Raw genomic sequence first — 72,089 nt, 5'->3', positions numbered from 1 at the left:
AAAACACTTCGGGTGGACTCTTTTCTTACCAACATCCAATCCTCAATCAGAGCAATCTTTGGCATTTTAACCGATATGTGGGTTGGCGCAGTTACTGATAGAGATAATCTCAAGGAACAGCAGGTGGACGAGTCTCAACGTGAAGAATGGAAAGCTGAGCTTGACAGACTTAATGGAATTTGTCAAACATTTGATCCATTGTCTCTTTGGTGGCTCAGGCTACACAAAGAATTAATTATTACCGAAGGTTTTTGATTCTTGAAACTTTACTTGGTGACCACAGCGTGCCAAAACAATGTTAAATGACTGGGAAGATGCATTTACTGAGAACACATCTCCAAAATTTCTATTTGGCGAAAAATTTGAACAAGAGCTGTGCCGAAGTGCCAAAGCCAAGAAGAAATCGAAGGATCTATTCAAAGGCCTAGCTTCTTCTAAGATGTTTTCAATGAACCTCGGGGTTATTAATCCCAAATCACCCTCCAAACCATGTTATTACTAGTACTTATCATGTCAAATTTATTCAGCTTATTGCTGCCAAAAGGTGACTTAAATAATTTCAAGCAGATTAATAATAATAATAATAGCATTTTGCCTTTTTAAATGAAAATTTAGAGAAAAAAAAGCAAAACTATTTTATTCAGACTGCTCAAGAAAAGAGTATTTCATTAGAACATCGATTAATGTCATGCATTAAAGTGTCCAACTAGAATTTGTACTGAAGCTGAAATCTCTATAGTTGGTTCATCTTGAAATTGTAGTTTAGCCCCATTCTGGTGTCTTGTTTGGAACTGTTTGCCAAATCAAGCAGGGAATCCTGTACCAGGGGTAAAAAGCCCTCAATCCGAATTGAAAACAAACCATATGTCATCAGAAACTAATTCAACATATGTACATAGTGCAGCATGTTTTATGTTTGGTATCAAATTCAGTTGTTATGTTATAAATTTTATACTATATACATTATACATCCAAATTCATTTGCATTGGCAAATCAAATCAAAATGTACTTTCCAGAGATGATTTACATGACAAATATTGATATCAAGTTTACAGGGAAAATATTGAATCTAAAAGCTTCCAAGGAACTAAATGTTAGCTACACATCATCAATTTGATTGAATTATTCCATTCTGTTGTTTCCTTTAAGTTAAATATGGTTTCACTCATCTTATTAGCAGACTTTGTCAGTGTTTACAAAGATTTCTTACCAACCACGTGAAGGTGCAAAATAATCCATTGATCTAGGGGTTACTGAACAGTATGATGGCAACTAACCGGAAAGTATATAATGAAGAGGGAATCTACACCTACATTGACAAATTCAAAACAACAAAATTTAAGTCAAACGACAACTGGATAACCAATGAAATTAATCTTATATAATAACCGGCTGACTGTGGGTAACTGCCCACCGCAATGCTTCATGAGCCAGTCTACTAACTTCTTGGATGGTTCTGAGAATAATACTTACAATTCAGGAAAAGTTCTGCACACGTGCAAGACATCGAAGTGTATCCATCAAAGAATTGTTGCCCACAAGATGGAGAGAAATGGAACTGTACAGGCAATTTCCATTTGGAAGAGAACTAAAACAAAATAGGTCTGGTAATAACTCGTGTTCGCGATAGAAATACAATAGAAATTCAAACTGTTATGTGGTTTTTGAAGATTCAGATCCTCTGACATATAGCATTTACGAGACCAATAGACGATATCGGCTTTCCGAATTCTCCCTGAATGATTACCCATGATGCATTGCGTAAAAAATTTCACGGACGATATTGACTTTCCGCGCAATGCATCATTGGTAATCATTCGGGGAGAATTCGGAAAGCCGATATCGTCTATTGTTTTACGACGGGCTTCGGGATTAAAGGGACCCAATTTGAGGTCATCAAGTGCTTTTTGAAAAGTTAGCGATTTTGATTTCTTCCATGGATGATGGGAAAACAAACTTTTCATTTTAGTTACAACACGGACGATTCAAAGTTGTCGAGAAGAAGATCAGTAACCGATTGCTCACTCTGAAGATGTCCCGTGGGTCCAAGGCAAAGCCAAAGCCTAAATTCCAACCGACACTAAAACACCATTTTGTCTTGTTGACATTAGTGGTAACATCTCGAAGTGTGTTGGATGCAGAAGAAATTTGAAGGGCGGTCCTTCAGATCACAACCTAGACGAGCTGGAAACATCTATTTGCATCCGACACAAGGAGAAAGATCACGTGTGGTTACGTCAGAAACATGATTGGTTAATGAAGTTCGAAAACAAATATTATCACATATCATATTATCGAAAAATTGTATCTCCTCGCGGAACCCGACATTCAACGGAGATGATCTACTATTGCACTTTTTGGAAGCCCAACCACTAAGTTTTTCCGTGAAAGAGTTTTTAAAGGACAGATTGTATTGATATCTTACTATGTCAAAGATTAATCGGGTAGTGTACTGATTTTGTTATTTTAGTTTATATTTTAGATCTATTGCTCTCCTTTTAATTTTTCGGCACATCTTGCCTTGGTCTTGTGTACAAGATGCTTCTTTGTTCTTATATTTGGCCAGGGAATGATCTCAGATTGTAGTTTTGGGGCTTATGTATTCTCATGTGCATAGACGTACTAAAAGCAAACAGTTTTTTTGATATGGTGTATGGTGTATTGACTCCTCAAGGGTCAAAAAAATCTTGAATTACAAAATTCTGTCACCTCGTCCTTGGTTACCATAGCAACAAAAAATAATGTCGTCGAATTCGAACAATTTTAGTTCCATTCGAAAGAGCATAAAAAACTCATCAAATAATAAAATTTCTTTTTCATGCTCTTTCGAATGGAAGAAAAACTGTTCGAATTCGACGACATTAATTTTTTGTTGCCATGGTAGCCAATCACGTCATTTTCCATGGCAACTGCGGTGGCAGAATTCTGTAACCCAAGATTTCCATGGCTCTTGAGGGGTCAAGACATCAAGAAACTGTTTGCTTTTAGCACGTCTAGCACATGAGAACCTATTTTGATACATAAGCCCCTGCACAATTGTCTATAGTTAAAGATTGGCGGGATTTTGCCGCCGGGGCTAGTACATAGCATATAACTTATATAAAGCTGCTGCGCCTGTCGCAAGTCAGGGACTCCAGACTGCATTGGTTGGGTTTTTGAGTGGTTTTTGGTACTTGTGTTTTTCTGCTTGGCTTTTTAAACTTTGTGTCTATTGGTTTGTTGGTTCTTTTTCGCATAAAATTCTCATATCTTGACAGGATGTTTGATTGGTTTGATTTATATGTTTAGAAAAATTCAAAAAAATCGAAAAAACGTATAATTATAAAAATATTAGTGCCTTTTTATGTTTCATCTTTATTTTATCTAGTATTTTCAACACTTTCTCTCCTTGAGGTCAGATCTCTGATCTTTGCCATATATATATACCGGGTGCACCAAAAAAAAGTATACAGGTTTGTCGAGATATTATGAACTTCAGGATTTATATGTTTTGTTCATTCTTTTTTTATTGTATAGAGGATGCTTTAACTTGAATTTTGAGCTATTATACATTAAATTTGAAAAAGTAGTTCGAAAGTTATTTTCAAAAAACTGACTTTTTTTCCATGTCGAAATCATTAAAAACAGCAATCACGCTATAAATAAGACAAAATGACAAAAACACACAATGTCATTGTCTTTTTGATTCTTTTTTCTCCTATCTTATATTTTGCCAACGGTTTGTTCATCTTATTTACACGTCATGAATATTTCCAACACCAGCAAACTCAATGCAGACCCAAGTTCTTTGAGCAACTAGTTGAGGAATGGTGATTTATTTTTTCAAAAATTTTCTCACGTAGCATAGCACACCACACCTCTCTTGGAGATTTCCAAAAACCTTTTTCAGCTTTACCAAAAATATTTTTCCACAAGGGAATAGCATATTCTTAAATTCCGTAACGAGTTTTGATGAACACAGTTGCATTTTTTTGGTATTCTTATGTGTAAAGATGGTAAGTGCCAAGGCAAGAGATCGCTGTTTTTGATGATTTTTTGAAATTTCGACATTAAAAAAAAGTCAGTTTTCTTTAAATAATTTTCGAATTACTTTTTCAAACCTAAAGTCTGTCCAGATATAATTGGCAGTGGAAACAATAATGCCTGTAACTTTTGATAGTCAAATATTATTATGGAAATTTTTTTTGCTTGTTTTAGAGAATCAAAAGCGCTATATTTAAATGTATTTTTGGTTGAAAAATTCGCGATTTTTAGCGGTTAAATTTGCGATTGCAAAAATTGAGCTATTTTTCTACTTATGCTATAACGTTCATTTTTAAACCAGTGGTAGTTCAACCTTAGGTTAAGAAGTTTGTTAAATTTCAAGGCAAACAGAAAAGTCCTTCGGAAGATATGGGACCTGAAATACCCCTTGGTAGAACTTTTCTGTGAAATATCAAATCTCCAACTTATTACTAAAAGCGGGGGGGGGTTATGTTATCTTTTAAATTGAAGGAAGAAATNTGGGACCCGAAATACCCCTTGGTAGCACTTTTCTGTGAAACACCAAATCTCCAACTTATTACTAAAAACGGGGGTAGTGATATGATAAAACAGTTTTCGATCATAACAATTTACGATCTCTTAATGACCTCATAGCAAACTGTGTTTAGTGTTTGGATTAGCAAACTTCTTTAATGACTTAAAAATAATAAAGGCAATATAAACGTTCTGCTATCTTTTGAATAAAACATTATACGTGATTCACTTCGTTTCGAATAATCATAATAATTAATACCATGCACCACACTTAACATTTTCCAACTTGAATTGCACTGTTTAAAAGATACATAACCCCGTTTTTAGTAATAGTTGGAGATTTGATATTTCACAGAAAGTGCTACCAAGGGGTATTTCGGGTCCCATATCTTTTGAAGGACTTTTCTGTTCGCCTTGAAATTTAATAAACTTCTTAACCTAAGGTTGAACTACCACTGGTGTAAAAATGAACGTTATAGCATAAGTAGAAAAAAAGCTCAATTTTTGCAATCGCGAATTTAACCGCTAAAAACCGCGAATTTTTCAACCAAAAATACATTCAAATATAGCGCTTTTGATTCTCTGAAAAAAGCAAAAAAAAATTCCATAATTATATTTCACCATCAAAAGTTACAGGCATTCTTGTTTCCACTGCCAATTATATCTGGACAGACTTTAATACAACATACCTTTCCAGTTGGATGTCGGCAACCAGGGTACAGTAGTGATTACTTTTTTATCTTAAATCTAAACGAAACAAAAGAAACATTAAAACGGCAGATAGACTATGTTCTCAAGAATACTTGTGTCGGGATAATGACAATGTCGTCCCGTACTGTAAAATGGAAGTTAGAAAAACACCTGACGAGACTTGGGAAACACTCGTACCAAAAGTATCACGAAAACAAATTTGTTCCCTTACGGTACTTATAGGACTGTAAAAAATGGAAGATGATCTGTAGATCAGGATAAATTTCACGCGACTTGCTAAACACGAGGTCGTTATATATAAAAAATTAGCCAATGAAATAGCATTTACAAGTAATGTGATGAAATTGTCCAATCAACAAATAAAGAAAATTATCCATAAGAAAATTAATTGTAAATAAAAGGCATACGTATAGGGATAGTAGAAATTTCGCAAAGCTAGTTTCATGAAGTTTACATCCCAATTTTGACCTAAAAAACATCATCGTTTTAATACATTAAAGCCACGCACCATGGAGAGTTTTTTTTTAAGTTGATCCAATGCCTCCAGGGCGCTAATTTGTATTTTTGATTGGCATTTTTTAGTTATGAAATTAATTAACATAACGGCAAAAGTAAATAAAATTATTGTCAAAGATTTTAATTGTGTGGTGGTTGTGTCTTTTAATGAAGCCAATCAGTCATCATCTTATAGACAAAAAAACATGCTCTCTTTGGTATTGTACTGATTGTATTGTAGGGAAATCAACCGGGAAAATTTCTGCTCTGATTTAAATATTATATTAAAAATTAATGTTTCTATTCACACGAATTCGAAATAAGTTTTATCAAGATAACGTATTTCTGGGAAAACCCCCTAATTCGAGTGTTTTGTTTGAATTCGAAAAGTTTAAGGGAAATTCTTTTTTGTGAAAACTCGCAAATTACTATGTCTTGATTGCAAAATCGAGAAGTTTCCGCGATTTTAGCGTGCAAGTGTCGAGAAAATCGGCTTAAAAGTTTACTTTTATCGATTTTCATAATTTTAACAGTTTCTAGGTCATGAAATTTCACTTTTATGATGCATTTTGCTTGTAAATACTACAGGGTGGCCACGCTTATTTTCGATGAAAAATCCAGCTTTTTTGGTCAAAAACATCCTTTTTTCCAGGTATTTTCAGTTGGAAAATGCACCTTTTTCCAGCTATAAGCGAGTGCAAAATTATTACCAGCGGATACCCCTCAAAACCTACAAAAAATAAAGGTACCCTCTATCTAAAAATGTAGGTGGAATTTTAGGTCGAAACTTTTTGTGTTGAAAGTACGCTGTCTGTGGTTCCTACAAAATGGTTTTTCTCCAATAACTTTTTATGAAATAGTCCTTTTGGTCTCCCCATTTCGAGCAGTGATTCACTGCGAAGTAACTAGTGTTGCAATTAGATTTTTGGAACCTAAATATTTTCACAACTGTACGTTAAAATCAAAATACACTTTAAAACCTAAATTAGAACTTTGGGGGTCTAACCATGAAGAAAAAAATTATTTTTTCATCCCTACTATAAGCATAGGTACCAAAAGATATAGGTTTTATGACCTTAAATTCAAATGTGTAATTTCTAGGTCCGCCGAAAAACTTATTTTTTTGATGGGATTCTTGATAAAATTTAGATGACTTTGAATTTTATAACACTTTGCGATAATTGAAATTCTCGAAATTGGTTGTAAAAAAGTGAACTAAACAATATTTAATTAGGTTTGGTGGCTAAGAGAGCCCATAGTGCATCTTTGTACGTTTTAAGAGGTATCCACTGGTACTTCTACATTTTCAAAAGACATTTCTTTCAAATCGGTCATAGAGATCTATGCTTTGACAAAAGAACGTCTGATGGACTAAACTGAAAATGGCTAAACTCATACTAGATAACATCTTATGAAAATTATATATGTATAATCACATAATGATTCTAACCAATTCCTGACATAAAGTTAAAATCAAAATTTCAAAAAAGTTTTTCCAGTTTTTCCAGCTTTCCTGTTTGGAAAATGTACCTATTTTCAGTTTTTCCAGCTAGTTTTCAGAAAAAGGTCGTTTTTCCAGGTTTTCCAGTTTTTCCAGCATGCGTGGCTACCCTGTACTAATAGCCATCAAATTATTACACTAATAATAAATTTAAGCGATGAAAATGTTAGAACACCGACTAAAATGGATAAAATCATCGATAAAACATCGAATGTCAACTGAAAAACATGTAGCTGTCCTCTTTGGGTAAACATTTTAACAGGTCAATTTCTTATGTATTTTTTTTCACAACTAGGAGGGAATACGTCGACAAAAGTTGGCTGCCGCTTTCTTTGACGACCTCGATGAAGAAGAAATGGAGATGTGATCACGGACGAGGATTCGGATGTAGACGACAAAAGCATCAAAACGTTCACCCGTCGAAAACTTACCTGGCGCAGTGAAAAGTTTGAAAACCTTTTAAAACGGATCGAGCCAGAGCGGAGTGGCAAATTATTGTATCGTGTGGATGGTCCACCGTCGACGCGAGAGCCATCTTTATTCAGCGAATCGAAGAGACTGCCTCGTAAATTTTTTTATTTAACAGCATCGATTAACACATGCATTTCTTTTGTATATAACTAATATTTATAACATCAAATCATTATTATATTTTAACAATAACAGAATGTATATAACAAATATTTATAACATCAAAGCGTTATATTTTAGCATTAACACTGTGTAAATATTACTAATATTTACAACTTTTTGGTCAGCCCGCTGAGCTTTCAAATCGGCTCTTTCCATCATCATCCATTTCTGTTCAAAAAAAGTGTTTCCCCGATTTACGTTTTCGGCAAAACATTCCCGAACGGATTTCTAGAACCTAGCATCGCTAATGGCTAACCCTAAGCAAGTATTAGTTGTTATTCTGATCGGAATACACCTGCTCTCAAATGATTACGCCAGTATCGACAAAATAACAATGAAAATGCTGCCTATTGTTTTAAATTGCCAATGAAAATGTTTTACGCAATTACATTACGTCATTTTTTATTACTTTTTATGGTAATATAAACACATTTGCTATCGGATCACATATTCTATTAATTAGCTCAGTCGGTAGAGCATCAGACTCAAGGCCAGATGTAATTTTTTTTCTTTTCTAAACTAATCTATCCACAGGGATCAAAAATATTTCAGACCTAATCAAAAATATTGATTTTTCAAGCACTCCTTGGCTTTATAACGGTCCAGACGGTACTCAAGTCTTCAGGTACAGACCATAATTTTCTGAGCTTGAAAACGCCTTCAAAAAGATAAAAACAGAATGTCAAACAGAAAACGACGCAGGCTCTATGAATATTTTTAACCTTAAATATCAATTGATTTTCACTAGATTTTCATACTCCTCGTTGATATTTTTCTTTCTAAAAGTTTAAAACAGACTTACCAGGTTGGTCCCCCTCCAAGTATCGTCCCGCCCAGACGATGCTAAACTAGCTGTTAACAAAATTTGCACGGAAGATGATGGAGGACAAGAAATTTATCTTTTTAAGTAGCAGATCTTGTTGCTGTCCTTTAATTTTTGATACTTTTGATACAATTTTCATCCAAAATCTGCCTTTGAATGAAACAGGGGGTTATAACAATTATAAAATTTTCTTCAGAACCAAGGAACAGAGAGGTGAAAACCTTTATCTAAGATTTACTTTAAGGGAGAATTTTAATGCAAGAATAAATTAATTTAAATATTTAAGTTTTGCAAAAAGGGCAATTTTGGCATTAATTAATTAGAGTTTTCAGTAATAGGAACTGTGTCGACTCTGGTCTAATGAAGGCTAATTGCTGCAATATTTTATTTTAGACAAGGAAAACAATATGAAAAAGGCTAAAGCAAAGACAACATCCGTTCTGGGCCAGGAAACTTTGAATAAAACAGAGATGAAATAAGCTCAGATGGTCAATTAGGTGTCTAATATGAATATTGGCCTTTTAAATATGATTTTAACACAATTAATCCATTCCAGCATTAAATGTGACTGTAACAAAACTAGAGGCTGGACATTAACATTAAGTGCATTATTTTTTATATTTTATCATATTTATTCTTAGATGCATTGAAAGACCTAGGTGTGTCCGATGAAATACTGGACCAATTTGATGATGCTGACATGTTAAATTACAACATCTCCAGAATGGATGAAAGTGAAGGTAAGTTAACCGAATCATTAAAAACCTAGAGGATAAATCAGATTCTTAAATGAGCAATGTTAGTAGTATTGGTAAAAAAAAAGATCATAAAATGAATGATTTTTCTGCTTTTTATAAAAACATGACATACAACTTCAGGCACAAAATTTAAGCGTAATTTAGCAGTAACAAATTATGATGTGTACTTTTTTTACAGTTTTGAAATTGAAGAATGCTCAAGCACAAAACACGTAGAAGACCCACAACTTTTCCAGCAACAAAGTGAGAATAAAAATGAAAACCGACCTGCATAAATTAATCTGCCCTTGCCCGCTATCTCAAAAGGTAAGTAAATTTCATAAAGGTCTTATTTGTTATCTGGTCAAACAGAATGGAAATATCAGTATTCAATATTGTAAGGCACTGTAATAAGCCATCTAGGAAAGACAAATTTTAGCAAAATAACTTTATGAACTATTACAGCTGTTTTTTTCTTCCATAGAAAAGCAATCCCCAGTTTATCACAACATGACCTCCACCAAAGGTATGTATCCTAAAAGGAAGCTGCCATCAAAAAAGTTTGTAGTAGATTTGCTTCAAATCAAATGTCTGAGAATTAAGTACCTACGTCCACCGTCATAACCCAAATTTTTCTAATATAAATACCCTGAAACAGAGCATGCCAGACACCAAAGGTGGTGTCATATTTTTTTCAACTAATTTAACTTTATTTTGCAAAAGTAATCATGTGCCAACTATGAAATCCAATTAAAAATGTACCATGTCGTCTTCTTAACATTTCATAGACAAAGAATGTTCTAACTGTTCGAGATTGAAAAGAGAGCTCGAAGATGCAACAAGGCAGGTACAATCAGAGGTAAGGTTGTCCAATAAGTTTTTTATCAATGCACAGCCTTTTAAATTGAGTCAATTGTAATATTTAAGGCAGTTAGTTACAGGCGAGGTTAGTTTGCATTTACAAATTAAAATAATTTACTTACTAGATCAACAACTGCATCAAATCAAATCGATATGTGTGCCTGACATCATTTCAACGCTGGAGTCAATAAACAATGTTGGTCCCAACCACAACAATACGGTAAGAAACTAGAAAATAGAAGAAATGTTATGTATCTTATAATTTTAGACACTATTCTTTTTTTCCCAGGGATTTTCCAGGTTTAAAAAAGTTTTTAAAAAGCCAAAATTTTTATTGATGTATACAATGTTTTAATCAAACAAATAAGGTCTCTCTAAAATACTTTTCTAGGTGATTAGCAGTGATAGTCGAAGTAAATCATCCAAGGTGCAAGATGTATTGCCCAATGTCACATTGGTAAGAAGATTTATCATTGCATTGAGATAGTTAGTTTGAAAGCTGAGACTTCAGGGGACCGTCCACATGGTTTCAATTTACATTGGGAAATGCCAGGACATACTTGAGCTAACTTCCATAATGTACCTTACTAGATTGTTAACAGATTTGAAAAAAGAAAGATTTAAACTTAAAAAATATTCTTCACAGATTGCCGAGGTCCCTGGAGATGTTTACTATTTTGCTCAATGACTTCTGTAGCTTTGGACACCATATTAATACATTCAAAAAAGCTTTTCTTAAAACCAACTTTCAGGAATGTGGAAATGTTACACCGAGTTACACCAAAGAAGAACACTCAACTGACCCAGTTGGTCAATAAATTTACACCTTCATCAGTTAAGGTGATCTCTTTGTACATTTATCATATGCATCATTATAAATGGGATTCCACGAAAAAACTGGCAATGCTGATACCATAAGACTGAGTTATTTTTTGTAGATCAAAAAATTAATTTAGAAATTTTTATCTTTATTTCTTCCATTATAGAATGACCCATTATTCAAAGAGCCCTCAGCGTCAGTTTTGACAAGTAGACAAAGTGAGGTAATAAGGAAATATTAAATTTAGGAAGTGAATATAAATTTTAATTTCAAAGGTTTGTTAGAATAAGAATTAGCTTTGAAATTAGCCACTGAACCAAATTGCCAGTTGTCTAATAAAATAATTTCAGTTACTTTGACTCAATTTAAACCTTTGTGTTATCCTAACCAAGTCAGGTTTAAAAGCTAATAAAGGCCTGTTACCTTAAGGGAATAAATTTTGACCCGCTAAATTTAATTTTCGTCATCCGCCAAATTTAAATTTCCTCCATTTACTCCCCAAAATTTGTGCTTTATCAGGCCTTAAAACAGGTTTTTCCTCTTTTAATGGCTTTTTTGGACAAAAATATCTATCATTTATCCACCAATTTAAATTCCCAAAATTTCTTCCTTTAAGGTACGCAAGCATGCACGCTATGCCAAAATCTCCGAAAATAGCACATCACAAATTAAATTTTTGTGCACACTCTTGTGCCCTTTCCTTCGCTTAAATTGTTTATAAATTTTTTTGAGCATACATACTTTTTAAACAACGAGAAAGAGAAGACTGCTGAGTAAACAAATAGAGCTCGCGCAGTCAATAATGGATATAAGCCTTAACCAATAAAAATTGAATTATTTGACATTTTCTATATCAGCAGACGTCGACACCACCCCCAAAAGAGTTTTTCACCGTTGGACCAAATACTGTTATGAAACAATTGCATCCACGGACACCACATATATTGTTGACTGATGATGATATTTTGTAGTTGAGGAATGGAGACCTTTTGTCAATGAGCTTTTGTCAAGGAAATTCACCAAAGAAGAGTAGGCAATGTAAGGTTACTTTTCTTAATTTCCAAACCCAACTTAAATTACACCTCGATATAATCATTTTAGCCTGTTTGGTAATTTTAATCAATTGTTCTAGCTTTAAAATTATCTGAAAATCTAGAAGTTTTGAAGCAATACTTTCCATCTATAAAAGTGAGGGCTGTACTGGTCAGTACAGCCAAAAAAAACTGGTCATTATTGTATTTGTTAACCGTTTTCTTCAGCTTTGATTGATTTTTAGCGTTTTATCCAAAAAAATAGCTAAAGCGAAAAGAGATCAAAAATTGTTATAATTTGACGGCAGAAATAAAAAATGAGAGAAATGATGTCAAGACATTGTCCAATTTCCTTTGAAAAAGTGAAGCCACAATAAAGTTTTCTAACAACAAGTAACTTTGGGCAGTATAGGCCCTTCGTCATGTGAAAAGAACCAATTGTATTGCATAAAAAGCCCTGTAGCTCGCTTTGAAAAAATAACCGGTTAACAATAATGATGAGTGACCTTTGATCTATTTCTATTTTGATGTGTAAAGTTCAATACACCTTTCCCGTAATTCGTAAAACTAATGCGCGCGCATTATTTTGATGCTCTCCACCGTTTGGTCTCTGGAGGTAAACAAACCCGTTTTGCCTGCGTTCCCTTAGGGAAAGTTGGTTTTTTGAGCTTTTCTTAAGTTCTGTCGAACAAAATCCCCTAAAATTTTAGTATGTTCAACCTATTCATGATATTATACCACCCTGAAAATATTTTGCCAAAAGAAGATTGCTGTCAAAAGTTAGAGGCTCAAATCCCAATTTCCCTAACCCCTCGCAGGCAAAAACGCGTTTTTTACCTCCCAAACAATTTTATACACAACGGTGGAGCGCACATTTTCCCGGGCCATTTCTGAGAAATTTGAATTACGGGAAAGGTGTATTCATTATTATTTTTTCAATTCTGGAAAAAACAGGGTCGGTAAGGCACGTGATACAATATCTAAAATGTCACCCTCTGATCGTCGTAATTTTCTCATAGAATTCTCAAAAAATCCTGAACTCCAGCTATTTCCTGATTGTTTTTATCTGAAAAAGCTAATTAAAATTCAGAAAACGCGTGTCAAACTAAAAATCAAAAACATTCAAACTGAGCGAGAAATCATTTTCACCAACTTAACGCAACAAGGACAAAAGTTAAAAACCAACAAAACAAAACAGCGACAAACCTTAAAACCAACAACAATAACAAAATAAAAACAAAGAACCAAAAAGTAACAACCCACAAATAAACAATCCTACAATAGACAAACAATCAATATAAATCTACAAATTTAGCGGAGAGAAACCGGTAAGTGAAATTAAAGAAAGTTGAGAAATAAATGGAAAGTGGATAGATGAAGACCAAAGTCTGGCATCAGGTGTGGCCATGAGTAAGCTTGCCCGGCTACTCTAGAGTCACCCGTCATCTAACCAAAGGTTAGAAAGTGATGCAATCACAATCTAGAAAAGAAAAGATTTAGAAAGAAAGACGCATAATCGAAAAGTTTGAAAAGTTGGCCCAGAGCCCGGTTCGGCGTGCCGTATCCGAGTGGCCGTACGATAGAAAAAGAAGAAGGAAATGAGAATTTCAAACAAAAGACACACAAATTTATATCAATACGCGTGAACTTCTTTAACCAAATTTTTACTAATGTGAGTTGCTAATTCACATATCCTGCAAACAAGTGGAGCGCTACCAACCACTAGACTTTCTAATAAGTTCAAACGAGACATTCACAATTTTCAAACTAAAAATGTTAAAATAAAACGACAAATCCGATAAATGTTTTAGATGCAGATGATAATTAAATAAAACTAGAGAAGACTTTCTAAGAATAGTGTTATATTGCTAGCAAGGGAATGGAATACTTGCTGGCGTCCATATATTTTTTTCAATGTCTTTTGTAAACGAAAGACTTTTCCGCCTTGTTTCAAAGCACGGTCCATTAAAACTCTACCCGCCAAGCTAAAATTTTCCAAAGATGAACTAGGTTGAAGGCAAATTACTAGTGCAAAAAGGAAGACGTACAATCTCAAAGAAAAAACTGTCCCTTTTATCAAAAAGTCTAACATCTAGACGACCGTTGATGTTTCTCAATTCAATGTCTAAAAAAGTAATTCGATCACCAGAACTTTCAAGATTTTATTTTAATTCTGGAGGATAAATTGACTCAAAATTTTTCAAGAAGAGATTGTTATCGTTGATGGTAAGAAGGTCATCTATAAAACGAAATGTGTTGCTAAATCGTCTGGCTTTTTGAAGATTTTCCTTTTTCAAGCTCTTGATCCATTTCGACTCAAAATGATAAAGGAAAAGATTAGCCATAAATGGGGCTGGCTCCGGCCCCATCGGTATCCCAATGATCTGACGAAAAATATTTACCCCAAAAGTGAAATAACAATTCCCCATAAGATGTGAGAGGGCCTCCTTGAAAAGATCTTTTGAAAATTTTACACCGGCATTACTTTTCTTTTTCACCCATCTTGCACTAGTACCAGAAACAGAAATCACATCATTAGCACCTCCTTGAAAACAAAAATCAGAAAGAGTGTTCAACACATCAAGTAAACTTTTGTGTGGAATTTTGGTATAAAGGGTTGAAAAGTCAAACGTGGCCATAGATCTAAAAGAACCTCGCTTGTTCAATTTGTTAATGCATTTGATAACATCGGCATTGTTTTGAATAACCCAAAATGTTTTGACACTTGAATAGAAAAAAGATTTAGCATTATATTTTTCTATCTGACGAAAGAATAATTTCAGAATTTTTGTAATTGCTTTAGAAAGCGGCTTGATGGAACAGCAAGGGGCAGCTATAATAAACCTAAACTTTATTGGATTTTTATGTAATTTAGGCATCCAATAGATGTGTGGTAATTTTTTATTTTCCTCTGGTACTTTAATGCAGAAATTTTCATTCAAAGTTTTAATATCCCTCTCTATAATGTCCGTAACTGTCTCAAAGATTTTCTCATAAGTGGCACAACCCTCAATCCCATCTAATCCGAGTTCTTTAACCAAAACTTGAGCATAAAATCTCTTACAAACAAAGGCTATATTACTTGCAGCTTTATCAATAGGGCAGATGACAAACCGTTTCTGAAGTTGAAAAAGAGCTTCGCGACCACTATTTGAATTTAAAACAGAAATGCAAGGTTTAACTTTTCAAACTTTCAATTTTCTTCTTCACTTTCTCAGCAACTAGAGCAATCCATCCTTTAAGATACACAACATTTTTCTTGTGTTTGTTACACCAATCCTTTGCGCAATTCCTAATTGCTGTCAACAGTTTTTCTTCTACAACATTCCAGTTTATAAATTTCTTCTCCCTGTATTTTGGACCTTTCGTAAAAAGTTTTCTAAGCTTATTGTCCTTAACTATTCTCAAATCACCAGAAATGATATGACCATGATGCTCATCTTTGAATTCAGAGTTACCACAGTCACATGGGAGAGAGGAAGGATCAGCAAGAAAAGTTTCAACGTCTAAGTTTGACCCTTCTTTATTTTTCAGACTGAATAGAACAGATTTAATTTTAATCGTGTGTCAAATGTTGGAGGAATTTCCAACCCAGCAGATTTTTTTTCCACCGGTCGACTAACCGGCCCACCCACATTTTCCAAGTTAAATGATGGGAACGAAACAATTTTTACGAACGGCCTAAGAAAATTTGATTTGTATCTGTTCTGCCAGTTTGAGCACACAACTACATTGTAGACTTTTAACATTTAACATTGCAACCTCATTTCAGGTCTTCAGCTGAAGGAAAAGAAAACAGAAAGACAAAGACCTCAAAACCAGCTTTGAGCCCCTTCTTCATCAAAGAATTGAGAGGTATGAATTAGATTTATTTGCCTGTTGTAGGTGTTACCAGCTACTTGCAATGTGTTAATGCACACATGTGTTAGTTTTGACCTTTCCACCTAATTTTTCATTGCCCACTGTATGTTTATACGAGACTTGCGAAATTAATAAAATCTTATCATCAAATGGACTTACCTGGGTTGAAATTTCAAAATTTCTTTCATCTTAGCCTATACAACAACAAAGTGGCCATATAAAAAGGCTGAAGGTGACAAATCAGCGGAGGGATGCTCGGAATCATTGTGCAAGCGAACGAAAAACGGAAAATTTGTTGCATACTACAAGCATGCAAGATCAAGTATGCAAACGGAAGAAATTTTGATACTACGAGTATGAATTTTCTCAAATGCATTCTAAATTTAAGTATGCATTAAAAATCAGGTATACTACAAGCATGCAATGTCAAGTATGCATACTACAAGTATGAATTTTCTAAAATGCATACTTAATTACGCACGAGCGAGCGCAGGGAGCGAGTGCGATTCTTTTGGCAAAAGCGCGGGAAAAAAAGCTGATATGCGGGGTGATAAAATCGATTTTCAGCTTTTTTAGCCTCTTTCCATTCAGACTTTCGTCCTCGTGTGCAACTGTCTTAAGTCCCAATATGGAGAATTATCGCCTGCACCCGACTGTCTGTTGGAAGCATTACGTAATGGATTTTTTCCAAATCTCTTTGTAAATCGAGCTCCCGCGTAAAAAACAGTAGAGTATTTTTATAGGAGGATGAAGACGTCACTTCTTCAAGAAACGTCCCGGGAACGGCGCTCCATCCTCCTTGTCGATCGGGAAACGCCGCCGCAAATTTTTTTCCGTGAACGAACCAAGACCTGATTAAGCGAACCAAGACCTGAAAAACTTTTTCCGTGACAAAATTAGCGAACCAAGAACTGATTTAGCGAACGAAGACCTGAATTCATTTCTCGCTCGGATGATTTACCGGCCCAAGACCTGAAATAACGGACAAGACCTGAATAACTTTACTCCATTTTCGGAAGCGATTCATTTTAGCGGACCAAGACCTAAAATTATAAAAGTGGAGGTTCTTCAAACCAAAACATCAATTAAACTATAAACTTTTCCACTCGCGTCTCAAAATGTGTAAAAGAACAAAAGAGCTAAGTAAATAAATGTATTAATCGCTTCTACTCAATGCTTTTATAAGAAACTGTTTAACGTTTAAAATGGAAAAAACAATATAATAAAAATGATTCGTCATGTAATGTAAATAATGATGCTAATAACAAAAATAGCGACTTAACATTTGGTGCATTATGGGACATCTGACAGGACACATTCATGACGGCTAAATAAAGCTTCTCCAAAAAAGCCCAAAAATAAGTATGTTTATGAGGTAGAAGTACATGCAGTTTTGAAAAAACCGAAAATGAGCCCCTTACGACCGTTGAGTTCTCTTCGGACTGGAAGCCACTGGAGCGTAGCAATTATGGACTTTAATTCACCTAAAATATTCTATTTTGATTCACTTGCCTGGCCATATCCCAAGGATATGAAGGAAAAGTTTTCTTTCGTGACTCAGAAAATTGGATTAGATCTGCAGAAAGCTGTCATTAGATATGCTCACCATCCAGATTTGCATGGTGTGTCTTGCGGACAAAAGTGTTTGCAAAATTCAACCTTTCAAGGTCCGAATTGCAACATTTGTGGTGCAGCATGTTTAATGACAGCAGTTGCAATAATCCACACTGGTGTTGAAAGATTCCTCGCGGGCAGTGAAATTCCAGACTGTTTTCAATGGTTAAATCGCATCTATAATCATACATATTACGCACGTTATGTTCTTATGAAATGGTTTATGGAAGGAAGTATAAGCACAAGTGACAACGTCTGTAAGGTAACCAATATTGATCAAGATTTTAAAATCAAAATTACGATGTTTCACTATTGGATTTGTGGCATCAATTAGAGTATATTAAACGCTTTTTTTAAGAATGGTATTTATTGGAAAAATCATCCTACATTCTTATCTATAAGCGATTCTTAAGTCATATAACTCCAAGTACACACCCCTGTGTCACAAATCCGTTGGACCCCCCGCCCCTCTGGTAAAATTGGTCAAGAAATCATCCCCGGAAGAAAGAATCCTAAAAATTCAACCCACTTGGAAATTGCCCTATAATTTTATCCCTATTTGAAATTGAATGGAAAAAGATTCTTCTCGCACTATCCCTACTGGTATTTTTTAGCTGAAAACAATAAATTTTCTATCCCCATTGGAATTTCTATAACATCAACCTCACTGAAGGAAAAAGTTCCACCTGGACACTGAGACAGGGGTATAAGTACAAAAGAACCGAGGTTAAGATAGCATATCATTCTAAGTACACTTTCTACTTTTAGAGCTCGAATCAACTTAAATGTCTATCAGAGCCTCAACAAGAGACAGAAAGTTCAACTCAAATGAAAGCTGCGGAGCCTGAAACAAGTAAGAAGCGATACACCAGTCCAAAAAATTCGTAGCCGAAAACCCACCGTATAGGGAAACCTTGTAAAGGGAGACCTGTACCACGGGTGATCCAAAAAAAGTATAAAGGTTTGATGGCTAAATATGTCCAAAATAATGCAATTCTCACTAAATTCTTTTCTTCACTGTAAAGAGGAAAGATGAACTTAAATTTTGGTACATAACCTTATAAATTTGGTTCAGTGGTTCTCAAGTTGAGCTTTTGAACTCAAAATTCACTTGTAAAAAGTCCTAAAAAACGTCAAAAAGCGGTATCAAATTAAAGAAAAAAGAAAACCTCATGTTTCACTGTTTCATCATCATTACATTTCAGGTGAGAATGATTCGGACAAAAGAAGCAGTATTAATGGTTGGCAAGCTTTTATGCATGAAAAAATGGTGAGTTTTCAAAGTTTTTCCTTTCAATTTTTAGTATCGTAACACCCCCGTATCACCAGGGGGTCAAGAAGTTAGTACAAGACATAATACATAGTCCACATGATATCATGTGATTAGATCATGATCGAAAAATTAACCAATTTTCATTATATTTTGTCTAGTATTACTTTTGCAGCAAAATTTTACGTTTCTGTCAGGTTGAAATTTGAGAAATTTATACGGGTATATGGGGCAACTGATATTTTCAGAATTTTCTGGGGGGAAAGCAAAAAAGAGGGGGGAAACTATAAAACCGAAAAGTCATAGGGGGGATAAAAAGAGGGGGAGATTAAAAAAAATCAAGAATTTGGTGGGGGGAACAAACCCTGGAGGACACTATGTTAAAGCTTTTGATGAAATCACTTAGTACTAAGGTGTACTAAATTGTCTTTTAATTCAATATTAAAGGGATTAGATATTGTTTTATCCTCACCCTCGACCCCATGGCTTATCTATCCCCCTTGACGGGTGGTTTTATCCTACTCTATTACATCTATTGCTCTTATGATGGTCAAAAAGCCACTTTCAAGCTTTCAAGGGTGACGTATGTAAATTTGACAGTTAGTACTAACTGTACTGAGTATGCAAGGGTTATTACTTTTTTGGTTAGTTGGCATAATTTCTTGTACTAGCTGCTTGACCCCATGGTGTCACAGATCAGGTGGAAAAGCTACCTTGAAGTTTCATCCCAATTAGAAAACTACGCTGAACTCTCAGCTCCATTAGAAAAACACTAATATTTTTGGATTTTTTTTTAAATGATATGATTTATAATCCCTACCCATTATAAGCAAGGGATTTTCTACCCCTTCGATTTTAAGCTCCTTCATTTTATCCCCACCGGCTAACTGGGTCACTGAGACAGGGGTGTATCATACTTAATACGATTTGATATGAGATTTTAAGTAATTGAAAGAGAAAAAGCTTTTGGTTTCAGAGAAGTTTTATAGCACATCCTCCTGCTAGTGGACACCATCGAAGAGTAAGAGTGCTCTAATTCCAACTTATTATCTTTATGTTATTTGAATACAAAGACCAAGATTTTGGTGAAACATCTACGTCACTGAGAAGAATTTGGAATGGAATGTCTTCTGATGAACGCATGGTACGTATCTATCTGAATAAAGTGTTTGAAAATATTCTTCATGATAAGATAATAAAGTATGCAAACACTTTTTTCTGACATTTTGGAAAACTGATGCAATGCCAATGTGTTGATTTAGTACAGTAATAACTACAGTCCACCCCAGCCAGAGGTATCTGGTCACTTTACTTCATAATTTAATAGATAAATGACATTCAATTTCAATCGAAAATGAATGTGAGCTGATAAAGAATTATGAACTGATAGTTTTTGACACGGACTTAATTTGAATTTTCTTTACTTTTAAGGAATACAATTCAAAAGCAAAAGAAGGCATCGAAATCGCACAATGTGAAAAGTGTGGAGCCACATTTACGCAACAAAAGAGGAAGACACAGCATTTAAAAATTTGTAAGAACAAATTCCGATGTTCTATTTGTGGAAAGCAGTATGAATCAGAGCAGGCTTTGAAAGGACATATAAACGTTCACGAAGAAAGATTTAAATGTGAGGTATGTTCCAGGTGTTTTGAGAGTCAGTCAAAGCTTCAAAGGCATTTACCAGTCCACGCAAAGTCAAAATCATTTATGTGCGATAGATGTGGGAAGAAATTTGGAAGAAAAGATAACATGAAGTATCACGTGAAAAAACAACATTAACGATCGTCTTTAATGGAAACTCGTATTACTATTTACATTTTAAATACTAGTCTGTTATATTGTAACAATAAGAAATAACCAACTACGTATCGTATAGATTATTGCACCGTTATTTCGCGTTGACCTAATTATTTTTGGTCTTTTTACGGGGAGCAAAATGTTTAGTGTCGCTACTCATTGAACGTCCTGCTTTTTTAGCTGAGGGTACGTTAAGGTTGACTACCTCAGATAGATTATGTTTTCGTTTTGTTTTAATTTTTCTAATTGGTAGATCTCTAACTTTTGTTGTGCTTTGCTTTTGACGACTTTAAATGTTGGATCTCCTTCTGGTTACAGCTCCAGGTTGAACTTTCATTATTCTTCGACTTTTTCCGACGATAACGGAGCCAAAATTGTGGAGAGCAGAGATCCTTTGATTGTTACTAAATTTTTTGTAACGTTTCAAGAAGTTACGGAGTGCTTTGTTGAACTCCATACCTTCCTCACTACTTTCAGAAGCAATCTCACTTTTTACATCTACAATGAATTCCTCAAATTCTTGGTGCATTAAGTCCTTGGACGGTGTTTTTGATTTTGAAGTCGCGACATCTTTTACGTTTAGAATCTCTTCTTCCTTGGCTGGTATACTACTATTTCCTTCACACGTTTCTAGTATTGGGACTTCACTTAGCTTGTGGATCGGGTCATAGTAAGAGCTATCTAATGCAGTTCCAATGGCAATTTCTGCAAACCTCCGTCGTTGAGAATTATCAAAGCGCGGCAAAAAAATGAAGGAGGCTGAAATTCCGTTTGACCATAAAATAAATTGGTGCCAGCAAGGTGACCCATCCATACCAACTTCGCATTCGCATCTTCCACTTGCCATGTCCACAATATGACAGGTATCTTCTCTGCTTCGACTTGCTACTGTGTACAAACTCTCGCCGATTTTTTGGACATTTGATTGGATTTCATAGCTTTCTAAATAAAAATATTCTGTATTACACGCATACTTAAATGCGTGTAATACATCACTACCCCACTGAAAAAAATTAGAAACCCAAAGAACAGTGCAAAGTTTCAGTCAAATCGGATCATTTTGATAAGTCTCTAGTCTTTTCCAAAGTTGATAGTTTTGGCACTATAACTTGTGCTCAAAGCCCTTAAAATGAAAATTTTGAAAGAATTAAAACCCCTCAGAGATTCACCAGTGTGAAAAATTACAGTCAAATCGGACCACTTTTGAACTCTCCAGCCTGCGCCATAGTTTTGAGGGTGAGGGGAGATATAATCCAGACATCTCAGATTCTATCAAGCTCAACTGAAGTTGAGATCGGACCCATTTCTTAGACACCTAGCAGTATTAACTATAATTAAAAAATCTCACTGGGTCTTTAGGAGGATTGTGGAAGAATTGTTAGAGTTCTTACCTGGGGTTTTGCTTTTGCAGTTCTTGAATCTGGTGCTGTAAATTCCATCAAAAGTGCCATCTGCCACTGATAAGAGCCGTTGCTTAAAATGATCTTCAAAATCGATGAATAGTTTTTCCATTAATTGGTTAATGTTGTACTGGCGTTGTCTCTTCAGTATTGTATCTTTAACAACAAGAAACTGTGCCTCGACATAGTTATTGGTATTTGAGCCTCGTATTAATTCTTGCTTACGAAAACATCTGGCCCAGGCTCGGCTAATATCACACAGTTCTTCAAAATATTTCAAACAGTTTTTGTATTTCTGAACGTGAGAAGAAGTTGTCAGATCTATATAAGCTTCGTTGTATTTGTCATAATCTCTAGCATAAACCAAGGTCCGAAAAAGTTTCATAATTACAACCCGATCTGATTTGGAGATGCCATGCGCTTTTTCAAATAACCAACGCCATACCTGTTGCAAAATGTGGAAAATACACAAAAGAAGGGTTGCCTTTGGCCAAGTTTTTTTTCAGACTGTCCCTGAGTTCGTCACAATTATCGGTCATGAAAATACCGGACCCATCTTTTTGGTTGTAAAACGCTTCTTCAGGCAAACAAGATTTGAGCATCCCAAAAGCTCGTGTCAACGTGCTCTCCGTTTCGTCACTTGTAATAACGATACCTAAAAATGGACCAATTTTTATCCACATTCAATTTAAAATTTAAGCTCTGAAATAGACAACTCATAGTTGCATAATACTACACAATTTTAGCCATTAAATTAAACAAACTTAAGGCGTGCATAATCAAGATTTTAGTGGAACACTCAGCCATTAAATGGTGACAAATGTATAACGTAAGTATTTTCTTACCTAGCGGTAAAGCTCCTGCAACTGAATGCGTACACAACAAGAAAAATCTAAGATTATGTTCATCCAGGTTTGATGTCGAATCTACAAAAACCAACTCACTGGACTGCATCACCTAAATGAATAAAATAAGTAAATTTCAAAAGGAATTTAAAAGTAATACTATGTGGGGATATGTTTATGCTTTAGAATGTGTCATGAGAAATCAGAAAAAAAAGATACAGTAGTAGAGCTGATGAAATTAACTTACCATTTTGTGTACTCTAGCCATCAAGGGTGTGATAATCGTCATGATGAAGGCTGAGCTCTTCTCTTTATCGTAGATCTGATATTCAACAGTAGCTCCTTCCCATTTCTCTTTTAAGATCGCTATGTTTTCTTCTAATTTATCAAACATTTCGTGACCATTTTGTCCACCAAATCTTTCTTGACAATACTTTATATACATTGAATTGAAATCTCTCCTTCTTGGGCATTTCGATCTGTCAGCTTTTGCAAGGTGGAAGCCTACCTCATCTTCACATTCACTCATTAATTTCCTAACGTGTTCTTTATATGCTTGAGAAGCAGTTACGCCGGAAGAAAATAAAGATGATATCTCAGATTTTGTAGCATCTGATATAGCTTTGAAGCTCATAGCTTCAAGCGAATTGATTGGATGGTTGTGGTTGTGTTCCAATCGAATTTTACAATAATATCCGTCAACCTTCACTTTGTGTATCTTGAAAGATAACTGATATTGACATAACGTATTTCTAAATCGTTTTGAAGGATCTCGTCTAAGTACAACATCTGCATCTCGGGTGCTTTCAGTGCGGGTATCAAAATGACATCTATAAACACGTTTCATTTTCAAGGTTCCTTTGTCAGTTTTCTTGTTTCTAGAGTATTTGACTTTTAAAGTTTCATTTGTTTCACTGACGTATCTTTTAACAAAATCATCGATATCATCCAAAGTTTGCAAGTTGCACAAAATATCAGCTGAAAAACCATCGTTTTCACTAACATTTGTATTTGAAATTTTAAAATCACCATCTAAATATTCGCTAATAATATCTTTCAAATCTACCTCGTTCATGTTTCTCTTCTCAAGAACCTTCTCAAACAACTCTCATATCATTTTTTAAAAACGTATAAAAAAGAATCAATAGAATTTTTTAGCGAGAATTTTTTAGTCTTTCGAACAACTTGGTGTATGATTTTTGTCACGTGCTATTCTCAGGTCTTGGTCCGCTAAAATGAATCGCTTCCGAAAATGGAGTAAAGTTATTCAGGTCTTGGTTCGTTATTTCAGGTCTTGGGCCGGTAAATCATCCGAGCGAGAAATGAATTCAGGTCTTCGTTCGCTAAATCAGGTCTTGGTTCGCTAATTTTATCACGGAAAAAGTTTTTCAGGTCTTGGTTCGCTTAATCAGGTCTTGGTTCTTACACGGAAAAAAAATTTGCAACGCTGCCCAGTTCGGAAGCGTATTGTTGATCGGACCATACTGCTTTCCAACAGTCAAAATAAAGATGGCGGCAAAAATAAACAACTGGTTGCTACTGCTCTTTCGCTATTTTCCTTTGGTTTTTATGCTTTAATGAGTTGAATTGGATCATGCTTTGTGTGTGATTGTTACAAGAAATGGTTGATGATGAAGTTTTCTTATTACTCCTTCCTAGATTTGATGTTTCGTTTGGTTTTGCTTGAGAGATGCAATCTCTTGACTGCTTGAAAAACAGGACATTTTATTAACTTTCACAACAAACTAACTTCAACTTGCCCGTATATCTACTCAAATTCTAACAAGGCAGGTGACTAAATATTTGTGGATAAATCTGACCATGCTATATTTGAAAAATTAAATACTTTGAACTTTGAACTCACTTTTTTATGACAGTATGATGGTCAGATGGATGGTTTATGCGGCACCCAAATGGTTGTGGTTGGATATGAACTGGTTAGCTTTGAAATAAAAATTTAAAGCCAGAGCAAAATTTACTGATTAATGATTGAATTTCCCTTGGTGTTTTAAAATGCATTTTAAACGTGGAAAACTTTTGGTTTTGAATTTGGACATTTTCTTGCACATATGCATGTGTTTGAATTAAAACGTGGAAATTTTTGCTGTGAATTATAATTGGACATTTTCTTCCACGTGCCTTTAAAAGGTGGAAAAATTTTGGTTGTGAATTTGGACATTTTCTTGCACATGCGTTTTAAAGGTCGAAATTTTTCCTGTGAATTTGGCCATTTTCTTCCACCACATGCGTTTTAAACGTGGAAAACCTTTGGTTGTGAATTTGGACATTTTCTTCCACGTGCGTTTAAAACTTGGTAATTTTTGCTGTGAATTTGGACATTTTCTTCCATGTGCGTTTAAATATATAATGCAGAAAAGTTTGCTGTCAGGCAAAAATAAAAAAATGTAATGTTTCCGAAATGCAGGTGAAGGAAAAAAGCTTTCATGCGGCCGGCCAGAATTTTTTTCTTAAGTAAATAGACTTAAGTAATAAGATCATAATAGAACTTTAAAGATAACTTTTATGTACAAACATTATGAAGTAAGCCCTATGAATATACTAATAGACCCGTTTCATGTGACGTCACATGTTTAGATCGGCTCGTCAGACCCACAAAACGGCCCGACTTTCAGAGGCAAAAAAGACAACAACATTAGCTGGAGGCACGCAGTTTATGTCAAGTTTCTCAGGATCTAGAAGGAATTTTGAATATAAATTTTAGTATGTTATGAAGGGATTTTGAAAAATAAAATCAAAACTGCCTTTTTCCAGCAAGCGCTTCGTGTTTTCTGCCTCTGAAAAACCGTAACTATTTTGGCGCATGCGCATACAAACGCGAAAAATCAAAACATGCAACGGGTCTATGTATCAACTACTAAAGAACAAATCTTGATTTACAAGTGGGAATATCTAACCAAACTACTTTGATAGCTGGAATGCTCCAACTTTATTTTTTTTATGATGAACTACAGTTATATAGATGAACCCATATAGTCTGCCACTGGGTCAGAGAATTATTATTTTTCACCCGGCCGGTTTCTGGAAACACTACATTTTTTATTTTCGCCTCAATTGAAAATTTTTTCAAGCAATTTCCTGGCATGACGACTTTTTTCTTTTTGATTTTTTTGGAAATCATGATTGCCACTTTATGTGACATTTTTTGCTTTTGCAGCATGCTTTTGAAAATTATAAAATGGCTTCAGTAAGTGAGGTATTTTAGGCATTATACCCAATTTTTATTACTTTGACCCCTAAATTGCTTGAAATTGAGTAGTTTCAGACTCAGCATTGTTCTTAAATTGTTCTTATTTTTTGGCGATTTTGATCCTCGTAGTTCTTATTAAATTGTTCTTGTATTAAAAAAAGTGTATGTTGTTGGAAATTATGAAATTGTTTCCCTGTTTTGAAAGTTTTTTACTTTTTGACATGCACTTCAAAAAATATAACTTTTGGATGCTATATTTGTTTACTTTTTTTCAATATTTTATATATTTTACCTTTTCTCTAATATTTTTGTGACGTCATTAGTCATAGTTAATCATAAAAAACGGTATTTTGATTTTCTTTGAGCTTTTAACTTTTCTAGTTATATAGTGTTATTAACTAGGTTTTTTTCGTGCCATTGAATCTCCGCAAAGATTTGTTTCGCGGCTTAAAATTCAGACATTGCGCAAACCATGTGTCAATTTAATGCAGGGTAGAGACCCGCCAGGCAAAGTGACTGTTTCTCCAAATCTACCGAAAACAGCAGACCACCAGATTGTCGAAAGCTCACTACCCCTGGCAACGTTTCCCGAACCACAAAATCGATCCGGATTGCTCAAATTTCGAAAACGGAAGAGACCTGCTGAATCTGCAACCCAATCGAAGCCACCAACTCAACGACCTCAACAACAACAACAACGAGAGTCAATCCCATCATACTTCGCTCCGCCAAGCATCCCACAAGTTCGGTTTTCTGCACAACCACAGCCTCGATTTTTTCCTTTTCCCATGCAAGTTTATCCAAACATCTACCAACCACCAAATCCTTTCCAACAATCACAGCCAAACCCTTACCAACAAACGTCACCTCTTTACCATTCACAACCAAGCATACATCCATTGTTTCACCGTATGGCATCACCCTTCAATTCAGCTTAGACAACTCTGCGACCCAACATACCACCGACCCTTGCACCGGAGCCAGCCAAAACCTGCAAGCCTCATACATGCCAGATGTGCAAGCAACAGGTGAAAGGCACTCACGGCTGGTACAAAGGAAAAAGATGGTGTCCAAACACAATGTCCCAACCGTACAGTGAATGGCTAGCTGAGCAAAAAGAGAAGGAAAATGCTGCAAAACAACAGTGACTTCGACCCATTCTTATCGAACTACAATCTATTAGCGACATTATGAACGTTTGGAGTAATTGAAACGTATATGTCGTGTTTGGCTTGCTTGTCGGATTATATCTGACCTTCTTTCGTTCTTTTTATTGATTATTGATTTTTTCAAAAGAGACACTTTTTCCATGTCAAATGTTTGCAAGATTGGAGAGACTTTTTAATTCTCTAAGTCGGGCTTCTTGCAAAGAATTTGAATTGATGAAATCGAGAAGTTTTACATTGACATTGGTGTTTTTGGTGAGTTGGTTGACTACTTCTCTGTCAAATTGTCACGGTTATAAGGTTTTAACCATGAAAGGTTGTTTCCATTGCTTTTTATTTTTATTTTCTCCCACATACATCACACAGTGGCATATATTTTTTATTATTTTATATGTGCTCTACATCATGCCCTATATAGAACCTATTTTTAGATTTTTTAACTATATGTATATATTTTTAACTGTATATTTTTGTATAGTATGTAGTATCATGGCACTTTTAGTTGACGGCTTAAAATATAGGACCAAATTCAAGACTGATTATTATTTTTGCTTTGCTGATTTGGATTTTTAGCATCCCTCTCAAAGGTTTTTAAACTTTTTTATTCTCAAAGGTTTTTAAACTTTTTTATTTTTACATAGGTATATTTAAATAGGTATATTTAAATAGATATTTATATGTTTGTATGTTACACCCCCTTCTCACAGACTCGCGGACCCCTTCCCACTGGAAAAATTTGCCAAAACATCGTTCCCAATGGAAAATTATACTATACTTTCTGTCTCCGCTGAAAATAATCAGATAAGCAATTCCTAACTGCAAAATATTGTACTATTTTTTCCATCCCCACTGATTCTTTTGTCTCGAAAACAATGGAATTCAAATCCCCAGTCAAAATAAATATGGGAATACCAATCCCCAGTGAGTTTCAGTCCGTTATTTGCACACCAACTTAGGCAACCGGGTCTGTGAGAGGGGGTTGTTATGTTCATCATCTGTATGATGTTTTTAGTGACGACTAACAAATTAAGCGATGAATACTTAACGATCTTAAATCTATCTATGGAGTCGAAACAAAAAGAGGTTTTCCTTTCTTTATCAAAGTGAAAGCTGAAATTTTTCATTTTGTATGATAAGATGACGAGTTTTTGATTAGATTTTCATTAGCTAGTCACTGTTTTGTTTTGTTACATTATATTTGCTGGTAGAAATAGTATTTTTTGAGTAAAAAAGTACTTAAAGATAGTTGGTTCAAACCCAACCCATCATAACAGGTGGAAGCTAGTTGGTGCATCAAAAGTTACTTTATACTCAAAGAGATAATTTATTTTTATTTTATAGCTATCAAAATTATAAATAAATATAGAATCTTCAAATATATAGATTGATGAGAAAATTACCAAAAATAACATAACACGAAATTATTAACTGAGTCGAGTTCATACACTTTTCATTGCATTAAAATGAATCCCTTCGAATTGTCTTTCTTTTCAATTTAGTCATGAAATGAATAATGAACATCATACATTTCGAATATCCGTACAGGGCGTTGTGTTTGTAGCTTAGAGGCAAAGTGTTTCTCTTGTAAACAGAATATCGCGATTTCGATTCTCGTCTGCGCCTAACTTTTTCCGGCTTTAAAATTTTATCTGTTTCATGTACTGTCGACGTTTGCCTAGCTTGCGTAACTTCACTTTGATGCATGCCTCCAAGTTAGGAATTTATCGTCCCAAGCCTCAGTAATCGAAAGCCTAAAGTAAAAATAGATAAACGAATTCATCAAATTGATAGCGCGAAATTCGTGGTACCAACTCCGCTTAAATTCTGGAAAATAAGATGTAGATAGAGCCATATTTTGAAAATTTCGCGCGGGTCCTAAGGCCCGCTTTACACTCTTTTCTTTTCCTTCTTACCTTCCCCCTTTTCTCTTTTTTTCTTCCCCCTCGGAGCGAGGCGCTCTTGCCCCTTTTTAAGGCCAGATGGTCTAGGGTTCGATTCCCCCACATGTAATTTTTTTTTCTTTTCTAAACTAATCTATCCACAGGGATCAAAAATATTTCAGACCTAATCAAAAATATCGATTTTTCAAGCACTCGTTGGCTTTATAACGGTCCAGACGGTACTCAAGTCTTCAGGTACAATCCATAATTTTCTGAGCTTGAAAACGCCTTCAAAAAGGTAAAAACAGAATGTCAAACAGAAAACGTCGCAGGCTCTATAAATATTTTCAACTTTATATATCAATTGATTTTCACTAGATTTTCATACTCCTCGTTGATATTTTTCTTTCTAAAAGTTTAAAACAGACTTACCAGGTGGCAAAAAGGGGCACAGGGATGTTCCCGGGGGGGGGGGGGGGTACTAGGTTTGCGAGGTGACAGGTATGTTCAAGGCAAAAATCGAAGATCGCCCATTTGAGAGACAAAATTTTGATGATTTTGGGACCCTTTGAGAGACTTTTTCCCTAAATTTAGTTTATAAGTCTGTACTAGACGGACACGGTCCATCGCCACTTTGAAGTGTTAAAAATTGGTTGGCTAGTCAGACAGGCTAATAACGCTTTTTCGGAAACAAATATTTTTTTTACACTTTTTGTCGGACAAGATCGGTTTCGGAAAAACTGGAGCAACCCTTTGATTGCCTTATCAGACTTTTTAGCTGTTGGACTAGAACATGTCGTTGGATGCATGACTTTTGAAGACTCCTCCCCCCAGTTTGTGAAATCATCATTCTGAGCAGTTTTCCAAGAGAAAAATTAATAAAATCTGTATTTTCAATTAAATAAGACAGGCTATGAATTTTCGCATTGGGAATTTCAGTTATTTTGTATTTTTTGCAAGGGAAATACCTTTTCTTTCAAAAGAAAATCTATAAAGTGCTGTGATTTTCCTTGGAGAATATGACACAATTGATTTTCCTTGGAAAGTATGTAATGATTAATTTTCCTTGAAAAATACGTGAAAATTGATTTTCCTGGGAAAGAACGGAACAAAGGATTTTCCTTGGAAAATGCGCAACAACTAATTTTCCTCAGAAAATACGGACCAGTGATTTTCCATGGAAAATAAGGTCTAGTGATCTTCCTTGGAAAATATGCAATAACTAATTTTCCTTGAAAAATATGCAACAACTAATTTTCCTCAGAAAATACAGACCAGTGATTTTCCTTGGAAAATACGCAATAACTAATTTTCCTTGGAGAATACGCGATAACTAATTTTCCTTGGAATATACGGGACAACTAGTTTTCCTTGAATTAATTATTTCAATCTTCTTATCTTCTAATCTTTCTTATCATTTCGGGCTGACCTTCCAGCACAGCTGGTTTATTTAATATAAGATCAACTAAAGATATATCTAAAAATGACATAATATTCAAACGTTTCTCGTGTTACATTTTGTGAAAAAACTCATCTTACATACTTTGGTAAACTTTCTTTTCCGTATTAAATTGCCCAATCGAGAGAGCCGACATTATTAATTAATTATCTATTGGTCATTTTCACTGCACATTTATACCTTAAAAACAAAGATATCCGTACTCCGCTATCATTAGTTTGAAAAGTTCTTAGAACTGAGTAAACTCAACCTAATATCAAAAGTTTTCCGGCGAAATAAAGTATATTACCCGTATTGTTCCCCAAAATCGGATAACTTTGTTTATCTTACATCTACAGAAAAATACGGAGACTTAAAGTTAAACGACATCGGGAAACTCAATTCAAATATTTCCGAAGATGGAAAACTTGGTTAAGTTACGTCGGGTGACTTCGCCAAATATTTTCGAAGTTGTAAATCTCGGTTATGCGACATCGGGTAACTTAGTTAAATATTTCCGAAATAGGAAAACTTAGTGGTACATTTCCTGCAAGTACCCAAGAATTGGAGGAGTTGAAAAAGTATGCTTTCTTCTACACCCACCATAAGGCATACTATCCCGCAGTCTTGTTGGAAATAAAACGACAAAAAATTAGGTCAACAACAATGGAAGGTTTGTAATTATTTATTTTTGTATTTATAGGTATCGTAATTGTTTCTGAATAGAAAACTTAATCATAAACTCTTAGAGAAAACGGATTCGTCAATACTCGAAACCATCTTCATTTAAGTACACTGTCGTGGGCCTTTGAAACCGAATGATTTAAGGTTAAACATCTTCAAATATTATGATCTGTTCAGTGATATAACACATTATAACACACCAATAACCTGTCATTTAGGAGGTTTGTCCAAAAATCACATTTGATGACCTGAAAAAGAGAAAAAATCGATGATACATTTACTACTGTACAGTTCTTTTTGGAAATATGCAGCGTTGTACAGCACGAATACAGGCTGGAAAAATGTTTGTGAGGCGAAGTGTCCACATACGTGGAGACAAACTTTCCTGAACCTATCATTTTCTGAGTCTTTATATTTTAAAAATGAAAATATTGCTCCACCTTGTTTGTTATAGAAGATGTAGATGAGCTTCAAGACGAAAACCAAGATGACAACGATTCTGAAGATCATGGTTAGCAAATTCCATTTTATCTGAGGAGAAAAATTCAATCATTATTATATATTGTTATACCTCTAAAGTGTATCGATATTTCAAGAGGGAATAAAATTTGGCTTATTCCAATAGTTAAAAATATTTATATTACTCCTGGAATACTATTTTTTATAAGCATATATTATGAGGGCTCACATTTACTAAATCTTGTTGCTTGTCTGATAATGGAAAATAATTAATATCGTCAGAACTAAATAGAATGCATAATTATTCTTTTCAGAAAAGACAAAGAAGCCACGAACAAAAAAGCAAAAATTCGAGAAAGATAAAGAAGATACACTGCAAATAATTTCTCAAGCTTTAAAATCCATAACTTGCAAAACGAACTTGAGTTGTCTCAAAAACATATTTTTGACTATTTAAAATTTAATAATCTTTATTTAAAAAATTTATATCATTGTACCTGTATTTTTCAGCAGACCAAACAACCGAAGACCCAAAGAATGCGTCTAGCAACCAAGGTAAGTCTCTGATACGCTACCTATTTAAGAAAGTTTTAACTAAAAATTTATTTACACGTTTTTTAATAAGAACGTCAAAAATTTTCGAAGCCTTCGGGTGTGCTTAGTTTTTTGGATTTGAAGCCTAAAAATGTTCTTAGAATGTTCTTAAATTTTTAGGCCTCGAAGCCTTATGTTCTTATATAGTTTGTTCATATAACAAAAACGTGTAAATGTTTTATAAGATACTTCAATTTTTACAGTTTGAATGAAACAGGGGGTTATAACAATTATAAAATTTTCTTTAGAACCCAAGAAAAACAATGCAAAGAAAAAGACAAATGACGAAACAGAGGTAAAAAAAAACAAGGAACAGAGAGGTGAAAACCTTTATCTAAGATTTACTTTAAGGGAGAATTTTAATGCAAGAATAAATTAATTTAAATATTTAAGTTTTGCAAAACGGGCAATTTTGGCATTAATTAATTAGAAGTTTTCAGTAATAGGAACTGTGTCGACTCTGGTCTAATGAAGGCTAATTGCTGCAATATTTTATTTTAGACAAGGAAAACAATATGAAAAAGGCTAAAGCAAAGACAACATCCGTTCTGGGCCAGGAAACTTTGAATAAAACAGACATGAAATAAGCTCAGATGGTCAATTAGGTGTCTAATATGAATATTGGCCTTTTAAATATGATTTTAACACAATTAATCCATTCCAGCATTAAATGTGACTGTAACAAAACTAGAGGCTGGACATTAACATTAAGTGCATTATTTTTTATATTTTATCATATTTATTCTTAGATGCATTGAAAGACCTAGGTGTGTCCGATGAAATACTGGACCAATTTGATGATGCTGACATGTTAAATTACAACATCTCCAGAATGGATGAAAGTGAAGGTAAGTTAACCGAATCATTAAAGGCCTAGAGGATAAATCAGATTCTTAAATGAGCAATGTTAGTAGTATTGGTAAAAAAATAGATCATAAAATGAAGATCTTTCTGCTTTTTATAAAACATGACATACAACTTCAGGCACAAAATTTAAGCGTAATTTAGCAGTAACAAATTATGATGTGTACTTTTTTTACAGATTTTGAAATTGAAGAATGCTCAAGCACAAAACACGTAGAAGACCCACAACTTTTCCAGCAACAAAGTGAGAATAAAAATGAAAACCGACCTGCATAAATTAATCTGCCCTTGCCCGCTATCTCAAAAGGTAAGTAAATTTCATAAAGGTCTTATTTGTTATCTGGTCAAACAGAATGGAAATATCAGTATTCAATATTGTAAGGCACTGTAATAAGCCATCTAGGAAAGACACATTTTAGCAAAATAACTTTATGAACTATTACAGCTGTTTTTTCTTCCATAGAAAAGCAATCCCCACTCAACGGTCGTAAGGGGCTCATTTTCGGTTTTTTCAAAACTGCATGTACTTCCACCTCATAAACATACCTATTTTTGGACTTTTTTGGAGAAGCTTTATTTAGCCGTCATGAATGTGTCCTGTCAGATGTCCCATAATTCACCAAACTCGAAAAATTTTGGAAAATCCTTGAAAAATCCGCCATTTTGATGACGTCATTGTCAGAAAAACTTTAATAAGTTCAGGTAGAAACAAGATTTCGAGCTCAAATTTTTAACAGAGATTCAAATTAAGAACTAAAAGCATTTTAAATCGAAATTGTTTTGATTTTTTGATGACGTCAGCATTTCTTTCCAAAAATGGTTTTTCAGCCATTTTTGCTGACGTATACGTTTTTTCGATTTTGTTTTCCAATTTTCTAATTTGTTTTATTTATATACGTCTCTGGTCGAAATTTCAGCTCGAAATCTTTTTCTACCTGAACTTATTCAAGTTTTTCTGTCAATGACGTCATCAAAATGGCGGATTTTTCAAGGATTTTCCCATTTTTTTCGAATTTGGTGCATTATGGGACATCTGACAGGACACATTCATGACGGCCAAATTAAGCTTCTCCAAAAAAGCCCAAATATAGGTATGTTTATGAGGTGGAAGTACATGCAGTTTTGAAAAAACCGAAATAAGCCCCTTACGACCGTTGAGCAGTTTATCACAACATGACCTCCACCAAAGGTATGTATCCTAAAAGGAAGCTGACATCAAAAAAGTTTGTAGTAGATTTGCTTCAAATCAAATGTCTGAGAATTAAGTACCTACGCCCACCGTCATAACCCAAATTTTTCTAATATACATACCCTGAAACAGAGCATGCCAGACACCAAAGGTGGTGTCATATTTTTTTCAACTAATTTAACTTTATTTTGCAAAAGTAATCATGTGCCAACTATGAAATCCAATTAAAAATGTACCATGTCGTCTTCTTAACATTTCATAGACAAAGAATGTTCTAACTGTTCGAGATTGAAAAGAGAGCTCGAAGATGCAACAAGGCAGGTACAATCAGAGGTAAGGTTGTCCAATAGGTTTTTTATCAATGCACAGCCTTTTAAATTGAGTCAATTGTAATATTTAAGGCAGTTAGTTACAGGTGAGGTTAGTTTGCATTTACAAATTAAAATAATTTACTTACTAGATCAACAACTGCATCAAATCAAATCGATATGTGTGCCTGACATCATTTCAACGCTGGAGTCAATAAACAATGTTGGTCCCAACCACAACAATACGGTAAGAAACTAGAAAATAGAAGAAATGTTATGTATCTTATAATTTTAGACACTATTCTTTTTTTCCCAGGGATTTTCCAGGTTTAAAAAAGTTTTAAAAAGTAAAAAAAAGTTTTTAAAAAGCCAAAATTTTTATTGATGTATACAATGTTTTAATCAAACAAATAAAATACTCTAAAATACTTTTCTAGGTGATTAGCAGTGATAGTCGAAGTAAATCATCCAAGGTGCAAGATGTATTGCCCAATGTCACATTGGTAAGAAGATTTATCATTGCATTGAGATAGTTAGTTTGAAAGCTGAGACTTCAGGGGACCGTCCACATGGTTTCAATTTACATTGGGAAATGCCAGGACATACTTGAGCTAACTTCCATAATGTACCTTACTAGATTGTTAACAGATTTGAAAAAAGAAGGATTTAAACTTAAAAAATATTCTTCACAGATTGCCGAGGTCCCTGGAGATGTTTACTATTTTGCTCAATGACTTCTGTAGCTTTGGACACCATATTAATACATTCAAAAAAGTTTTTCTTAAAACCAACTTTCAGGAATGTGGAAATGTTACACCGAGTGGATCTAAACTAAAGAAGAACACTCAACTGACCCAGTTGGTCAATAAATTTACACCTTCGTCAGTTAAGGTGATCTATTTGTACATTTATCATATGCATCATTACAAATGTGATTCCACGAAAAAAGAAAAAGAATTAGCTTTGAAATTAGCTACTGAACCAAATTGCCAGTTGTCTAGTAAAATAATTTCAGTTACTTTGACTCAATTTAAACCTTTGTGTTATCCTAACCAAGTCGGGTTTAAAAGCTAATAAAGACCTGTTACCTTAAGGGAATAAATTTTGACCCGCTAAATTTAATTTTCGTCATCCGCCAAATTTAAATTTCCTCCATTTACTCCCCAAAATTTGTGCTTTATCAGGCCTTAAAACAGGTTTTTCCTCTTTTAATGGCTTTTTTGGACAAAAATATCTATCATTCATCCACCAATTTAAATTCCCAAAATTTCTTCCTTTAAGGTACACGAGCATGCACGCTATGCCAAAATTTCCGAAAATAGCACATCACAAATTTAATTTTTGTGCACACTCTTGTGCCCTTTTCTTCGCTTAAATTGTTTATAAAATTTTTTGAGCATACATAAATGATAGCTTTTTAAACACATTGACCTTTTGTCAATGAGCTTTTGTCAATGAAATTCACCAAAGAAGAGTTGGCAATGTAAGGTTACTTTTCTTTATTTCCAAACCCAACTTAAATTACACCTCGATATATTCATTTTAGCATGTTTGGTAATTTTAATCTATTGTTCAATTGTTCAATTCTGGAAAAAACAGGGTCGGTAAGGCACGTGGAACAATATCTAAAATGTCACCCTCTGATCTTCTTAAATCAGGCATACTACAAGCATGCAATGTCAAGTATGCAAATTTTTTACACAGAGAACGAGGTTTATTTCTATTTACTTGAAATCACATTTCGTTACTTGTATTTTGAAGCTTGAAAACCAGGTGACATAAATGAGGTACAAAGTTAAATTTATAACATATAAACAGCATAGAAAAAGTTAGTTTGAAAAAAGAAATATCTACTGACTTTCCTCGTTGTTGTCTGCCGTTTCAACTTCTTTTTTAGGTTCTAAATTAAAGCTGTTACAAATAGTCTAGGCTTAAATTCACCAAAGATCATTAAGAAAATACCAAACAAAGACAACACTAGATATTTTGTATTAAAATTTGAGATCAAGGATGCAAGCTTCATATTAAAAAATTATGTGAATGATATGATGTTAAATGGTTACGAATCAAAGAAGAATGTGTTTGCTAGAAAAGTTGACCAAAGTACATTGATTTTTTATGCTTTTAACGATGTAATGAAAGATAAATATGAAAACTTCAAAACTAGGCCTTACGCTAAGTATACAGCAGAAACACATCCAGACGTTCTTGATTGGGTCCTTAATTCCGTTTCAGCTGCTGATGGAAAGATGATTTTTAGTAGCCTCTGTAGCGTTTGGCATGGGTGTAGACTGTAAAGGTTTACACTCAGTCATCGACTATGGACCTCCGTGCAGTCTGGATGACTATTTTCAATAGTCTGGAAGACCTGGAAGAGATGACCAGAAAAGCCAAGCTATTATCATCAAATATCCTCATTCTTGTGCCTCTCCCAAGATAGATAAAGAAATGAAAGATTATTGCTCAACAAAGGAGGTATGTCGTAGGAAAACATTACTTTCTCAATACTCTACAAAGCAAATGAAACCTTTGGAAAAGCAACATGATTGTTGTGATATTTGTCAACAACAATGTTCATACGGAAATTGTGATGCAATATGTACTGTACATAACCTACTTTTATTTAAACCAAATGAAAAACAAAAACCAAGTTTTATACTCAATGCACATGGGCGTGAAATACTAAGAAACAGTCTTCTGAGCTTACGACAACAATGCTCAGATTCGCAATCAAGCAAGGGTGTGCTTCTAAATAATGATTTAACATCAGGATTTCCCTTTGAGTTCAATTGAGGAAATAATTGATAATATGTCCAATCATAGTTTCCAATCATAGTTTTGATAAAAGCTATATTACTCTATCCACCTCTCTATTCAATATGGATGTCACTCCCAAAGTGGTTTACATTGTCCCGAATATTTTAAAACAACATGACCTTTTATGTCAAGAAACTGCAGCCAGTAAAAGTTTCAATGACAGTGAAAATAATCTAATTGACTCTGAACCAGATATAGAAGAAAGCGACACTGATGTAAGAGCAGGTTCAATGCATGATGATTCCTTTAGCTCAGACAAGTCTTCTTTATCTTCATCTGACTTTTGATTTTTTGCTTAGTATTGATTTGTTTAAGAATGTTTTATAATACTTTTGTCATATACTTTGCAATATGATGTGACAAGTAAGACAATTTAATTCAAGTAAAACTTTAGTTTAGAATAATTTGACAATTTGAGCAGAAGCAAGAGTAAAGCACGCTAGAGTTCTAGCTAGTCTGTCCCAATTTCTTAGCCTGCACTAGTTTCTTGTTATCTTTTTTGCATACTAGTATCTTTTCTTATTATAGCTGTGGGTTTTAATTGTTGCTTTTATTCCTTGTTGTATTTTGTTATTGTTATTGCTCACAAATATTGTTCTTGTTGTTGATTTATATCTTTATATATATTAGAGTCTGTTCATATTTAGTAGATTCATCACTGTTGTTGTTTTTACTGTCGGTTTTATTAGTTTCATAGATCGTTGTTAATAGTTTATAAATTTATGTCTACTTTTTATATTCAAATTGCATTGAAAAGTATCTACCTAATGTTTGATCATACATTTATAACAAAAGGATGTAGTTATCGACCACCGGAGACGGTTTCTTTCATAGTGGTACGCTAATCTCGTTTTGCCTTGGCTTGACTTTCGGTTTTTTTTAACTAGATTACCCAAGTGTTTCTCTTTTTTTCCCTGAATGTCTTTTATTCGGAATTGAATAATCGAGACATGAAAAATGACTATATTGTAATTTGTTTTCAATGAATAATCTAAAATGTACTGGAGATGACATGTAGGGAGTTAATAATGTGTGATGGAAGGCGGTCGTGACCTAGTATTTTATAGTAAATATCAACATTAACTAGTCCAAAAGAATTCGAGAATCAAACTTGACATTTGAATAGAGTTGTATTATTTTACCTCTTTAAAACAATGAAAATAGGAGAAATCCTTCTAAAGTAGTTCTCAGAAATTTCCAGATTTATTTTTGCATTTTTGGATTTCAGGGTTAAAGGGCTGTTTCTTTTCATAGATTTGTAACAAACAAGTGATACTTTTATGGACCTACCTGATTGTGCATTTAACATATTTATAATTGATATCTACGTGACGTGACATTAAAAAATCATTCAGAACACAAATATTGATGATCTATTAAAATTAGTCGTTTGTTTCTTATAAAAAAACATTTAGAAACCAAAATTTCATGCTCTTGAAATATTCTTTCATATTCAAGACTTCGTGAGCAAAAAAACATCCATCTCGTCAAAAAATTGAGTAATTTGGCTAAGAACATTAATGTATACTTATTAATAGTGATTCTTATGGATAAAGATGCGTTTTTTGAGCTGAAAAATTAGTTTTTTACAAATATCTGCTTGAGCCATCTTTTGGCTAAGAACATTGATGTATGCTTATTAATAGATAAACATGCGTTTTTTGAGCCAACTTATTTTTTTTGCAAAAACCTGCTTGAGCCATCTTTTACCTATGATGGTACCCTACGTTCATGCAAAAGATTAGAAAAAATTAATGATCCAATTTTTCACAAAGTCCAAAAAACCTGTTTTTTAGCCGTTTTTTGGCCCAAAAATATTGTTTTTCGAAACTCGGGCTCCGTCACCTTTGAGGGTTTATAGTTATGCATCTTTGTGCAAAAAAATCATAAAAAATGAAAGAGCCAATCTTGAGAAAAGCTAATACCTAAGCAATTGATAATGTGGTTATAAAAAAATATCGAAATTGGCCAGTTTTTTTATTAAAACACACCAAGCAACACACATATCCTTCAAAAGTAAGCCCTCATTAGCAAAAATATTGATGATCTATTAAAATTAGTCGTTTGTTTCTTATAAAAAAACATTTAGAAACCAAAATTTCATGCTCTTGAAATATTCTTTCATATTCAAGACTTCGTGAGCAAAAAAATATCTATCTCATTAAAAAATTGAGTAATTTGACTAAGAACATTGATGTATGCTTATTAAACGTGATTCTTATAGATAAACATTCGTTTTTTGAGCCAACATAATTTTTTCGCGAAAATCTGCTTAAGTCATTTGTTAACCTATGATGGTACCCTACTTTCATGCAAAAAATCAATTTTTTACAAGGTCCAAAAAAACCATTTTTTAGCCGTTTTTTGGCCCAAATTTGCCCAAAAATGTTTTTTTCGAAAATCGGGCTCAATTAAGAAATACAAATTATACTAGATGCAATTATGATACAAATGTTTTTTGTGTTTTTGAAACAGAAATCAAGCAACAAAAAAAGAAAGGAAATGATCTTGACTATGTACTTAATTTCGCGAAAATAATACCTCCAATGCAGAGAGCATTATTGAAACTGATAAGTTAAAAGAAAAGTAACATTATAAAAAACATTTCCACAAAACAACAACATAAAGGCCGAACAATACAGCCTAATTATAAAGTAAAAAACTACAACCGAATAAATATAATTCTTATGAAATTCATTGAGAAATTGAATATAATTTGTTACATGTTTACCCAAGCACAAACGAACACAAAAGAAAAGTATGATACAATAAAAAAAGATTACAAAACGACTTACAAATTAAAAAGAGGCCACACAGTGAAACACAAAGCATGCTATATCTATCTGGATATGTCTAGACACTAAGCTGTTGATCTTGATTAATAATGTAAAAATAGTGTCATTTCAAGTGGTGCAAATTTGAAGAAAAAAGGTTTTAAATTGTGGTTTGTCTTAAATGCATCTTGTCAATGGGTTGATTAGTAGATTAGATTATTGAAATATAAATATTTGTTATAAAATGATTCTAAAAATTATTAAAAATTTTGTAAATTAATTGCTTCATGCCAAAAATCAGCTCTCTAGTACTTTTTCGACGGGAGTTACATAAGAAAAACGTAAAATCACGTAGTCATCCTATAACCGTTTACCACCAAAACTTAGAACTGCTCTAATTCAAAGAGAAATAGGACCAACAAGCCCAAATTTGGTGTGAACACGTAAGGTTTATATGAAAGTCCTGCCTGAAAAGATTAAATCGTGGGAAGAAGATACGTAAGAAAAACGTAATGTTACGTAGTGCAAAAATACAAGTCTGCGTATCTCTGGAACGAATATGTTTCTCAACAAGAAAATTTGCACAAGGTAGCCACTTTGTGACAAAAGCCCACATGAAAAATTTCAGACCAACACAATGACGTCATCGAGAGTTACGTTGAAATTCCGCAAATTACTAATTACTAATTCTCAAATAACTCTCGAACCGTTATATATCATGCATTGAAATTCGGCACGTGTGTTAGTATCTAAAAGGTGGTGCTTCACGCCAAAGATCAGATCTCTGGAACCTTGTTGACGGGAGTTACGTAAGAAAAACGTAATTCGACGTAGTGCAAAAATACCAGTCTGTGTATAACCCTAACCAATAGAAAAACGTAATGTGACGTAGTGAAAAAATACAATTCTGCGTATCTATAGAACAAATAAATTTCTCAACAAGAAAATTTGCACAAGATTGCCCCGTTATGATGACTGTTGCGAATGTTTTACCTGATTTAAGTACTCAAATTTTCCTTTGACCTGAAGGAGTTGGAGAGGAAAATTTTTTAGATTGGATTCTAAAACTATAACACTACAGTTTGTGATGAAAAAATCAAAATATATACTTCCAGTGATAATGATATTGATCTATTTTTTGCTTATGTCCTGTGTTTATCAGGAACGATGAAGTCTTGAAAAAAACGGTAAGTCTTTTAATATTTTAGATAACAGCTTGTATGAATGAATAAAGTCCCCCAGCTTCTTTTTATCCCAAAGGGAATATGAAGTTTTTCTCCGTTGAAGAATTTCTATGGCCCAATTCCCAGGGAATAAAACCCTCGATTTGTAGGGGGCGTGCGGTTTTTTGGACTTGTAGAAATCGACCTTTTTTCTTCGGAATTTCGGAATTTTGAAATTGTTTCGTTATCGGAAATCCATGAAGTTTTGCTTCGAAATTTCGGTATTATAAAGTTTAAATTCAAAGGTGCAATACTTCTAACATTGAATGAAGCTTGTCAGTTGGCTGATCTCCCAATTTCTACTCTTGAAAAACCTTGGACAGATGCTGAATTTATCATCGCTCAAGGAAGAGTAGGAAAACCGGTTTCTGGTGTTACATCTATATCGGGCTACGATAGCAACGCCATTGTGGGCATCAACGGGAAATGTGACTGTTCAGAATTCGGCTTTAAAGGTCTGTGCTGTCACATCATTGCATTCCATGCTTATAATGATACCTTGAACAGATTCTTGGATGAGTTTAAAGTCGACCCTGCGAAGGTGGTTAATGTTCCAAAGCGTGGTGGAAAGAAACCGCATGAAAAGAAGAAACGGCATGGAAAAAAAACATAAAATCGCACCCAATCACCCACCTGAAAACGGATTTCGATCCTCAAAGTCGATGAGGAGAAAGAAATGGTTTTCAAGGAGTTTTGGCACAATAACGAGCCATTCACCATTCACCGGTTGGGTAATGAAGAATGTAAGCGTGCCGTCAAATGCGAGCAATGCAGGATGCATTTCCCAACAGGGAAAAAGGTAAAGATTGGCTCCGACATTGTTGTCAAATACCGGGAATACTACTATCGTCCACCAATCCTTACGTACGTCCTTGCAAGAAAATTTTATAGTGCAAAAAGAAAGTGCATCCTTCAGCGATTCTCCTACTTCTGGAAGGGGATGATGTCAATCGACCCTGTTGACGAGAAAGCTTTATTCCCGGAGATCCTTTACAAAGAATTTCACTGCCAAGCTAACTGCTTAAAAGTGTGTTTGGAAGAGAACGGGGCAAAATCTAAATTGAGAAAAATTCCTCATGATTCATCTTACAATTTTCCGACCTAGTTGCCTGATTAGCGTTTTAGAAAAACCTTCGTACTCTATATAGAAAAATCATTGTTTACCTTACTGTAATTATTCTATCTTACTGAATTGATACATGTTCAACACGTCCTCGTCAGAATGTGTCGCTTACTAATCAAAGCTGGACCACATTTATAATAAAATGAAGTACTGCTAAACTTTATGTTAGATACTTTAATGGGATAATTTTGAGGGGGTAAATTTTGCTAAAGTCCCGACTTTGGTTGTAGATTGCAAAATTCAGTCCCAAAGAAAGCAGAATGTCCAAAGACCACTATATGATAGTTGAGATTAAAGATGATTTAAAAACCTATTTCAGCAATCAGCATGCGCAGTTTAGATGTAGAAAGGCATGAAAATCCTGAAAGACAATGTAGTATAAATATAGTAATCTGCGAAATTTACTTCTTGTGAAATACACGTTTTTTTATATAAGCATTGTACTTGAAAGCATATCGAGGCTCATTATGGCAGCAATTTAAGCCGATGATAAGCATTAACTCGAGCCTACGAAAAATATATTTTCCTGTTTTTGGCTCGGGTTTTACGGATTTGCGGAATTTCCCTGTAGTTTTGCTTGAGTTAAAGCTTCCTTTTTAACATTTTTCAGAACATCTCTGAGCCTGTCTTCAAATGTTTGTATGCTTATAGAAAATCATGTATTAAAAATTTGAGAAATATATATTGCCTGTGAAAATATTTTGGTGGAATTCGGATTTGTGTAGTTCTTTTAGACGAAACTTTTTTTTCTTTTATTTGTAGGGAGCGTTACAAATGTCGACAAAGCATCGTACATGTAACTTAGGGGAAGTGAGACAGAGATTTGAGTCGAATAGAGTTGATAAATATACTAAATGTTCTCTTCTTGCATTTAATTTATCTGTTGACTGAAACCACAGCCGCCATCTTGGATTTCCATTAAAACTGAATTATCCTGTCCGTCAGACAAACATTTCTCGGGCCGCAAAAGAGCGTTCTCATACGCCCAAATTCATAAGGGCGACACTCTCCCCGACTTTAAATGTTTGCCCTCCTCGATTCTGCAGCTACGAGTGACGAATTATTCAGTAGTTTCGGAGTTGTTAGTTGCCTAACATTGACGTGAGTTTCAAGATTTCATCGGGAACGTCCGATACAACATTGTTATCTTGAATAACAGTCCGAGATCAATGAATAACAGTTCATTTGATTAATAATTAAAATATACATTTGGTTGTTGAGGGTATCCATTTTGATACGTGTTTGGAACAGCGTTGAAGCTTTGAGTACCGTACGGAACTGTAGGGTACGTAGGTTGATACATACAGTTTTGTTGGATTGGAAACATTGGTTGTTGGAAACAATAACTGAAGTAGTTTGAAGCTGGCTGCGTTGTGTAATAAATTGGCTGATTTGCTGACAAATTATAGATCGACGGTTGACCGGGTACATCGTACGTAAATACCCGACGTGGTCTACGTTGTCGTCGTTCAGGGAGCTGTTCGACGGGTTCTTCTTCACCAGATGATTCGTTTGCCGTTTCAACGTTCTCGTCGTCTTGAGGAACGTCAGGCTCGTTAGGAATCGTCTCAGGATCGTTCTGTACGCGATGTTGTACTTCGTCGTCCATTACGTTATCGTAGTGTTGCACCAGATGTAACGGAGGTTCGTCGTCACTTTCGGCGTGACCTTCATCGACGTGTACAGGAGGTTCCTGTCGTGGTGGTTGTCGTGCGTCTTGTTGTTTCTTTGGCTTTTGCCTCTTCTCCTGTGGATCTAAAATAAACTCGTTGCCAACTGGCATAATCATGTTGCGGTGAACAACGCGAGGTTTAGCAGCAGCATGCTTTTCGTCAACGACCGTGTAAACTGGGCCTTGACTTTCTTGAATTCGGTAGACTCTACGTTCCCAATGGCTACGTAGTTTTCCTGGACCACCGCGTTCTTTCACGTTTTTCAATAATACTCTGTCTCCTGGTAGTAGAGGAGCAAGGCATGGTTTCTCAGCTTGTCTTCTCGTATCGTTGGCTTTCTTCTTGGATGCTCGTTCAAAGGCAATTTCGTATGCCTCTTGCATTTGATCTTTCCAATCGTTGATGTATTGATCGTAAGTTTTTGCGTTCAGTTTTTGGTTCTTTCCCAATCAATCTATCAAGAAAGATGGAAGGTTCTCGTCCGAATAATAAGAAATAAGGAGAGTAACCTGTTGTTTCGTGTTGTGTGCAGTTATAAGCGAATGTTAATTTGTTAAGTTTCTCATGCCATCTTGTCTTTTCCTTCTCTTCAAGTGTTCTCATCATTTGTAGAAGCGTTCGGTTCATCCGTTCACAGGCACCGTTTGTTTGTGGATGATAGGGTGTGGTCCTTGATTTCGTAACACCCGACAACTTCTCTAATTCTTCAAACAGTTTATTCTCGAATTCACGACCTTGGTCGTGCATGATGCGAGTAGGTACGCCGAATCGTAGAATAAAGTCTCCGTACAGATGTTTTGCAGCAGCAAGCGCAGACTTATTTTTAGTCGGATAAGCCTGGGCGAATCTTGTAAAGTGATCAACGGTCAATAGGACATATTCATGTCCACGTGAACTAGTTTCGAGATGGAGATAGTCAATTGCAACTAGTTCCATTGGTGAAGCAGTGTGAATACTTTGAAGAGGAGCGTGTAAATCGCGGTTCGGTTTGCGATTCACGGTGCATTGACATTCTTTGTGGATGTAGTCATCAATGTCACTGAACATGTTAGGCCAAAAGACCCGTTGGCGAGCCAGCTGATATACTCTTTCGGTCATTAGATGACCCATGTTGACGTGTAAGTGTTCGTAGATAATGCTTTTTAATGATTTCGGCCAAATTATCTGTTCATGGAATCGGCCACACCTTCTCTTGAGTAAACAGTCGTCGACAAACAGTTTTCTCCTTCTGCGAAGCAAATTCTTTGTAAACTTTGAATCATCTCTCGAAGCTTTTTCGTCATTTCCGAGCAGATGAATAACACGTGAAATATCTACGTCATTACCTTGAGCATCTATCAGTTCGTTGATGGAGATGACGTTTTCGTCGTCAGGAACATCCTCATCATTGTTGTTGGTAGCAATGACTGAAACCCACACTTCGTCGTTGTTGCTTTGTACTTCAACTGCTGAAGCTACAGCCTGAAATACATCAGGTGTAACCTCTTCACTACACAACTCTTGATACTTCGAAATGTTGAGTGGTAATCGAGATAAGTATCGGCATCTCGATTTATAATACCCGGACGGTATTTTATCGTAAAATTAAACTCTGATAACTCGGAAACCCAACGCTGACCGTTAGCGTTAAGTTAAGTATTTGACATTATGTACAGTAGTGGATTATTATCCGTATATACAGTAAAATGGTTTGCATAAGCGACAAAATCACGAAACTTTTCACATATAGCCCACTTCAAGGCTAAAAACTCTAATTTCGTGCTGTGATAATTTTTCTCGGCTGGTTGTAGAGTTCTGCTTCCGTAAGCAATAACTCTTTTCTTTCCTTCTTGAACTTGGTATAATATACAACCTAGCCCCTTTTGACTAGCATCTGTGTGAATATAAAACTCTTCGTCGTAACTTGGATACGCCAGTATTGGTGATGATGTAGTAAAATCAATCAGTTGGTTGAGACTTTTGGCGTGCTCTGATGACCATTCGACGGGCAACTTCCCATTGTTGTTGGATCCTCTCAGCAAGTCGGTTAAGGGTTTTGCGATCGTTGCAAAATCCTGAATATGACGGCGATGATAACCAACAAGTCCTAAAACTTGTCGCACCTCAGCTACAGTTGTCGGTTTGATATTCTTGAGAATCCGAACGGCTTCAATACTTTCTTCATCCATACGGTAACCGTGCTCATTTACAATTCTACCGAGATATTTTACTTCTCTCGCGAAGAATGTACATTTCTTCAATTTCAACTTAAGTCCTTTTTCTTTAACTCGTTGAAGGACTTTACTCAGATGTTGAAGATGCGAATCTAAGTCGGTCGAATAAACAATAATATCGTCGAGGTACGGCATTGCGAAGTCGTCTCGAAAGTCATGTAGAGTGTCTTCCATATAACGTTGGAATACGGCTGGTGAATTTTTCAAACCGAAAGGTATTCTAGTCCATTGGTATAAGCCCCATGGTGTGTGTGATAAATGCTGTCTTGTCACGACTGTCTGGATGAACATAGCCCTGGTGATAAGCTCGAGTAAGATCTAACGTAGTGAACCATTTACAGCCCCCTAAATTCTCAAGTGAGGTTTGAATTCTCGGTATCGGGTAACGATCAGTTATCGTTTTCTTGTTCAAAGCTCTGTAGTCACAACAAACTCTTACACCTCCTCCTTTCTTACGAGCTAACACGATTGGTGACGACCAAGCAGATTTGGATTTGGTGATCCAGCCTCGGTGAATCAGGTCAGCAATGTGAGCTTTTACGTCCTCATACAACGGTCTTGGAATATTGGTGTAGTTCTTTTGTACCGGAACTTCATCAGTCGTTTCAATGTTCATTACTAAATCTTCAGCATTACCACCGGCATCACTATCGTCGATGGCAAATACTTCACGGTGCTTGTACAACAATGTTTTAACTTTATTCTTTTCTTCGGTAGTTAAGTTCCCTAGTTTAAGTTTATCAACGGAACTCACAAACGTTTCCTCACAGTTCTCTGGAATTTCGGGTAATTTGGTTGGAACTTCGTCAGCTGGTTGATCTGGTGTAGATTGATCATTTCCTTTGAAATCAACCTCGATTGGCATGACAGAGTTTAAAAGCTGGATGGATCCTAGGTGTAAACGACCTGGGACCATAACTGGACGATTGACGTTGTTAGTTATCTTTAATCGAATTCGTGACTGTGGAAATCCGCGAAACCGGTATTTTACAGACTGGGCCCCTTACGGTCGTTGAGATTTTTGAATCTTTCATGAATGTATTAGAATCGAAACCTTGAACATCTTGCGGTTGTGGCCCATTCTCCTGCCAGCGAGGAACTCAAAGCTGGAGTACACTGGAGGCCAGTAGAGATCTAAAATAGTCTCATGCAAACAATAATCTCTACTGTCAGGGACGATGGCAACCTAGCTATATATAATATATTATACAATCATAACATGCATGTAACATATAATATATTATATAAAAACATTATATCAACATAACATGAAACCTGAGTCCTTTAGCTTTCTCACATACACCCCCTGTTCATTTTGAGTTGTCCCCAACTCAGAAGTTCAAAAATCATGGAAGAAGTGAAGTTTTGAATGTCTCAATGATGTTTCCTGATGTTCAATAATCATTCACCAAAAACACCCAACATACCGTGTCATCCAACGATATGTACGAGACACTTAATCAATAAATATCAAAATAACCAATCACCAATCACATTTCGTGTGCAACATATGATCACATTCAATAATCAGTTTTCCACGACCATTACAACCATCTGCCAATGTCGAATCTCAAGACGCAGTTCTTTAAGGATTGTAGGATGATCAGCCGGCCATACCATGCAAACCAAACAGACAACAAATCGTTTTTTTCGTTGAAATCGCAGGACACCAAGTAACGAGCCACGACTTTCAGATGGATGTTGCCTTCATTACCATGTGCTGAGTGGCTGAGCTTGAGCAAGGAGTGTGCCAGACATTGATTGTCACATGAAAACAAGAAAATAATAAATTAGTTCAGGTCATGAAATCTCCTCCAAGCAACCAGCGAGATTGAGGAGTCAACAAAGGGTTAAGACCGTTTGGCCAAAATGGTGCATCTTTGTCTTTACAGCTATTGCTTTAAATCAATGTCCTTTCCAATTTTATCAGTTCTAGTCTCGTCAGGGCTAAGAAAGAGGGTGGGCTTTAAAACATTCTGTTTTGGATATATGTCCTTCCTCTCCCCTCCTTTTTCAAGCGGTATGAATGATTCTGCTTTCCAAAGAGTTGTGAACACTTACATCTTTGTTTCTTTGATTAAAATAAAACTTGTCCAAGTAAACCAAAAAAGTTCATAAATTCAATTCATTTAAAATCAAAGTCTTACAGTACAGACAAACATTTTGTAGATGTTTTGAAAATATCGCTACTCCGGTACCATCTTTAATTCGAGCCGATATAACTTTCGTTTTCAAACGGACTTTTAGATATAGTTCGAAACGACGTTGTATCTTTTTTTTTTCAAGACTCCCAACCAAACAACACACACAGCACAGGGATAACCAAAATAAAAATAAAACCAAGCTTTCTTTCATCAATTTAGATAGTAAATTCTCTATCATGGATTCACTTATCAGGAGACCCTTCTTAAGTCCTTTGAAAGAGACTACTTAGTTAAGATTAGTGTCCCAGATACCAATGTAATGTGATTCTTTCTCTCATATTCAATGCATGACTTTATTTTTGATATAACAACTTTACAGTTCTGTCCCAGGAACAGCTTTCTAATTGCGGATTGGCCCCCTGGGGGATCAACAATCTACCCCAGGGCAGTAGAGAAATGTGCAACATACCAAATGCTCAATGAAATCAAAAAAAAAAGAATTAAACCAACTTAATTCTTACCATAGGTATACGTAGAGAGAGAGAGAGCCAGTTGCCTTCACGTGGTACCCCTGTTTGGAACAAAACACAGCCGATCTAGAGGAATGGAAAACCTCGATAAAACAACCCCACTCTCTGGCTGCAGGAGAGTTGGTAGTTGCTGAAGCAGACAACGACAAACCGTTTGTACTGGTCCAACATCAAAGCTGTTTGGCGGATGATTGTCGTCGTACAACAACGGCAGAGAGCAAAAAGTCAAAATCTGACTACTGCGCGTCATGGTAGGCGTAGCGAGCCACCATGGCTAATCCACAGCTACTAGAAAAAGCTATGACAAAGTCCATTCGAAGCACCAAGGTTAAAGCCCTTGATCCTCTACTTGACGCATCAAGTCTTGACGAAAGTACCCTATCGTCCCATGACGAACCAGCTCTCAATCCTTCTGGAAGACCTGATTCTAATAGAACTCGACGTGTCAAGCTATCCAAACCCTCTCAATCGTACAAAACTGGTACGTTAAACTGCAGAACTCTTTCAACCATATGTTCGCGTAAAGAACTTAACCATCTTGTGTCAAAACACGATATCAAAATACTCTGTGTCCAAGAACACCGTTACGTTCATAAACCGAGCGATCCTGAAATTGTTTCCCATGACCTTGGCAATTGCACACTCTTTACCTCCTCAGCCACAAGAAATGAGCAAGGAGCATCCATTCACGGTGTTGGCATTGTAGTCCACTCTTCCATTCTACCCTTACTAACTTTTGTAGACTCTATCGACGAGAATATTATGATTGCTGTCTTCAAAGGTAACCCAAAAACGTGTGTCTTGTCCTGCTACTCACCTCACAACTCGAGACCTGAACAAGAGGTCATTGACTTCTACGAAACTCTTGATCTGATAACTGAAGCCATACCTCATCACAACATGTTGCTAATTCAAGGAGATTTCAATGCTAGACTAGAAGGCAAATTTTCCTTCCATGATGATTTTAACAGAAACGGCAAATATTTACGCGAATTCGCAGAACAACATAATCTGGTCGTAGGCAACATCACTTTTCAAAAGCCTCGCAAAAAGCTCTGGACCTGGCGCTCACCACGTGGAGATCTTGCACAGATAGACTACTGCATGTATAGGAAACGTTGGCGAAACAGCATCCCCAACTGCCAAGCTTACTCGTCTTCCAATCCAATTGGAAGTGATCATCGCATTGTATCGACTATGATTCAAATGAGTTTCCGAACACCAAAGCCTAACCGGTCAAAACGTCTTAATTGGCAAGCCATACGAAATGATATAGATCTTGGCACTAGGATCGGTGCAAACATTGCTGCTAAGTTCAATGCTCTTCCTGATATGTCAAAAAACTACTCAGAATTTTTGAAAGTATCTAACCAAGAAGGCCTTCTTCATCTTCCTAAGAAGAAAATTGGAGCTCCTGTCTCAGAAGATATCCTCGAGAAAGGTCGGAAAGAATCGATTACTGCACCAGTCCAAAGCATCCAAGCCAAACAACAAAATATTAAAACAACTCACGATGATCTTGAAGAGAAAAGAATCAACGACACGCTCAAATTATTCGAAAGTAAGTCGGCTACTGACAGTAGAAATGCTTGGAATCTCGTAAAAGAGTTGTCTGGAAAGAAATCCACCTCTCAAAATTTCATTTCCGGAGAAGATAGACCCAAAATCTGGAAAAATCATTTCCAAAAACTTCTAAACAACACTCCCGATGTGACAGAGAACGTCGAAATCGTGAGTCTTTGAAGAATTGAAAGATATACGGAAAGGTGACTTTGATATTAACGAGCTAACAAAAGCAATAAAACAAATGAAAAATGGAAAGGCCCCAGGATCAGACTGCCTTCCTGTTGAATTCTGGAAAATTGAGAATCTCAATCAAATCCTGTTACAGTTTTGCAATTCTGCTTACCATGGTGACAGACCAACTGAATGGGGACTTCTTAAACTGATTCCTGTACCAAAAAAAGGTGATTTATCTAAACCCGACAATTATCGCGGTATCTCTCTTGCACAGACAGCATCAAAGATTTTTAATCGTTTTATTCTAAATCGTATAAGACCGGCCGTTGACAAAGTTTTGAGACCTAACCAAAACGGGTTTCGTGAAAATCGATCGACTTCGTCCCATCTACTCGCCCTTCGTAGACTTATAGAAGAGCTAAAAAATCACAAACAAGAAGCTGTCCTTGTATTCATCGATTTCAAAAAGGCTTTTGACTCGATCATTAGAGACAAGATGTTCTCTATATTAGAGGCTTATGGTATACCACTTGAAACTGTCAACGCAATAAGGACTTCTTACAGAGATACATCATGTTATGTTTCCACCCCTGATGGTGACTCAGATCCTTTTAAAATCGTGACTGGAGTTTTGCAAGGTGATCCATTGGCACCCTTTTTATTCATCATTTGTCTAGACTACGCTATGAGATCTGCAATCCTTGATACAGACGGAATAGTTTTGAAACGTAGGAGAAGCAGAAGACATCCTCCACTTCTTCTTAGTGATTTAGACTTCGCTGACGACATCGCATTGATCGAAGAAACTATCAAGAAGGCTCAAGATCTCCTACACCGAGTTGAAACTGATTGCCAGCGGGTTGGTCTTTATCTGAATCCAAAGAAAACAAAGTATATGCTTGTGAACTCGAATGATTCTTCCCCTTTAAAAACTTCAAACGATAGTATCATTGAAAAAGTCGATGATTTTACCTACCTGGGTGGTCTGACAAACACTGCTAACGACATGAATGTACGGATTGGAAAAGCTTGGGGCGCAGTAAACGCCCTGACTAAAGTATGGAAGTCTCCAGTTAAAAAGAAAACAAAAATAAAGGTTTTCAGACAAACAGCCGAATCAATATTGCTCTATGGATCTGAGTCTTGGACCTTGACAAAGACCCTTGCAAAATCCCTTGACGGAAAATACACAAAAATGCTGAGAGTTGTCTGCAACGTACCTCCAACGACACGTATGTCTAACAAAGTCCTTTATGGAAACATTCCTCCAATCTCTGCAACAATACGAAAACGTCGACTTGCTCTCGCCGGTCACGTAGCACGTCGAGAAGAGCCCGCCTCGCAGCTATTGATGTGGTCACCCGACTCGAAGAGAAAGACTGGAAGACCTTTCACTACCTTGAAAAGTGTCATACTTGAGGATACTGGATTAACAAAGAAAGAAGCGATCAACATCATGAAAGACAGAGAAGCTTGGAGAAAATTTGTCGTAGCTTCACCCTCTCGCTGAGAGGGATGAAGTTATGTATGTATGTATAGGTATACGTGTTGTGTGCAAGTCTTCGGATAAAGTTCTCCATTCCTCAGAAACCCAGCTCAGCTCGTAGACCAGTCAGCTCTGTGCTCCCCGGGTTCGATTGCTACCAACCATCCAACAGACACCTGCACCATCTCACGACCAAACTTGTGTTGCTTCCGAGTCGTCTGGGATGGATTCTGTGGCGTTTTGTGTGAAGACTTCGTGTTCGTGTGGCAAGATCTTGAGAAGCCGATGATGAAATGAGGAGCCTGAAGAAGCATGACCCCCCACACTGGCCACCAATGTAAGAAAGTGGGTTTGGGTCAAGGAAATGACGAAATGTGATGTTCGATGTTCGTGTTTACATGATATTGACTTCAGACTTCATGTCTCATATAAAATCCCTCTAGTCACTTAATAGTTGGGAGATATCTACAATCAGTGCAATAATATATTGGCACCAGCCTCAAAACAACACTGAATTTACTCACTTCCCTCTCCTAAATCCCCTCCCCCCTAATTTCAATGGTTGAAGAAGGCAACAGGGCTGCAGAATCAACCATTGAAGCTTGGGGGGAGGGGAAATAAAATTTAACATCAAAAATCAGTGTTTACTGCCAAATATTATTGCACTAATTGTCTGTATTTGAGAAAAAAAATTGAAAGGGAATTCCCTACTCCTTAGAAAAATAAAATGTAAACAAAAAGATCTAATTATATATTACTTTTAAAAAAAAGTGGTGACGCATGGTTACGCATTGATTTTCTACATAATTTCCTGTTTTGCCTTGGTTACGCATGTGGTTACGCATTGGCATAGGGTCCTCCAGGCTTCAGGTACCCCCAATAAAATTAGGTACCCCCAACGATTTAGGTACCCCCAAAGTTGTTTGGATTCTTAGGTAGCCCCCAGGATTTGGTACCCCCATTAAATTATGTTTTTTAGGTACCCCTTTTATTACGTAGCCGATTAGAAGAATTTCTTTTTTTTGCATTCTATTCTCTGTAATGATAATTTTGTGTCATTTGTTGAAAGTATTCAAAGAACACACAAGAGTAAGACATGTCTTTTCCCACAAATCCATGTGAAGAAACAAATATCCAAAATAGGTGAAAATTATTAATATGAAAACAAATTAAAAAATATACTAAATTACATACAATCAAACAACGTATATGGAACTGCATCCAAAAGATTTTCGCAAGTTATAAAAAAATATAACAACTTCAAGCTACCATGTTTGTTATGATAGAAACGCTTGGTCAGCAAAAATGCAATATCGTTATTTATTTATTTATTTATTTATTTATTCAAATTGAACCACTCCACGTCCGTGGGCAAACTACAAATTTCTATTTATAAAAAAAAAACAAAAAAAAATCGTTGAATTTTAATCTCCTTCACTGGGGTTACTGTAAAATGTAAAGGACACAAGAAAGAAAAAGTAGTAAAAACGAAGGGTTTGGTTGAAAATTGAGAAATTGAGAAAAGTTAAGAAAAATATCTCACACAGAAAAAACAGCCCCCACCCTCACTGACGAGATTACAGGTCCCCCCAAACATATCAGGTACCCCCTGAAAGTGGGAATACTTCCAGGTACCTGGCTTTTTTAACACTTTTTTTTAGGTACCCCCACTTAAAGTGGGGGGGGGGGGTGACACCATGATTGGTTACCCATGAACAATTTTGATAAATATCTAATATGATACATATTAAACTAGGCTATGTACACTTTATATAGTTGACCTTAGTATTTTGTTCTCCGACCTTTCTTTTGAATCACCAATCTCAATCTTTTGGGCATAGAGTTGATCAGATTGTTTACGGTTTGCACAGGGAACTCCATAAAAGTTTTTTCAATCCTGGTGGTAAACTCATCATAACTTGCCTTAGTTATGTTTTGATTTTTGGCGTCTTCGGCAAGTTTTTTGCGAATAAGGTGGAACAAGTTCTCAATTATATTCAGATCAGGTGATCTAACGGGAATCTTCACAAGCCCATAATCTTTACTTTACCAAGTGTCCCTACACAAGGCGGCGTTTTGTTTTGGACATCCATCCATTAAGAAGGTACGTTGTCCATCCTTGGCCCCACAGTTGTCAAAAGCTTTGGGAAATTCCTGTCTAATTAAATTTGAAAATTTTTTACCATTGATGGTCCACGTGTGGGGGTGACACATTACAACACCTTTTCCATAGGAGACAGCAACAAAGAACTTTGCAACTTTTCCTCCACTCCCCTCTTTCCTTCCTTCTGTTGTTATTTTGAGCCCCTCGTCTGGTCTTCGCCATGTCATAGATGTTACAGCCCGAGCTTCCCCGGCAGGGTTTGATTTGTGTGAGAAGCCCACACCGTCCAAGTAAAACCATACTTCATTCTGCCAATAAGACAACGGTAGACGGATTTTCTCTTTCGCCCATGTAACGCGCAGCTTCTTATTCTTAACACTTAGAAGGCCCTTCTTGCGGGACTGCAAATATCTATAATTGTTCCTGCGTAAGCACCGAGCAATATCCCTTCCATGTATTCCTGCCTGCTGCAATCCAGTCTCTTCCAAAATCTTTCCTGTCGTGAAAGCAGCACCATCAGCACGGAGCTTCAAGAGTGCTCTGAGGATTATTCGTTCCTTTCGGGCATCTAATTTCTTTGGCCGGCCTGGATTGTTATGTCGGGCATCCATGGAAGCAGTTGGCTGATCCAATGGTTTTTTTGCATGCCGGCATATTGTTCTCGGTGAAACTTTCAATTTATGGAAACGTTGTATCAGTTCGGGGCAACTTACACCATGCTCTTGATGGAGGACGGCCTGCTTAATTGAATCTCTTGCCGATATCTTCTGATACGTCTTTTTATAATTTTTCACGTTCATTACGTTATTTTTGTATATGATTGTTTTCAACTTTTTATTATCTAGAGATAAACAAATGAGAGTTATAACAGTGAAATGAAAATGTCTATATAATTTTTACTTCTCATAATTGAATGTTTCCACAGTCGCGGCTTTGCCGTAAAATAGTAATAACTTTCTTTCATATCACTTTATCGGTCATTTTTTTGGTGATGAGAAATGTTCTTATAAAAAAAGGATAAAGTAGCGACAATGTAACAAAAAAATAATATAACCTTTCACACAGTAAAAAAAAGAAATGATTGATCAACCTATTCATGCACCCTAACAAAATCTAAGTTAATACTTAAATCTCAATAAATTAAATTTTTCAAAATTTTGAGGACACTAAGATTTTGGTCTCGGCCTCTAATGTTCTAAATCATTTTATATTTTAACTTATTTAAACAATAATAATAGTATATTTTATCTTAGATTTATAGTAGGTCCACATCAGTGGTTTTTCACTGTCTGCTAGTTTGTATTGACCTTCTTTACCAAATAAATTAATAATAATAATAATAATAAGTTGAAAGGCAACATAAAATTTGAAAACACAAATAGTGGTCATGGCCACCATTGTATTTGTTTCGGTGGCTACCGGTTTGTTTGTTTTTGTGTCTGCCGCTCCACTATTCACCGCAAAAGAACCACCACCCCCCATTAGAGTCATCATGGTAATATATATTTAACATCAAGAAGCCCTAAACTTGAAAATTAAAAGCATAAACAAGTCTATGAAAACAATAACAAAAGATTGAAAAAAGTTCTCAAAAATTTCTAAGTCCAAAAAAATACAGACAATCAGTGCAATAATATATTGGCACCAGCCTAAAAAAAAACAGTGAATTTACTCACTTCCCTCTCCTAAATCCCCTCCCCCCTAATTTCAATGGTTGAAGAAGGCAACAGGGCCGCAGACTCAACCATTGAAGCTTGGGGGGAGGGGATATAAGTTTTAACATCAAAAATCAGTGTTTACTGCCAAATATTATTGCACTGATTGTAGTCAATCAAAGGAGAAAAGTATGAAGACTTTATCTCTCATCACATGCTGCTTCTTGGTTGATGGTCAAGGCTCAACTGCCCTTGCTGGAGAGAATGGACTCTCAAAACCACATGGCAAAGAGGAGGAGAGCTCACTCTGCCCATTCTCCTGCCAGCAAGTAACTCAAAGCTGGAGTACACTGGGAGCCAGTAGAGATCTAGACTAGTCTCATGCAAAAATGATCTCTACTGTCAGGGACGATGGCAACCTAGCTATATATGATATTATATAAAAACATTATATCAACATAACATGAAACCTGAGTCCTTTAGCTTTCTCACAATAGCTTATTATTCTTTAATGTTACTTCGATTCCTTTTAGATGGACATTTTGTACGAATACGATGGCTATCACTTGGTTGCCTTCTTCTCGCACAAAGCAAAGTTTAAGAGGTCAGAACTGGAATTTACTATCCAATGACAATGGGTGTTTTTACACTGACATGTCTGAGAGTCAATTATCTGAGTGGTTTCCCGCATTTTCCTTTGACAAAGTTAGAACACATTTGAAGAAAACGTTTAGATTTCTCTTTTTAGATCTAGTTAATATTCTTACACCGTCCAAAATCTTTCAAATGAAGTAATCAGGAGCTTGTCAAAAGAGTCAAATTAAAAATCTTTGAATGTACGGAATATACAAATGGCACCATCATAACCGTCTTTACGCGTTAATCAATTTTCACGCAATGCTACTGAAATTCAAAAGTTGAGGGCTTTCCCTTTCTTTTGTGCGTACTCCAATGTCCTGTTGGATATTTTGCCAAAATGAAATCTGATTTTAAATTCCAACAATAGCTTTATAAAAAATCCTTTCATATAGGAACATTTCGAATATTTTTAGCAGATTTTGAGAATTTGCACAAGAAAGAGAAAACTCAAAATTGAATTCCCTTTTCTGTCAATAACTGACCTAACATTGGTGTTCTTAACATAGATAATTTGCATCCTTGGTGATGTCCGCATTGTTCCCTATTTTTAGTTTTTATGTGAACAGTAAGTCGTGTTGAGGTAATCTTAATTTTTAGATAATAGACTTATTTGTACGAAAATGAAATTTTCAATATTGTTTTTTTTTCGTCAGAACATTTGGTTATCGTTGCTCGAAGGGGGTGATGACCCAAATCATGAAGAAGCCCGAAACCCAAAAAGCCCTTCCAGAGATTTTTGAGGGGTTGATAAAAGGTATACAAACATCATTACTTTAAGGTTTCATATGTCCTAGTGGTTCTTGTAATGTTTGTATAATACAACAACACAACAACATTTCTTCTTATAGATGTTGAAAAGGAAGAGGACACGGTGAAAAACAAAGAAAATATCACAGAAATGAACACGGAAATGGATACAGACCTCGACCAAGAAGAAGATAAGGAGAGCGGAGGAGAAGAAAGTAAAGAAGACAAAGATTTGACAAATGTTTAAGTTCTTTACGAGATTGAAGTTCCGGAATGAAATGCATTTCACATGATGTCGAATATTTTATAGGTTTTTTTTTATTCCACCAAAATGGAAGTTCAAATAATTTGAAGGGTTTTGTTTCTCCGAAGACCATTAGTTACGTCAAAATCCATCGTATTTGAACATTTTTGTCCAGGCTTCAAAATCATAATCATAGAGTAGATTATTTTGTTCAGACCTGTTCACTAGCTTGCTGTTTGGAAGCAAGTTCTCTGACCAATAGTTTGTATTTCCAGATTATCATCATATCATCTAATCAACTTAAATGACAAATAATTGGATTAGAACACTTGATTCACATTTATTTCATCTCAATCACTTGTCTTTTAGGATCCGTTGATCGCATGAAGCATATTGATGTTCCAATGGACAAGATCAATGTGATGGATATATCACGCATGGTATGCGATTCATTTGAGATGGACTTAATACTTGTATCATCGCCTGGGTACAAGGTTGAGGATAGTCCTACAACTAGAGGTAAATAAAATGTTTTGTACAAATTAGATTTTTTTACCTAGAACCAATCCTGGTGGTCGGAATGTTTTTTTTTCTGTATCAAATTTAGTTTGTGATTTCAGATAGATTTTAAACTTTCTTTCAGCGCTTCTTTTTTTCACACGAGCCATTTGTGGTTTCAATTTAACATGAATTTGAATGGTGCTGTTTCTATGCTATATATCTGAAAAAGTTAATCAAAACTCAGAAACAACACATTTTAAGCTAAATGCCAAACACTCAAATCACTTAGAACCTGTTTAAACTGCTAATTAATAATTTAGTGGTGTTTGAATTGTAAATTATATTTGATACCAACAGGTCTTGTAATCTTTTATTAACTTGATCTTTCCCAGGTGTTTGGTACTGGAAGTCACCCGCAAGGAAACATTATGTCGTGACATCAGACAACTTCAATGCAGCAACGCATCCAGCTGAACAAAATCACACCCAACCCCCATATCAATACTATGAGTGAGAAACTCGACGAGATAAAAGAAGAAACCAGTCAAAAGATAGAGGAAAACCCACAGCAGTTATACAACTGATGAAGGAAGCATACAAGTGCTCGCTATGTCTTGACGTCGCTGTTGGTCCAGTATGCTTCACAACATGCTGCAAGCAGCAAGCTGGATGCTCAGTATGCCTACAAAACTATACATAGTCTAGTTGCCTCCTTTGTAGGAGTGACAATTTCTCCCTGTTACCAGTAAAAAGTTTTGATTCATTTCTTACAATTTTACGCAGATTGTAAATGAGAGTATATATAAGTTTCCTATTTCGACTTTAAAAAGAATAACGGAGTAATCAAACAATATTTTCGGATTTTATAGCGTTCTTATCTTCAGCAGATTTTTAGGTTTTTCTTTCTGTTATAACTGTTTGTTTGGTTTTAACACTTTGTCTCTGCTCTGTTTCTGTCTATGATGTCATTCCAAAATTTGACTCAACACTTTGCAGCAGCTCTTTCAAAAAACTGACTTTATATAAATGGGCATAACTTTTCAATAAAAATTAATTTTGGGCAAAACATTTTACATCTCTCTGGATCTCTGAAAAGAAAATTAACTGTAATTTCTTTTGATACCCAAAATAACCCTTAGAATGTACAGTGTTATGATATGAAATAGGCAGTTAAAAATATTTTGTTGAAAGGATTTTTGAGAAAAGCAAATATACAGAACTTACAGAACAGGATCAGAAGACTGTGATGAATAAAATTATTGAAAAATTTTCCATGAAAACAATAAAAAATCTTGAAGAAATCAAAGTTTCTTACCACTAACAGACTAACTTGAGAAACGCTCATTTTACCACCACTGCCATCTTGGATGAGAAGCTTTTTGTGTTTATTATGATTGCATACGTCCTAACCCTTTAAAACCTTATTCTTTTCCGGAGCGAAATTTCACATTCTTTTCAAATATCCTAACCATTTCGGAATCAAAACAACAGACAGCGACGGAGACGATAAGGTTCTAATTTGACTTAATCCTAAGGACTGAGGACGACGCAAATTTTTATTCCGTCAGCGGTCAAAACCTAGCGAGCACCTCACTAAAAACCGGGATTTTTCATCTCGTTTCTTAGTGAGTTCCACTTTAACGATTTTCGAAAAATAGAAGCCTTTCAAGTGTTTTGACGCAAATTCGATTTTTTTTGTACTGCAGGAGCTTCGAAAATTAAAAGTGACGTCAAAAAATCGAATGTTTAGACCCCGAAAACCTGGGCTCAAAACATTCGAAAAAGTCGCAAAGTGGAATAGACGTTAATTGCGTAAAAAAACGCGGGTGACGTCTAGTATAGGCTAGTCAAAACCCAGCTTCTGTCATGAAATCAGCGTTCTAGCGGCCGAAACCCATGTATAGACCATGGCCAGCTGATTGCTAAAGTTTCAACAATAAATTAAAAATTCAAAATGTCTGTGAACAAACTTTTGATATGTTTTCAACTCAATTTTAGGGTGCTGATTCCGAATTTGAATGTTATCAAGCTTGAAAATCCGCAGTTTTTGTCTCAACTTTTCTAGATCAAAAGTTATAGCCGATTTGGTGATCAAAAATTGATTGAAAACAGGGAATTTCCCCACAATCTGCATAATTTATGCAAAACGACGGTAAATCCGTATATCAGCACTTTTACCTCGATTTTGCGGGGCGTAACTGTAGGTTATTCCCAACCTCATTCCCAGGGCCTGATTCTCACTTTTTTATAATTTTGACGATTTGCTACATTCTATATAAAAAGCAAATACTGTCCTCAAAAGTGCAAATATACGTGTTTTTTTAAGGAACTAGTTTTACCAAGCACCCACGATGTTTCTTAAGAAATCTGCCTTATGTTTCTTAACTTTTTGACATACTTTAGACGTACAAACTTTCGCGAGCAGAAACTTTCGCGATTTTCGCAAATTTTGGCCCTTTTTGCAAAAGTAAATGTCTTTAAAAATTCTAGGAAGGGCCATTCGCGAAAGTTTAAGCTCGCGAAAAATTCTTGACAAAATAGAAAATCTGTAAAACTTCAAAACTTTGAATAAAATGTAGCTTTTATGGCACTTTAAGTCAAAGGACAAATGTTTCAAGCTAATCCAAGAAGTATTTGTCCCTCTAAGCCATTTTTTCATGTGAAAATACTCAATTTCACGTCGTGATTTGCGAAAGTTAATGCTCGCGAAAGTAAATGTCGTGAATTTCGCGATTTTTCGTCCTCGCGAAAGTTTCTGCTCGCGAAAGTTTGTACGCCTAAAGTAATCAAAGATTTCAACTTTATATTTATAGTGTTTCTTTCAAAAGGTTACGTTTTATGAACTTTGCATATTATTCTATTTTCATGCAAAGAAAAAAACATTTGTTTTGATCGGAAGGTTCTTTAAAAAACCAAATTGAAAAGTGTTATTTTCTCATTCTGAGCCTCAGCATGTTTCTTAGATTTTAGCATTCTGAGCCTCACATTTCTAAAAAGTGTGTTTCTTAAAAAACATTAAAAAACTTTTACATACATAAACTTGCTAAATTCCCCGCAGGGGATTTTGTTGCTTCACGGCGTAGCGGACTCGCTTGCCAGAAAAATTTTCATATTCATATTCAACCCTGTCATATTTATGACAATCTATACTTTCTCGACCTCGATCCTGAAACTAAGACCGAACCTCGACCCTTGGGAAAAAGCCGACCCTCGACCTAAATACAATAATGTCGAACCTGGGTAAAAAACGATTTAGCAGCTTTTATAAGTATTTTTTGGATGAGCATTCCATAAAGTTTATTAGAACACTTTAAGAATACACTTTTTCATAAGAATCAGTAAAACTTTCCTGAATTTCGGCTGTTCTTATATTCCGAGATTTAAATCAGTCATTCCATAAAATAAACAGAAAAAACAACAAGTTTTATTTTATTTTCAGTAAAAGCTTTTCGGTAAAACCATCTTCAGTGCTAGATGTTTAAAAAGTAAAAGAAATTGAAAAAAGACTTTCATATGTTTTAACTTTATATTTTTCCAATTAGCTAGGACAAATACTTAAATGACTTTTATTGTAAGAATAAAATAAATCCAGAAATCGAAATGAGCCTGTAAAAGTGACCCTCCAGCGGTCCTCCCTGGTCCTCCAGCTCTCTATTTCAAAATAAGAAAAAAAATTTCGATCAGCTTGAAATATTTTAACTTCGGTATTTTCTTTGTCTTAAAAATGTGAAAAAGAAGACGGGAAACAGAAACTAATTATTTCACAAAAGAGATTATAAATTATCAAGAAAATCTAATTGAAAATGTAATTTCCATCCAATAAGAGTCTCAAAAAATATACCAAATTTAAATTTTACCGAAAGATCATCTGAAATAGACTAGCAAATAATTTTGTTTCCTTAAAATTAATTGTTTTAGATATGCAATTGAGGCAAAAAGTAATTTCAATTATTCCAGAAACGGCAAATGTAGAAGACATAACACTGAAAATAAGAGATTCTTTTGGCGTGGCCAATCTTATTTTGGTTCAATCAAATAGGTTGCGATTTGAACCCTCAGAGGCCACTAAAGGTATAAACAAGCGATACTTTTATGGACCTACCTGGTTATCAAATTAATAAGTGAACATTGAAACAATGAAACACATAAGACTTAACTGGTCAAAATACAAAAAAATAAAGAAAATGAAAGCATATCTATTGAGAGAAACTATCAACACTATTGAGAAAGATTTTTGAAAAAGAAATAAAAAAGCTATTAAGCGCTTGTCTTTATAAAAACCACTATCAGAAAAATGCACAGCTTAATAAATAAGGTTTACAGAAAACTCAAATCATCGCGCTCTAAGGTGACATTTTCTTTGTTTAGAAAAAATAATAATAAAATAATAATTTGGCTAAGAACATTGATCTATGCTTATAATTAGTGATTCTTATAGATAAAGATTCATTTTTCAGCCAAAAAAATAATAAGTGTTTCTAGAAAACTCAAATCATTACCCTCCAGCGTGACATTTTCATCTTAAAAAATAATAATAATAATAATATGGCTAAGAACATTGATGTAGTCTTATTAAAAGTGGTTCTTATAGATAAAAATGCGATTTTTGAGCCAAAAAAACTTATTTGCAAAAATCTGTATGAGCAATCTTTTTAACTATGATTGTACCCTACTTTCATGCTAAAAATCAGAAAGAATTAATGATCCAATTTTTCACAAAGTCCAAAAAACCCGTTTTTAAGCCGTTTTTTTGGCCCAAATTTGCCCAAAAATTTTTTTTTTCGAAAATCGGGCTCCGTCACATTCGAGGGTTTATGGTCATACACCTTTGTGCCAAAAATCAGAAAAAACTAATGAGCCAATCTCGAGAAAAGCTGGTAACTAACTAACTAACGAACATGTGTTAATTTATAGGACCTCCACCCCACCGGGGTAGGTCCAATAAAACTTTCTTTGACTGTAGACTTATTCTTCTTTCCAGGGGCCTTGTACTAACGCACTTTCTAATAACGCCACACTTTGTAATACACCTTGACGCACTTTGTAATACCTAACACACTTTGTAAAAAGTCTTTAAAAATTTCTAAGTTTTATTATTGGATGGAGATTTTCCTTTATTACAAAGTGCGTCAGACGTTATTACAAAGTGTGTCGATCTTTATCAGAGTTTCAAAGATTTCTAAGAGCTTTCTATGCAGGGTTAGACTTTTGGGGTTAATTAATTAAATTAATTGTATTATTTTTAGAAATTCGATATTGGAAACGTGCGGCGCGAAAAGTGTTCACTGTCCCAGAAGATGAATTTCATCAAAATTTGTCAAAGCCACAGCCACCAACCAGAAAAAGAAAAGGACATGATGAGCTTGTTGGTGAGTCCATTTTTAAGAAAATCCTTTCTCCCAACAGGTCCCAAATTTATTTTTGTCTTACAGTATTTGGTTATTAGGGATCATGGAAAGAGCTGATTCCGTCTTCAAAACCGTAAAATTTCAGCTTTAATTTCACCATGCCTTTCTTGTAAAATAATACTTCCTCCATACATACAATGCATACTCGAAATAACTTTTTAGAAAATAAATCTCTTGAAAGCATTCGAACCTTTTCAGTTTACACAACCCAACATCAAGAACATCATTGACAATCGAAAAGTGTATTATTGTTTTTGTTTAGATTATCTGGAAGAGAGATTGAACAAAATAGAGCAATCGTTAAATGCCAATTCGTGCACACCACAACCAAACCAACATCAAGTCTGAGAGATGCCTTCTACTGCGTAATTTACATCGAAACATGCAAGCCCCCAGTGGCATTGGCATCATGCTGCAAAAGGATAATAGGATGCTCCAGTTGCATCGAGAGGTGGCTACGCTCAAATCCAGGTTGTCCACACTGCTGGGTTTCACCATGTGAAATTACCTCCTTACATTGCTTAGATGCGATTCTTGCTGAACAGGCAGCACTCCGCTGAAATATAATAAAGTAGCACAATTTTCTACTGATTCTGATGTTTCTAATTTTTTAGATTTCAAATAACTTCCAGACTTATACATAAAAATATAAAAACACAAAAACACGACAATTTTATCAGCTCAAATTTTTTTCTGAGAAAAACTATTGGGAAACCCCTAAAAATTTTGCATGTTTTGTTTAAATTGTTGTCTCAAAATTGCTGATAAACTTGGTTTTGAAATGTATGAAGAGGACATTGAAGTAACTCACCATACATCAAATAAACCAACTGCTCCTATTATCGTGATATTCAACAGCAGGAGACTTAGAAACTGTTTGAGGCTCGTTGGGATCTCAAGCATATTTCAACCAAAGACATTGGCTTTACCGAGGATCATGATATTTTTTTCAATGAAAGTCTTACCGATACAAATTGACAAATATTCAAGCAGGCATGGAATTCTCTTAAGAAATCTAAACTTTATGATCGTGTTATAACCCAAAACGGCAATACTGATGCTTGGAAAACCTATTCTAGAAAGACAAAAAGTGAGAAAAAAATAAATAAACAACACAAAAATTTGATTTTATTCAAACAAAGCTTTTCGAGTCTTAAGCAGTCATCATCAGGTTAAAAAAAAAAAAAAAAAAAAAAAAAAAAAAAAAAATTTAGTTTGAATAAAATCAAATTTTTGTGTTGTTTATTTATTTTGAATCATGATTTAGTGGCTTGGAGAAAAATGAGAAAAAAATGATTCTTTCGCAAAGTGACATTATCAAATTAATTCATTCATCATGATTATATACTATATTTTCGATACCATTTTCTATTTCATCGTCATCTTATTTATTAATTTTTATTCTTTAGCTCATCATGACTGGTCTTAATCTTGATTTTTTACGTGAGTCATCGATTTGTCATGTGTGCAAGACTTTTTTTTGTGAGATTTGTATTAAGTACGTTAAACACTATACACTATAACCAACTTGCTAAAACTCCAATATCATATTACTGTCAGAGCTGTGTCTCTAATGCAAAGTAAGTAAGTAAGTAAGTCTGTGACTGCAGTCGGAGGCGACCCGAAGGCTCCTCTTTCGATAGCTATCTACCCGAAGGTAGGGGAGGGCGCCACTCTTTCTCCCTGGATTTCTCCACTTACCCTTGATCCTTCTCTTAGTTGCTGAGCATCAAGCAGAGAGGCATCAAGTACCATTTTGGGAATCTTTGGTATGACCCGGCTGGGGGTTGAACCCACAACCTTGCGAACCTTAGCCGGATGCTCTACCACTGTACTACGGTCGCTTGTAATGTACTGTGTACTAATGTACGCTCGTCTCTAATGTACTACCATTAACCAGTGCAACTAATCATAGTTTACTATTGGAAACATTTAACTCTAATCCAACTAAAATCAATAATGATACTTGTTTAGAATAATTGGTTTTGACAAGTCCATTAAGTGTAAACTTGGTAATCATTCATTCCATTTAAAATGTTTACCTAACAAAAATCATGATTTAAACCGTAAAATCTGGTCATGCGATATCTGTTTAAATTTTCCCTTTCAGAGCTTAGAATCTAAAGAACTGATAAATGAATTTAAACTGACTAAAGTAAAAACCAATAAAATTAAATTTGATAATGATTTTGCACAATTTAGACACCTGCTTGCACTTGACATTAACCGAAACTCATCCAATGATAATGATGATAATTCAATTAACTTTAATTATTATGATTTGGGTAATTTCTTGTCATTAACTAAACAACTTCAGGGTAATTACATCTCTTTCCTTCATACTAACATAACTCTCTCTTAACAATTTTGAAGTACAACTTTGACATTATAGTGTTTCTGAGACATGGGACAGTGCTCGGGACAGTGAAGACAAGCCCCTTGTCAAGCCCGCACTCTGTGGGTACCATCCTTTTGAAGCAAGATCTGGATACACTCAGAATGCTGGTGTTGGTTTGTTTATCAAGGATACCTTTTTCATCTTCAGGTAATAATTGTGACTTTGTGATTTCATTCAATTTCCTCCCATACATAGTTCAACCTACTAGATTTAACGAAAATTCTCATACTCTTATTGATAACATTTTTATAATGAAATTTCAAACGAATGTGTTAGTGGTAATCTGATTCCTCATATCACCGATCACTTGCCAAACTTTCTCTTTATACCCCTTTCTGATGACAAAAGCACTCAAAATCACAAAAAAAATTCCGAAGGGACTTTTCAAATTTTGATATATCTGAATTCAGAGATGATCTTACAAATATTTGTTTCACTGAAAAACTCTCCTAAATGAAAAATCCAGACGAAATGTACAACTTTTTTCACAAGGGACTTGATTTCCTATTCAATCTGCATGCACCTTTCAAGTTGTTATCGAAAAATCAGAGATGGAAAAAAAGAAATCCTTGGATAACAAAAAAACTTTTAGACAAAATAAATATGAAAGACGCACTTTATGGACAATTTATGAAAGATAAAGATAATCAAATGTTCAAGGAATATCGACAATCTCTGCATGAATTAAACAAAGATAATTATTTACCTCAGAAAAAAATGACATGAAAATTTTTTGGAAGAATATCAATACTTTTCTTGGAAAAAACAAAACCAATCTTTTTCCGAAGAATATGAACTTAGAAAACAAAACATTTACTGATTCACAACCAATTGCAGAAGGTTTTAATAGATACTTTTCTGAAGTTGCACCAAATTTACTTAAGAATATTCCCAAAAGCAAAAATCTCAAAGGCTATAGTAATAATATTCAGTACAACAATTCCAGTTTTTTCTTTTCTTTCAACCAACCAATAGGTATGAGATTCTAAAACACCTAAACAATCTAAATGCCAAAAAAGCCAAAGATATTTATAATTTTCCTTCTCGGGTCATCACAGGGATTGCTGATTTAATAGCAGACCCTCTTGCTATTATGATAAACAATTCCCTTTCTACTGGTGTTTTCCCTGAACTATTGAAAAATGCCAAAGTAACCCCTCTATTCAAAAGCGGTCTGAAAAACGACATTGAGAACTACCGGCCAATATCAGTCCTTCCGATTTTTGATAAGATCTTTGAAAAAATAGTTCACGAAAGAATCACAAATTTTCTCAATAAAAATCAAATTATATTTGAAGGGCAATTTGGCTTCCAGAAAGGTAAGTCCACATCTTCTGCTCTTGTTCATGTTACCAATTCCATAGCCATGTGCAAAGAAAAAAAGGAAGTTGGTTGTGCAATTTTCTTAGATTTAGCAAAAGCCTTTGATATTGTTAATCACAAAATTTTACTTGATAAGCTTGATAGAATAGGTATCAGGGGCCCTGTATTATCTTGGTTTAGAAGCTATCTGGCCGATCGAAAACAAAGTGTATCTTGGAATCAAAAAATATCTGAACCCATTTCCATCTCTCATGGGGTACCCCAAGGCTCTGTCTTAGGACCTCTGCTTTTCTTGATATATGTTAATGATTTGCCACTAAATTCATCTTTTTTACAAACTCTATTTGCAAATGACACTTGTCTTTTTTTGAGTCATAAAAATCCTAAAACACTTAAGAACCTTGTTAATCAGGAACTTCAGAAAGTCTCTGACTGGCTTGTTGCAAATCAATTATCTTTGAATGTCTCTAAGTCCAACTATATCATATTTGGTGAGAATAAAAATACTAACTTCAACATCTCAATTTCAGGTCAATCTCTTGAGTGTGTCAATGAAACTAAATATCTTGGTGTCATCATTGACCAAAAATTAAGTTGGGAAGAACATCTGAAAAGACTTCACACCAGAATAAATCAAAACACAGGTATATTACGAAAGGTAGGATGGTTTCTTCCAAGGAAGAATATCATATCTTTATACTTCAGTCTAGTCAATTCCCACTTAACTTATTGCATTACCTCATGGGGTTTTCCTAATACCAAAGGTGTAAATATGATAAATGAATCCATCTTAAAATGCGCTAAGTATATTGATCGTGTCTGTCCCTCTGAGGAAAATAAATTTGACCCTTTAAACGTTGAAACTTAAATTTAAACTCTTTAAATTAGAATCATGTAAACTTATTCATAAGTTCTTACATAATGACATTCCTTCAGCCTTAAATCACCTATTTCAAAGACATAATTCAAACAAGATCTCTAGAAAAAAATTCTAAGAACAATGTTAATACTATTCATTACGATCAATCTTTTCATCCTTTGATGCACCTCAATTTTGGAATCAAGGAAAATATTATAAATCTTATAGGTCTTACATTTTCAGCTTTCTCCTCTTTTACGAAAAAGGAGCTTGGGAAACAATAGTTTTTTTTAGTTTTTTTTTTTGTATATATGACATATTGTATTCATTTCTACTTTATTTGTTTACTTTACCATAATTTTTGCTTTGCTGTAGTCTTTTTAACTAGCCTATATGCTAGGTTTTTATATGTTTATTATACTGTGAATAACTTAGAAATCCTCTTATAGGATATTTTTGTTCTCGGGATTGTATATTTTGAGTATGTTCGTAACCATGAAAGATTATAATAAAGTTTTTATTTTTTAAGCACTCATCCTTCGCAAAGTAAAGAAAACCCTTATCTCTTATCTCATAACATATTTATACCAAATCTATTGGTGGTGAAAGAGATTTAAATTAAAAAAAAAAAGGAGCAAGGCGTAGTTTATATGGCCAGTTTTTGCCGTGTCTAATTCAAATATATAAAATCGGCAAAAATGAGGCAAAAGTTCGATATTAGTTGAGATCAACAGTATAAACTGAAAGTTTATTTGAAATCGACTTTAAATAAATTGAGGAAGCCCCTATTTTGAACAAAAGAAACAAAAATCTTTCATTTTCTTCAGATATAAAAGGTAAAATAAGAAATAAATCAAACAAAAATAACAACTATTATTATGGATGATACTCTGAATAACACCTTGGTAAGTAAGAGCTGCTTAATCTTATTTTCTATTTTTTGTTAATGGACCAAGTCTACAGAATGTCAAAGATAAATATTCTATTTCAACTGCAGCCAATAGGTTGTCCACAATTTATAATAGATTGTCTTACGTGACTATTAAAACTACTAAATTTAAGACAATTGTTTAAATTCTTGAAGTTCTTCTTGTTGTTTTACTTATTTTTTAAAAGATAAAATATTGTGAGTTATAAATTTATTTTTCATTTCAGGAACCCGATAATGAGCGATATTTTGAAGTTGATAATAGCAAAACCTATTTACTCACAGCAACTAGGAAGCAACTGTTGAATTTTGCCTTGAAAAGAGTAGGCATATTCAAGTCGAAGAAAGAAGAGGAGGAAACAGTCTATCGTTTTGAGGCAGCCACTCAATCAGGCATCTTTTCAAGGTTTGCACTAAAGAAATACTTCTCAATTTGTTCATCCTTTTAAACCAAGAACCATACATCTTTCTGTTTAGTCTGTCTTGATGCTTTCCTTCTTTGTTCGAATTCGGCTGAGAATTTGATTGAACTTGGCTTATCAATTTTGGATTAATTAATTCAAATATTACTGAAATGAAGCCCACCCAGTGTGTTGCTCATGTTTGATTATTCAACAAAAAAAATTTACAAAATGAATGAAAATGCTTATATCTATGTTTATTTTATCATTTTAGGCGAATATTATTGAATTCTAGCGATTTCAAAACCAGGGATATATTTTGGAAGAAAATTAAGCGATGCATTGACGGCAAAGTGAAAATAACGGTTGAACCTTTATGTAATGCAGCCGTTCTTTCCAAATATTGTACCTGGACTTGGACAAGAACAATATTCCGTTTACTGAAGCTCCAATTATTGGATTTTACAAGCCCAATTTGTGGGTACTTTCAGACAAGGTAAGATACAGGAGAGCTTTAAATTGATTTGAGAGTAGGTTTTTTTCTCCAATTAATTTTTTTTGGGAATCAACCAGTCCGAAAAATTTCTAAAGGATATGATTTTGTTAATCGTTTAAGCCTAAAACTTTTTGTGAGGATTAATTTAACAAATCACGATGTCTTAAATTAAACAAAGATTGCAAAAACATAACAAAATTTACAGGGGTTCTCTTGAATCTCAGACAATCATTACTATAAAGAAAATTTAAGAAATACTATTAAAGCAAGAAATGACAAGTCTCTTTGGTGTTTTTTTACAGTTAATCAGTGTCAAACTTTGTGTAATAGATTTTGATTAAATAATATTGTTGAAAAGATTTTTTAATTTAAAGATTCTAAGATTAACCCATTTAAAAATGTATATCGTACCACAATTGTGCAAAAAAAAATTCAGCTAGCAAAAATTTGTAGCTTAAAATAATAGCCTGTGAAATTATTGGCCCAACCTTTAAAAATCAACTGAACGAAAAGATTTTGGTTTTGTCGGGGCCTGTGCGCGCAATAAGTTAACGAATCCAGGCTAAACAACGCCCGACTGCCCGTTTTTCTCGTAACAGAGTCAAATTTCTTTTATTTTTGGTTGCGAGATGAAGTGAGAACATGGTTATTTTCAAGATGGATTGAAATTTTTATTACAAACTTGACACAGAATTTTTCGCATTTTAACGGCTGGTGGCTTGACACAGAATCTTTCCAAGTAAACTGATTCTGAAATTTGTTAATGGATACTACAATGCAGCTCATGTGTACATTTGAAAAAGATCGGAATATTTTTCATGTTGCAAAATTGTAAATTGGCCGGGGGAGGACACTATGCAATTAGCAAATAATGAACCCCTCAAAATGGAACCATCCCAAAACTTAATCCATAGGACGTTTCGTATAGAGCTAAAAGACCAACTGCCCCAAATCCAGGTCTCCCCAACTTTAAAAGGGTCTAAGTCCATTTCTATGAACATTGAGATGTTTTGTTTTACTGAATCTGTGGCTCACTGGCTTTCTTTTGATGTATCTGCCATGTAGGTTTTGAGGTTAAAAAGGCTCAAAATTTCAGCCTAAAAATCACGTTTTAGTTTGGCGTCGAGTACAGACGTGTTACAGATTTTTTCAAAAACTTTGATTTTTGGATTTTTGGATTTTGGATTTTGGTTTTTGAACTTGATTTCAAACTTTGCTTCTAATTTTTGGTTTGTTTCCTGTTTATCTCGACACATATCTTCTTGGATCATTGTATGCAAAAGAATGGATGAAAATGAGACTAGTTTTGAAAAAGAAATCAGACAGACTGAAGCTTTCATCGACAAACAGTTCACAGACGCTCTGAAAATTGAAGTTCTTGATGAAATAAAGACATTTGTCTCAAGAAAAATAAAAGATGAACTTGAGTTTCTGAAACCGTTGAATCATGAAAATTCTTCAAGACATGAACAAAGTTACCATACTGAAGAAAAATTTATTGACCACTTGAAAAGGGAGGTAGAATTTTTAAGGAGGCAGCTTGAAAATCGGGATGATATCATCTACACGCTTCTACAAGAAAAGTCCTCTGTAAATCAAAACATTAAAAAAGACACACAAAATGACGAATTTCTTTTACCGAAAAATCCTATTAAGCCTATTAACAACGCTCAACTTGGAAAAATAACACTTGATAATCGATATGATGCACTTTTCATTCAAGAAAATGATAATGAGAATTTAATTGCTTCGGAACAAAATGATAATGTTACAAGACGTAAGTCTCGCAATAGTAATAACAAAAAGAGAAACTCTGTTAACAATAATAATGATAACAGAAAGACTGTTGCGGTTGTTGGTGATTCAATGATCAAATACATTAAAGGTTTCAAACTATCAAATAGGTCAAACAAAGTTGTTGTGAAAACTTTTCCTGGGGCTAAGGTGGATTG

At 34.9% G+C, this 72,089-nt stretch overlaps 2 protein-coding genes across 2 annotated transcripts; both read left to right on the top strand.

Annotated features, from left to right (window-relative positions):
• Nucleotides 1–26,614: 26,614 nt before the first annotated feature.
• LOC136821096 (pleckstrin homology-like domain family A member 1) lies at nt 26,615–27,067 on the top strand. The gene has a single exon (XM_067077322.1). It carries the CDS (start codon nt 26,615–26,617, stop codon nt 27,065–27,067), a length of 453 nt encoding a protein of 150 aa, XP_066933423.1.
• Nucleotides 27,068–49,478: 22,411 nt separating this feature from the next.
• On the top strand, nt 49,479–50,951 carry LOC136821095 (uncharacterized). The gene has a single exon (XM_067077321.1). It carries the CDS (start codon nt 49,479–49,481, stop codon nt 50,949–50,951), a length of 1,473 nt encoding a protein of 490 aa, XP_066933422.1.
• Nucleotides 50,952–72,089: the final 21,138 nt, after the last annotated feature.

The sequence above is a fragment of the Clytia hemisphaerica genome, unplaced genomic scaffold, assembly GCF_902728285.1.
Source record: "Clytia hemisphaerica strain Z4C2 unplaced genomic scaffold, Clytia hemisphaerica genome assembly, whole genome shotgun sequence".
Taxonomy (NCBI): Eukaryota; Metazoa; Cnidaria; class Hydrozoa; order Leptothecata; family Clytiidae; genus Clytia; species Clytia hemisphaerica.
Note: the sequence above shows the minus strand (reverse complement) of the source record. Positions and strands in the feature narration are given on the sequence as shown.

Excerpts from the sequence above, each read along its gene's own strand:
- LOC136821095 (XM_067077321.1), top strand. The coding sequence starts at position 49,479 with ATGGCTAATCCACAGCTACTAGAAAAAGCTATGACAAAGTCCATTCGA.
- LOC136821096 (XM_067077322.1), top strand. The coding sequence starts at position 26,615 with ATGCAGGGTAGAGACCCGCCAGGCAAAGTGACTGTTTCTCCAAATCTA.